This window comes from Prunus persica, chromosome G7 (genome assembly GCF_000346465.2).
Source record: "Prunus persica cultivar Lovell chromosome G7, Prunus_persica_NCBIv2, whole genome shotgun sequence".
NCBI lineage: Eukaryota > Viridiplantae > Streptophyta > Magnoliopsida > Rosales > Rosaceae > Prunus > Prunus persica.
This window is the reverse complement of record NC_034015.1, coordinates 13447318-13518869: the sequence shown is the minus strand read 5'-3', so window position 1 is coordinate 13518869 and position 71552 is coordinate 13447318. Positions and strand designations below refer to the sequence as shown.

General features: G+C 35.9%; 6 protein-coding genes and 1 pseudogene across 6 annotated transcripts; 3 read left to right on the top strand and 4 right to left on the bottom strand.

Annotated features, from left to right (window-relative positions):
• Positions 11641 to 12364, top strand: LOC109950396. Its single transcript, XM_020568986.1, has 2 exons — positions 11641 to 11819; positions 11978 to 12364. The coding sequence occupies exons 1-2, from the start codon at positions 11733 to 11735 to the stop codon at positions 12362 to 12364; spliced, it is 474 nt and encodes a 157-aa protein (XP_020424575.1). The 5' UTR covers positions 11641 to 11732.
• On the bottom strand, positions 12987 to 16707 carry LOC18770527 (cyanogenic beta-glucosidase). Its single transcript, XM_020568650.1, has 13 exons — positions 16124 to 16707; positions 15922 to 15991; positions 15575 to 15633; positions 15364 to 15439; positions 15086 to 15163; positions 14875 to 14962; positions 14521 to 14776; positions 14266 to 14381; positions 13969 to 14192; positions 13845 to 13876; positions 13621 to 13723; positions 13379 to 13487; positions 12987 to 13274 (listed from the first exon to the last, which is right to left on the bottom strand). The coding sequence occupies exons 1-13, from the start codon at positions 16358 to 16360 to the stop codon at positions 13085 to 13087; spliced, it is 1638 nt and encodes a 545-aa protein (XP_020424239.1). The 5' UTR covers positions 16361 to 16707; the 3' UTR covers positions 12987 to 13084.
• On the bottom strand, positions 26770 to 34990 carry LOC18770479 (beta-glucosidase 13). Its single transcript, XM_020569508.1, has 13 exons — positions 34808 to 34990; positions 29736 to 29805; positions 29453 to 29511; positions 29216 to 29291; positions 28862 to 28939; positions 28658 to 28745; positions 28302 to 28557; positions 28095 to 28210; positions 27808 to 28025; positions 27684 to 27715; positions 27472 to 27574; positions 27233 to 27341; positions 26770 to 27113 (listed from the first exon to the last, which is right to left on the bottom strand). The coding sequence occupies exons 1-13, from the start codon at positions 34988 to 34990 to the stop codon at positions 26948 to 26950; spliced, it is 1554 nt and encodes a 517-aa protein (XP_020425097.1). The 3' UTR covers positions 26770 to 26947.
• On the top strand, positions 41020 to 42935 carry LOC109950487 (annotated as a pseudogene).
• Positions 50090 to 53977, bottom strand: LOC18770404 (beta-glucosidase 24). The gene is made up of 13 exons (XM_007203384.2): positions 53464 to 53977; positions 53266 to 53335; positions 52869 to 52927; positions 52630 to 52705; positions 52347 to 52424; positions 52162 to 52249; positions 51806 to 52061; positions 51547 to 51662; positions 51252 to 51469; positions 51128 to 51159; positions 50884 to 50986; positions 50644 to 50752; positions 50090 to 50525 (listed from the first exon to the last, which is right to left on the bottom strand). The coding sequence occupies exons 1-13, from the start codon at positions 53635 to 53637 to the stop codon at positions 50351 to 50353; spliced, it is 1554 nt and encodes a 517-aa protein (XP_007203446.1). The 5' UTR covers positions 53638 to 53977; the 3' UTR covers positions 50090 to 50350.
• LOC18770751 (putative F-box/LRR-repeat protein At3g59170) lies at positions 62409 to 63224 on the bottom strand. The gene has a single exon (XM_007203309.2). The coding sequence runs from the start codon at positions 63222 to 63224 to the stop codon at positions 62409 to 62411; it is 816 nt and encodes a 271-aa protein (XP_007203371.2).
• LOC18769213 (F-box/LRR-repeat protein At3g58900) lies at positions 64596 to 67811 on the top strand. The gene is made up of 4 exons (XM_020569496.1): positions 64596 to 65186; positions 65793 to 66461; positions 67021 to 67200; positions 67393 to 67811. Exons 1-4 carry the CDS (start codon positions 64851 to 64853, stop codon positions 67654 to 67656), a joined length of 1449 nt encoding a protein of 482 aa, XP_020425085.1. The 5' UTR covers positions 64596 to 64850; the 3' UTR covers positions 67657 to 67811.

Genomic DNA, 71552 nt, shown 5'->3' with positions numbered 1-71552 from the left:
GTATTAAACATGAAAAATATGTATGTAAGTGTATAATATGTGCATTGTTTGTTTTAAAAAAAATGTGTATTTTACCTAGTCTTTAAGATGTGTATTGAAAACGAAAGTTTTATTGAAAAATACATATGTACGTGTATAATAGGAGTATTAAATGAGAAAAGGCTAAATTCTTTATATTGGTAATAACTCTGGAAAAGTAAAAAATCAAAATGGGACAATAAAGATTCGGATAATGCTCTAAACTAATCTTATCATAAATGAAAATAATCGGGGAAAAAAATTAGGGAAAAAAAAAAAAGGGATGCCAATATATATTAAAAGATTATCACCCAGTCTAGCCGCGTGGCTATACTATTTGAATATATTATAGTTAGAGGTGCGGCTATTTGAATATATTTAAAAGATTGTCACTTTCGTGATGCTTTTGCATTTTACTTTAGAGGTGCGGCTTCAATCTTTGTGGAGGGCATGGTAGTTTTTGGAGGTTTTTTTGCAGAGGTTAGGGAGACGGGCATGAGTCCTTAGGTCGCGTTTATGGTCTGCTTTTATTATTATTATTATTATTATTTGTTTCTTTTGAGTGTTGTTGGTTTTATTTTTGTGAAAATTGGATTTGGGCTTCTTGGCGGCAGTTTGTAATTTATGGGATTTTCGAGACATATTTGGTGTGTCGTAAATGGGGTATGGGTTGGTTTTTTTAAATAATTTGGGTCCTTTTACTAGGCCCAAAAGTGAAGCTTCTTAATTTATAGGCCAAGCTAGGTCAAGGCCATTATATAAAGAAACTTGAGTGCATCAACAATAATACATACACAACTCTTTCTAAAGACCAATTTTTAACTACTGAAAATTGCTCTCTATAGAAAAGAACCAATTTCTGCCGAACGAAAATTGACAATGAAGCATTTGACAAAAATGAAGTGTGGAGAGCTTCACAAACATTGGAGTTGATTCACTCAGATGTGTGTGGGCCGATGCATGTCACTATAATTGGAGGAAATAGATATTTCCTAGCATACATTGATGATCATACAAGGATGTGTTGGGTGTTCTTCTTGCAACACAAATCAAGTGTATTTTCAGTATTCAAAAGATTCAAGGCCATGGTGGATTTGCAAAGTAGGTTTCAGATCAAGAAGTTAAGAAAAGACAGAAGAGGTGAATACACTTCAACTGAATTCAGTAAGTTTTGTGAAGACTTGGGGCTTGAAAGGCAATTAATAGTGCTTATTCTCCTAAAAAAAATGGAGTTGCATAGAGGAAGAATAAGACCATTGTGGATATGGATTGGACAATGCTTTATGAAAAGAGAATGTCAATCAAGTTTTGGGGAGAAGCAGTTAACACTGCAATCTATATTCTCAATAGGTGCCCTATAAGTGCTCTTAAGAATAAAACCTTTTTTGAAGCATTCAGTGGAAGAAACCCTGGAGTAAAGCATTTGAGAATATTTGGTTCTCTCTGCTATACTCATATTCCATCCCAACTTAGGCATAAACAAGAAGAAACTGGTGAGAATAGAGTCTTTGTTGGGTATGGAACTTGTGAGAAAAGGTATAAGGTGTTTAATATGAGAACTCAAAAGGTAATAGTGTAAAGGAGTGTGATATTTGATGAGAAAACTCTGTGGAATTGGGAAGTAAATGATGAGCTGCACGTGTCAATTCCTTGGGATAGTAGTGAGGAATCAAGAATAACTAAAGGTGAGGAGGAGTTTGAATCACCTAATCAAACTCTAGAATCACCAAGTGTCAGATCATCACCAAATGCTGTCACTACCTCCGCCCAAGAGAGGAGACAAGCTTCACTGAGACCAAATGAAATTGAAACATCTGAGCCCTATGATCACACATCCTTGAAGTAGAGGAGCTTAAATGAATTTTTTGCACAGTATAAAGTAAGGATTGAGGAACCTGAAAGCTTTGCTGAAGCAACTCAAGATGAGGCATGGAATCAAGTTATGAGGGAAGAGAACTCAATGATAGAAAAGGATTCTACGTGGGAGATGGTTGAAAGACATGGTAACAAACCAGTTGTGGGTGTGAGATGGATCTTCAAGACAAAGCTGAATCTTGATGGTTCTATCCAAAAGCACAAGGCAAGGCTTGTAGCTAAGGGATACACACAGAAGCCTGAGGTTGATTTCAACAAAACCTTTGCTCTAGTAGCAAGGTTGGATATAATTAGAACCCTCATTGCACTGCAGCTCAAAAAAATGGAAAATTTTCCAATTGGATGTGAAATCAGCATTTCTAAATAGAGTGTTGAAAGAGGAAGTCTACATTGAGCAACCTGAAGGATTTGAAGTTAAGGGTGCAAAAGATAAAGTCTATAAGTTAATAAAGGCTCTCTATGGCTTGAAGCAAGCACCAAGGGCTTGGTATGGTGAAATTGACACCCATCCACTCAAGTGTGAATTTCAAAGAAGCATAAGTGAAGCTACATTATATGTGAAGATCAAAGAAGGTATGAGTACAGTTATTGTGTCAATATATGTAGATGATACTGTTTACAATGGAAGTTGCAGTGAGATGTTGAAAGAGTTCAAGGAGGATATAAAGAACAAGTACGAGATGACTGATCTTGGCTTGTTGCATCACTTCCTTGGGATGGGAGTAATCCAGAAAGAAGGGGGAATTTTCATTCACCAACAGAAATATGCCAAGACTCTGCTGAATAAATTTGCCTTGAAGGACTGCAAACCAGTTAGCACACCACTGGTTCCAACTGAAAAGCTTAAAAGAGAAGATGAATGTGAACTTGCAGATGAGGAGACCTAAGGAAAATAGTTGGGAGCTTACTGTATCTAACAGCAACTAAGCCTAACATCATGTATTCAGCTAGTTTGCTTGCTAGATTTATGCATGGTCCTTCAAAGAAGCATTTTGGAGCTGCAAGAAGAATACTGTGGTATGTACAAGGAACTCTGGACTTTGGTATTGATCAATATGAGTCAGGAAAATCAGCTATGTTGATTGGATTTTGTGATAGTGATTGGAGTGGTTCAAAGGAAGCACATCTGGGTATGCTTTTTCATTTGGCAGTGGTGCATTTTCTTAGGACTCAGTAAAGCAAAGTAGTGTTGCTTTATCAACTGCAGAGGCTGAATATGTAAGTGATGCTGAAGCAACAACTCAGGAGATCTGGCTAAGATTTGTGATGTGTGATTTTGGAGAGGAACAACTAGAAGCTACACCAATTATGTGTGACAATACTTCTGCTATAGCTATGTCTAAGAATCCGGTGTTTCATCAAAGATCAAAGCACATAGGAAGAAAGTTTCATTTCATCAGAGATGCAATTCAAGAAGGAGTGCTGGATCTAATATATTGCAGAGGTCAAGATCAAAATGCAGACATCTTCACAAAGGCATTGCCAAGGGAAAGGTTTTGCTATCTAAGGGAGTTACTTGGAGTAAAATCAGTAAAACATTTAGAAGAGAGTGTTGATGTGTAAATTGTTTGTTACTAATTTACTATTACTATTACAGCTGGTGGTGACTAAGTTATAGCTTAGATCACTTGAATGGTTGAGATTTTGTGGCTGAAATACCTATAGGAAAGAGCCAAGTGTCATACACACATTGGCAGATCATTTTGTACCTTTCCTGACGTAAATCGTTTGATAAAAGAAAAGAAATAACTGAGCTATTAGCACATCAGCTTATATGATTTTTCAGAAACAATTTTTCTAGCTCCTTCTTTCATCTCCTTCCATCTTCTCCCTAAAATCCAAATCAGTACCTAATATTCCAACATTTATGACATAGCTGTTTTGCCTATTATTTTGTCATATTTTGCAGCACCCTCTGTGTAACACCCCGACTCCAATTTAAATGTTTATTTTAATCAATTTATATAAAATTTCGAATTTACCCATGAGATAGGGGTAAATCGGTCACTTTCTTCTTCGGAAGGATTATGGGACCACGAGTGGTATTTCTGGGTAGTTGGTACCGAGACGAATTCGTAGACATGCGGTAGGCTTGAATCGGGGTTGTAACGAAAAAGTTACGGGCAAAATAGTGTCAGTGGCAAACTTGTAAATATTTTGAAAAGGGTTAGGGTAAAAATCAGATTTTTCCAGTTTTATCCCGCTCTCTCTCTTTCTCCCGATTCTCTCTCTCTCCCGCGTCTCTCTTCCTCCTCCGATCTGCAATTCGCAGAGCTGCCGCCACAAACCGCGGCCAGCCCCGAGACCGGACCCGAAACAACCGGCCAGACCTCGCCGACGTTCCCCGACCCATCTCCAGCCGTCAGCCGCCGCCTCGTCGCCGGAAAACACAGATTTCAGGCCGATTCTTGTCTGAACTTACAGTCGCTCGTTCTCTCTCCTCCGATCACTATTTCAGACGGGTGAGGTATGGTTTCTCATCCATTTTTCGAGTTCTAGCCGGTGGTTGTATAGGTTTGGATTGATTTGCTGGGTAGAAATCGATTTGGAAACCTAGGTTTTGGGCCGAATTTCAAAATGAAATTCCGGCCAGTTGCCGGCCGAATTGGAGCTTCTCGTAGTTGAGTGAAGTGATCCTGACCTCGAGTAGAAGCTAGGGTAGGAAGGGTGAGCTCGGGTGTGGAGTTTTTCCGTCACCGGAATTACTCTGCACACCCACGCGCTGCCGGCGCGTGTGGCGGCGCGTGGGCGAGTCTGGTGAGGATGTAAATTGACCCGATGAGATCCTTAGGTTGTCACGAGCGCATAGGAATTCGCGGATCTCGATTCGGATGTCGTTTGGCTATTGAACGGATTTTCGCATATTGTGCGTTATCCGGGTTCGATAGGTTCCGACTGTTAGATCTTTCCCAAATTAAAATATGTTGTTCTACGTATTCCTAGGACCGTATGGGACTTCACGAATTCTAAATCGGAACCCCGGATGTTCCGATTCAATGATGCAAAGTTTGCGGGTTAGCGATAACCGTGAACGCTTCCTAAACCTGTAATCGGACTTTAGGATACATTCTTCAATGAGCACGTATGGGAATTTGGGGAGTTAAGCATTTAATTTGTAATTTCCGCTTAGACGTGGTTTTTATATTAATTAACGGTTCATATTTCGAAATAGGTATTTCGACTGCACGCACGCAGCAAGCAGGACCTTGACGTAGTCAGGCAGCGAGGGAATACTTGTGAGTGGACTTTGTTTTAATCATATGCCTGGTTTTAATTAATGAAAGATTTTGCATAATGTTTTAATGGCTCCTGGATTTTATATATTATATGCATGGATTAATTTTGATGGGTGTATAGCAATTGGCAATATATTATGAGTTTGGCCTTTTGGGTTTTGAGAGTGTATTTCATGTATAGATTGTGGGGAAGTATATTTTGATATGTATTCTTTTAGAGGAGATATTTGGGTTGTTGGAGGGTGATATGGAAGAATGTGATTAGAGAGGAGTTGTGGGATTACACTACGTAAGTACCTTCCCCAGTTACTAGTCTCACTCGCGGCGTTGGATGTTCCGGCGAGTGAGACACTTTCCGTATGCGGCGTTGGATGTTCCGGCGTACGGAAAGACTGTGTATAGAGTTTAGGGTCATCACCATGGCGTTGGATGTTCCGGTGTGTGATGATCCAGTCTGCGCGCGTAGGACATAGTTTGAAAGCTACACATGGCGTTGGATGTTCCGGTGTGTGAGCTTTGGAGTTTCGTCCCCCGGTTGGACCTCTCATCCCTAGACGCAGGATAGCACCTGGAAATCCTGCGGACTAGTCAAACGATCCCCCAGTTGGATTGTTTCCCCGGTACCTAGGTAGTGTGATGAGTATATCGTATAGCTATTTATAGTTATTTATACATATATATTTATATGTATATTTATTGAATATGTATAGTTGAGTGTGAAAGGAATTGGAGTTTGTTTAATAGTTGACAGGAGTGGTGAGTTTGAGAGAATGGGGTTCTTTTTGAAAGAGATAACTGATGTTTTTAGATGAGTTTTACTGAAGCATGTTTTGAGTAATTTCTTATTGAATTGTGAACCTGCATGACTTGAGCATTATTTTACATGGTGGGGTTACTATGTTGTTTTTAACTGCAAACCTGATTTTTGTCCACTCACATGTTTTCTGTTTTGCGCCCCCCAGCCAGTAGTTGCTCTTGGAAGTGCAAGTGGTGTACGAAGCGGAATCGGTGCATCTTTCTAATTAGGAACTGTGTAAATTCTTCTACTCAACTGTTCTTGTAATCTAAATTCAGTAGATGCTCTGTATTGCCATGGTAGATTTTACTTGTGAGGCCGGAGGCCACTCTAGTATGACTTGTGTATGTATGAAAGCATGCTGCTGGTTGGGATTAGTATTACTGTGTGTTGCAGGTTGAATAAATTTTGTTGGGATTGCTTAAATTGCAGGGGAGACTCTGCCAAAATTTTGGTAGAAAGTCTCGATTATTTAGTAGGTGGGCCCAGCATCGGGATGATATCGGGATCAAGACGGGGTCCGCCTCGGTCTTCGAGAAATTCAGGGGCGGGTCCTGTCACTCTGAGTGTGAGTTGGTGGTAATTGATATACTATGGTTATGAGTTACCCAATGCAAAATTCTTCTACATATACTAATATTGTGATGAGCTACAAATTGGGATAAAGGGTTCAGGTCATTCATTAGTCTTAGGAGAGACAGTCTTTGACATGATAGAAAGAAATTAATGAGTGACACTAAATCTTTCAAAATGAATAACTTATTTGCTTCATACAACTAAATCTAAAATATACAAAAGAAGAGCAAGGAAAAATTACAAATGCCTTGAAGAATCGTGTAACACGAGTGTTCAACTTGATCAAATCTCTCTGTGCTCCGAAGAATGCCTAAAAAATGACCAAAAATTTCGAACATCCAAACTAATGATGATTAATTTCATCTTTTCCTTGCCTATTCCATGGCAGCACCAATATTAAGATTTTGGAGACATATTTGGTGTGTTGTAGATGGCTTTGGATGAGTTTTCTTATAAATTGGGCCCGAAAGTGAAGCTTCTTAATTTATAGGCCAAGCTAGGTCAAGACAACTTAAGCGCATCAACAATAATACGTACGCAACTCTTTCTAAAGACCAATTTTAACTATTGAAAATTGCTCAGCATAGAAAAGAGCCAATTTCTACCCAAGGAATATTGCGGCCACCACCTCTAAGTGATTTGTTTGCAGAACATACGATTTTTCGAAAGCTGTAAGATCCCACATCAATCAACGGAGAGGGGGTGATGTGCCTTATATGTGCACACCCGCATCCATCTAGCACGAGGCCTTTTGGGAGCTCACTGGCTTCGGAGTCATGAGAACTCCGAAGTTAAGCGAGTTGGGGGCTAGAGCAATCCCATGATGGGTGACCCACTGGGAAGTTGCTTGTGAGTTCCCAGAAACAAAACCGTGCGGGCAGAGAGGGGGGCCCAAAGCGGACAATATCGTGCTACGGCGGAGCCGATCCCGGGATGTGACAATTTGGTATCAGAGCCACTCTGCCGTGTGGTGCGAGTGTGCCGACGAGGACGCCGGGCACTTAAGGGGGGTGGATTGTGAGATCCCACATCAACCAACGGAGAGGGGGTGATGTGCTTTATATGTGCACAACCGCATCCATCTAGCACGAGGCCTTTTGGGAGCTCACTGGCTTTAGAGTCATGGGAACTCCGAAGTTAAGCGAGTTAGGGGCTAGAGCAATCCCATGATGGGTGACCCACTAGGAAGTTGCTCGTGAACTCCCAAAAACAAAACCGTGCGGGCAGAGAGGGGGGCCCAAAGCGGACAATATCGTGCTACGGCGGAGCCGATCCCGGAATGTGACAAAAGCTCTGATTTCAAGTTAGATTGATGTCTAATTGTACAATTTTCTTTCAAAAACTTGTCATTGTAGAGGAGCTTTCTGATGAACATCTTCGATTAAATACGTGGATTAGGAATGCAGTAAGGTGTCATGTTGAAGAGCTTGATCTTCTTATCTACCCGGTGGATGGATTTTCGTTGCCATTTTGTGTCTTCCTTTCTCAATATTTGCGCTCTTTGTCAGTGAATTTGGCTAGGCAGATTTTGGAAGTGCCTTCCCTACTTTTTTCCTCAAATATCTATTACTTGAAACCGGTAAATGTTAACTTAGACGAGAGGTTTTTTCCAATGGATCTCATGTTCTTGCAAATGCATCAAGAAGTTAGATCTGTATTTTATTAGAGGAACATAGAATATCAGCATTGAAAGTTCGTCTTTAGAACACCTTCATGTTTCGATTTTTCGTGACCTGCATCTTAATATCTCTTGTGAGAAGCTTGAAACTATAGAAATAAATATAATTTGAATAGTTTGTACATAAGGACTGGGAGATGGATTTTGAATGCCAAACCAGTAAGTGAAGTCTATGTTGCCTATTGATCTCCCTCTCACGCTCACACATAGTCTTGCGGTAAATTTGGAAAGTTTTTTATTAATTAATTTGCTTGTATGTTTGTTGCCTTTTGTATATTTTCAGTCAAGTGGCTTTGGTACGGAATATTGGAAACTACAAAACCTTGCTTTCCTGCATCAGCTTAAAGAAGTAACCATACAGTATTCCGACGACGGGTCTAATGAAATCGAGTTTTCAACGTATATCCTCAAGAATGCTCAAAATTTGAAGAAAATTGTCATTTTTCTTGGCTGCGAAGATGAGCAAACAAAAGCTGCAAGGATGGTGAGCAGGATCAAGATGATTTCTACTGCCACAATTATCATTCGGAGGAGGGAATAATCTTTGATATTTTTACAAGACTGTATGTGTACCTTGAAAGGATATTTCTGAGATAATATCTCCTTGCAATTTACTTCAGTCTCAAATTTAAATTGTCTTGCAAGGAACAAAAATTAATAATTTGAGAAACGAAAATTAATAGAATACAAACAAGTAATGAAAGAAGAAATCTACATTAAAAAATTTGTTTATACAAATAAGTAGGGGTGGGCACTCAAACCGGCGAACCGGAAATCCGAGTCGAACCGCACCGAACCAAACCGAAAAAAAACTGAGTTGACCAAAAAGTCAAAAACCGGTCAAAAACCGAACCGGACCGGTTTGGAACGGTTCCGAATCCGGTTCCATGTCTTCAAAAACCGAACCGGGCCGAACCGAACCGGTGAAACTAAAAAAATATATAATTTCAATATATATTTATATTTAATGCTATATTTTTAATTTCACTAAAAAAAACCTAATATTTATCCAAGTTCAATGTCAAAATATCTCTCTTTTCTCACTTTAATATTTATTTTTTATATGAAATTGAATAATTTGTTAATTTTCAAGTAAAAAAATAATATTTCAGTTGAGAATTGTATTAAAAAATAATTTAAAAAAATAATTTTTATAATCCGGTTCAAAACCGAACTGGAACCAAAACCGGTTCAAACCGAACCGGATAGTTTTTGAAATTTTTTTTATTAAAACCGAACCGAACCAAACCGGATGAATAGTATCGGATCGGTTCTAATTTGAGGCAAAAACCGGTCCAAACCGAACCGTGCCCACCTCTACAAATAAGTAACGAAAAAAGCTTTCACCTAAATTATTTAAAAATATTAGTTAGATACTCATTCTTAGCATTAGTGATATAGATAAACCCTATATCATTTAATTTTATAAACAAACCAAAAAATAATAATAATAATAATAAAATGACAGTTATCCTTATTGAATTTAGTCTTGATTATTAAATTACTTTGATGTCCTATTGAGTGTCTTTGAATTTTTTTTTTTTTAATGAGGTTTTAAGATTGTGCTTGTTTTAAGAAATTAATGACAATTTTGTAATTTATAGGAAGTTTGAAGCTTTATTTATGAGGTTTTGAGATTTGGTTTGTTTTAAGAAATTAATAGTAGTATTGTAATTTATAGGAAGATAGAAGTCTATTTGTTATGTTCTAAATGAGTTTTGGCTTTGGCTTTGGCTTTAAGTCATATTAGGTATAATAATGAATCTCCCAATTATTTATTTACTTACTTTTAAAAGTGTAAACTTTCTTGATAAAAAGGTTGGGCTTGGATCTTCTCTTTGAATTGTACATCGAAGCCCAACCTAACATCCACTCCCTCCCTCATACTGGTATAACTGATATAAAACCCCCAAATTAAAAAATTAGGGCTCCCTCTGCCAATCCCAATCCATCAAAATCAAGAATCTGGAGGAACCATGTTGGCTCGAAAATGCTCCTACAAGCTACAGTAACAGTAAGCTCCAATTCTGTTGGGTGCCAGACTGGTACGTACTCAGCATACTCGTTACTACTTCTCTTCATTTTGGTTCAGTATCTAAACATCACAAGTTATTGAATGTATTAGTGTTCAATTGACCTTGAATTGTAGTATAAATTGAAAACCCAACTTGTCTTGCAAAACCCATAAGCCACAAGTTAGGTTAGCTTCATGGAACACAAGAATAAGTTAAGGGCTACTGCAAGTTGTGAATGTGGAAGAGTTCATACTGAGAGCTTGGTGGACAGATTCAGTAATCTTACACTGGAAGTTGCCCATCACATTCTTTCGTTCCTTGATATAGAAGAGCTCACTCGTTTCAGTTGTGGGTCCAAAGGATGCAGGGAGCTTTCTCTGTCAGCTCCCTCAATGAATTTTATTTTTTCATTGGTGGATACGTCCACATGTGAGCTTAGGGTGAAGTTGTTGAACACATTGGATAGGTTCTTGTTTCATCGTCGGGATAATAAGATACAGTCGTTTTATCTTTTTTGGGATGGTCACTACACAGAGGAGGGCAATTACAAAGCATGCTACTTATGTAGTAATGAGAATTTTCGAATCATCACTTGGATCCACAATGCAGTGAGGTGTAATGTTTTAGTGCTTTGTCTTGACATCTTGTTATGTGATTTTGAGGAGGAAGGGTTAGCATTTCCATCTTGCGTCTTTCTTTCCACATCGTTGAGGTCTCTAAATGTGGTGCAAATGAAGGGCATCACTATTGAAACTCCCCCCCTCTGCCTTTTCCTCTAATCTCAGCTGCTTGGAGTTGGGAGAGCTTGATATAGAAGATGTGGCGATTTTCAAATGGATCTCATGTTCCTGCAAATGCATCAAGCAATTAACTGTTGCCGGAGTTCGAAATATAAAAAGTATCGCCATTGAAAGCCCGTCTTTGGAAAGATTTAATTTTTATGATCCCTATGGGTCCTAAATCTGCCATCTTAAAATCTCAGGTGAGACACTTGAAAGCATAAGGATCGATTGGGGATTTTTTTTTTATCCGGTGACCACTCATTAAATATTTTTGCTCCAAATCTAAATTTTTTGCTTTGGGTTGGGAATGTCATGAATCACCCAAACCTTGGAGAATTAGAATGTTTGGAAGAAGCATATATTTTTATGGATCCTAAAGTAGATGACTTTGAAAACGTATTTGAGGCTCTTTGCAGTGTACGCAGGGTTGGAGTTCTTGGTCTAAATGAAGCAACCGTTAAGGTAAAGAGAATCAGTTCCCTCTATCCCGCTAGAGTCAATTACTATTTTGTTGCAAAATCTAGAGCAATTTGAACTAATTTGTAACTCTTTCCTTGTTTCGGGATAGTAGGAGTAGCAAATATTTGTTTCTTACATTTCAGAATTGTTTGGAACTTTGCATGATGGCATTGCTTTGAATAAAAAATATTATTTATGTCTTCAAGTTTTTGTTAAAAAAAATGAGAAGTAATTTGAGAAACATGATATAGGTTTTACTGTGAATACTCGGAGCATTAGTGACGATCTGGTCCATCAATGGTCTCTCTTTTAAGAGGAATGCCCAATTTGTGTACTTTACACACAAAGAATGATTCACTTATTTACAGTCGTAAATGCGATGACGTAAGTCAAAGTCTTTCTCTCTCTATAATATACATCGTTTCAAGAATCAGGAGCATAATTATCATGCTAGAAAAGTAATGTAGATTTCCTTTTTGTGTACTTGTTTTGGGTTTTGGAAATTTTCAATTGAGTTGCTTGTTTTCTTCTTGCTTTTCCAGGTCCAGGTCCAGGCATCTGGGTTTGATATGGAATACTGGAAGCTGCAAAATCTGGATTTTATTTATCAGTTGGAGGAGGTTACCATAAAGCTTACCAAAGGGTCCGATGGGATTGAGTTTGCAAGGTACATACTCGAGCATGCCGAGGCCCTGGAGAAAATGAACTTAATTTATTCACCCCGACAATCTGATGTTATAAAGAAGCTAAACGAGAGTAAGATAATTTCCGATGCCACACTTAATTTCCGATGTCACACTGACCTTCCGATGAATCTATTTTGGAATTTCTTGCTCAAACGATATAGTTTTTTCAACTTTGATCTTTATGTAAATGAAAATTACGAAAAAGCTATATTCAAAATTTTTACTCTCTTTCTCTATCTGTAACCATTTTTTACTTGTATTTAGTCAATTTACAAATAGGTATAATATAACAGAGTTTTTCATGAGTTTTTTACACTAACACACCCTGAGGTTTTTAGTTTTTTCACAAAACTCCTTGAGGTTTTAGAAATAATAAGAACACTCCCTGACATTTTAAATTGTTTTCATAAAACTCCTTTTCATTGATTTTTCATCTAAAGATTGATGATTTTATACAAAAAATAAAATAAAAAAATTCTTCAAATGACAAAGTTGGCCTTTGAGATGAGATTGCATATGCTTCATTAAGGTTAATTTTGTCATTTGAATAGGTTTTTTTTTTTTATGAAATTATCAATTTTTAGACAAACAATCAACAAAAAGAGGTTTTGTGAAAACAAATTGAAACCTCAAGTGATGTTCATTTTTTGAGACTTGAAGGAGTTTTGTGAAAATATAAGAAACCTCAAGGGTGTTAATGTAAATAACTCTTTTTCGTAGTTTAGTTTTACATTTTATTCATCATTACCAAGAGGAATTGCATTTATTATTTAGATACAAATGACCACTATGGCCAATACAATACAGGAAGAGGGTATTGCCCTCACCACAAACTCGTAATGAGTTGCTACAACTTATTATACGACTCCAGGGGAGCTGGTGTACTTTATTCACCATTTGGAATTCAAACTTTTGGTATCCCATCATTATTGTCTACAAATATTCATCACTTTCGTACTTTTTTCAATAAAGACGTTTCTTGAGGAAATTTTGGAACCACACTGCTGAGCTTTTTAGATGCCTTGCTAGATAATTAGCAGTACCATTCCTGTAATCCACATAGACGATACCAAAACGAACCGTGTATCCATCATTCCATTCAAAGTTGTCTACCAATGACCAAGCGAAATATCCTTTCACCTTAGCACCTTCACTGCACCAAAAAATGGGAAGGATTCAATGTAGTGTTTAAATAACCAAAATCTAAGATGACTATACCTTAGATTGCCTTAATTAATTTCTTATATAAGCACTTACCTCATGGCTTTGTGAAGGTAACAAAGGTGATGGTAGTAAAAGTCAGTTCTATTGGTATCATTAAGGGCTTGCTCAGGCGGTATTTTGGGATCATTGAACTCATCAACGCCTACAATATAATGCATTACCATATGCATTTAGTTTTAAATTTAGACGTTCTAACACTTAACATTATTTCATTTCATTATATATATGCGAAACATTAATGATAAAATTAATGATAATTTAAAACTATTAATTACCATTCTCGGTAATGTAAATGATTGGATCATTATACTTATTTTTCGTATAGCTTAGAAGATCGTAAATTCCTTTTGGATAAACATATAACCAATCTGAAGCAGCCTGCAATCCAATTTAAAGATAATTGGGATTTTAGGATTAATTTGGATGTAGAGAACAATATTAATCCTCCAAATGCTAATAGTATAAGTAGGAAAAAGAATGCTAATAATTTGAAGTGCACCTGTGGACCAATAGGGACCCCATTAAGCTCAGCTGCCAAAACATATACGTATGTGAATATTAGAATATAACTTTTCTAATAACTTAATTCATTGCTCGAAGTAAATTTTGCACTTTGAACTCACTTGTAACATTAACGTGAGGATCTGTTAAGTAGCTATAATCATGATGTGCAGAAATAAATTCATGTCCTTTACTTGCATATCTAGCAGAATAGTAATTTATTCCAATAAAATCATATGACCCTTTTAGTAACTTGGATTCTTCATCTGTGAATTTTGGTAATCGTTCTTTAACAATTGACCGCATGCTAGGCGGATAGTCACCGTATGTTAATGGGTCCATAAACCTACAAAATACATTAATTCATAAATAAAACATGTAATTGAGTACGTAGATAAATAAATTAACAATATACTTACCATCCGAACATAAAATCCAGAGATCGATTTGCAGCACTTTTATCTTTTGTTGAATTTGAAGCGGGCTCAAACCAATGCGACACCAATGTTATTCCTATCGAGCCATTTTGATATGCCTACGTAAGAAAATTCAAGAATTTTTGTTAATGTAGAGTGAGGAGAATTAATATACAAATCATTTATGTCTTCTAATAGTGACTTAGATAGGATTCTTAGTTGGGACTGCAAATAAGACAAAAAAGTAATTAATTAGACCTGATATTCATTTTTATACAATTTTACAGCGGCTGCATGTGCAAGGAGTTGGTGGTGTGTCACTAAATATGGTTCAGTGCCCGAATCTCCACCGATGCAGCTTAAGTTTTGCCAAGCAGAGCATCGCCCCGGTGCGTGGCACCCGACTGCATAGCCATGGTGACTAACGGTATATGGCTCATTCAACGTGATCCAGTGTTTTACTCGATTGCCAAAGTTCTCAAAGCAAAGTTTTGCAAATGCTAAATAATCATCGCTGTGTATAGTATGCACAATTCAAGATGTAGATGTTACTGTAATGTATTTCATTAAATGATCATTACCATGTACTGAAGATAGAATTTGTTCACTTACACAACTTTAGGGCTTAAGAAACCACCATATGAGTCATTTAGAGCTTGGGGAAGATCCCAATGGAAGATTGTCACAAATGGTGTTATACCTATATATATATATATATATATATATATATATATATATATATGGTGAGTAAAAGAAAATTAAATCTTTGATTAAATGATAAGAGCTTTAAGTATCGGTCATGTAAAATGAGATGACTACTCACTGCTATTTATGAGGTCATCGATAAAACTGTTGTAATAGTTGATCCCATCCATATTCACGCCCCCACTTAGCGTTCCATCTAATAATTAAAATAAAATACAACAAATAGAAAAATAACTCGATCTACAAACATAAATTAAAATAAACAAAAAATTTAAGCATTAATTTGATACAGTTCTTTTAGTTAAGCATTAATTGGGAACAAAACACTGGTTATTATACAAAAGACAACCGAGAGTTATTATCACAACTCAAAACATAAAGGGTAAATCAACTTACTTGGCAACAGTCTTGACCATGATATAGACAATCTATAAGCATCCACCGATATATTTTTCATTATCGCCACATCACCCTATATATATATATATAAATAATTATAAGAACTAAGCTAAAAATTAAGGATATCTCGTCTTCAAAATTTAGTATGTTTTGCCCTGCAACTTCAAGTAAAGAAGGTCCTGAGAATAAAATTCTATGGTTTTAGAACCTTGAATCGGTGATATTGATCAACAGCGATATCTCCATTACTGCCATCCTTGATTCTTTCTGCAAATATACGTAAATTTTTAAAATTATTTTGAGCATAAAGATCCCGAAAATCATATCATTCACAGTGTTTTTTTTTTTTTTTTTAAAGGGGGTTGAAATGGAGGATTAACCCCTAAACACAAAAAAACCAAATGACAGAGACAATAGGAGTTCTAGGAACTCTGAACAAATCATCATCAAAGGCAGCTTCAACCTAGCTAGGAATCTGATTAAGCACAAAGAACCCCAAATCAAAATTATAGCTTCCCTTCGGTAATAATTTTGAAGTTATCTTATTACACAGACCTGGATGGCTGTGGGTGTAGTTATCCCATATACTTGGTCCTCTTCCATCGGTTTTTACAGCACCAGCGCACTGAAATATGTACATAGATACTGAAGATTTCAATATTCATGCATGTGGAAGCGAATTGATCGTTCGTGACATATTGAAATTAAATTAAGCCTAAGTATATAGTTACATTAAAAAAAAACATAAATTAATGACCTGGTAAGCTGCTGAGGCTGTCCCAAATATGAACCCTGGTTCGAGAACATCGAAACTTTTCCTATTGTCGAGGCGCTCACAAATGGGGCGTAGTTGCGGATCTGTATTAACAGCAGCTTTGCTATTTGTGAATGCAGAGCCAAAGAGTAGCACCACACAAAAGAGAAAAGAGACTAATCGCATCATTGCCATAATTGACTGGAGGAGGGTTTTTGGTGTTCTGGCTCTTCCTGCCATATTGCAATTGCATGGGATTTATATAGAGAGAGTACGTACGTGTTTTTCTTGTTTTGTTTTGTTTTTTGTTTTGGATAAACGCAAGTGGGCTTTGAAACTGGTTGTATCACCGAGGAATGGTAGGAACACTAATTGTGCACCAAAATTAAGTCCTAAAACACATCATTGTGACTTTCATTACAAATTTCCAGCATGTCAAAAATCATTAACTTATTAAGAAATTAAATTAAGATAATGAAGGGGTTAACCAAAAGATGAGTTCTATCCTGATCCCTTCTATTCTACCATCGATGAGTCTCCACCACGGTACTGGCAACGTGCACATCCGACACTTATTCCATTGTGGGTGAAAGAAGCTACTGCTTCTAAATCATTTCGTGAGATAACACATACAAATATTAGAGAGCTTGGAGGGAGAGTGAAAAGGATTGTTTGTATATGCTTGCTCAAAGTCAAGTGCAGGTTTATGAAGCAGTATAACTCATTATGAAAATGTAGTTTACTGTCGAATCCACAGTGAGTGGAAATAAACAACACAAGTTTTTTAGAGAACAATTATGAAAATGTAGAAATTTTAACATGATTTAAGTAAAGGAAATGGACATCCTCCATTCTCATTTCGTGAGATTAGACATGAGAATTAAGAAGTTCAATCTGCGAACCAAACGGGTCATAAGGCATTGGGATTCCACATTCAACTTAAACATGTAATCCATATTAATATGATCCTTATTCCTTATTTTTATAAAAGATGGCGTTCCATTAAGATTGTTTAAAACTCTTTTTAAATTAAGTAATTTGAGCATAATCTGCCTGTACCATTGGCTAAAAATATCAAAACATAATATTCGTCGAAAGTTGATTGTTCTAATACTTCTCCCCTCAGAATTTTGTTCAAAAAGTAATATTCGTTGAAAATAAAATTTCTTTTTCCCTTATCAGACTTTTGTTTAAGTTAATTTGGGGCTTGTTTGGGATGCGTTCGGCTTACCCCGCCCTCTTGTTTGTTGTCGCTTTGTTTTGGACGTAACAAATTAATCCTTTAGTTTAGATATACGTGTTTAAATATTTAATGATAATGAGAAAAATAAAACAAAAAAGGGTTTTTTTAATCATCTCAAAGTTAGAGTTTTTTTTTAATCGTCTTAAAGATAGAGTTTGTTTTTAATCATCTTAAAGGTAGATATTTTTTTTAATCATCTTAACGGTATGGTTGTGCTACTTTTATAACGATGATCATATCTTTGACATGTATAATTATTATTTTTACATAGTGTAGATTTCTAGTTAATAAAAACTGAATTGCTATATGTGCGGGCTCACATTGTCTTTTTCTCATTCAACAAAGTAGTATTTTATTGATATTTTTTTCTTCATAATGGGGTGGGTTGAAGAACTCGTTCTTCAACGATGGCGGATATGAAGAATCCCCGATTTGAATATTGTGAGTATGAAGGCGGGATTGAGGGAAAAATGATTAATGGGAATGGGGATGTGAATCATATACTCACCCCCGATTCGGACCCATTGCCATCCCTAATTGGAGGAGAGGGTTTATACAAATATTCATTGGATGTCTGGGGGTTTCTAACCTCTGCCCAGATAGTTGGATGTGAAAAAGCTCAACTAACTAAGCTATATATACTCCACTTGCCCTTAGTTAGGAAGTTAGTTCCCCATAATAGTAAAACTAAAACTGAAATTATGACCAAGAGAAATTGAGTGTAACACCCCGACTCCAAATTAAATGTTTATTTTAATCGATTTAAATAAAATTACGAATTTACCCTTGGGGTAGGGGTAAATTGGTCACTTTCTTCTTCAGAAGGATTTTGGGACCGTGGATGGTATTTCTGAGTAGGTGGTTTTGAGACGAATTTGTAGACATGCGGTAAGCCTGAATTGGAATTGTAACGAAAAAGTTACGGGCAAAACACTATCAGTGGCAAAACTGTAAATATTTCAAAAAAATGTGGTAAAAATCAGATTTTTCACCTCAGCTCTCTCTCTCCTCGCGCGTGCTCGACACTCATTCTCTCCTCAGTCTCTCTCTCTCCCTGATACCGACTCTCTCTCTCTCTTCGGTTCTCTCAGCTCCGGCCACAACAGGACACGAGACCGGTCCCGATCGACTCGCCTCGTCGTCCCGATCAAGACCTGCCCGTTTTCCCCATCAGAAACTATAAAATCCGGCCGCGAGCTCGACTGTTTTGAACCGGAGCTTTCCAGCCGTTGCGCCGTCGCCTCCGCCGCTCAAACCCGGTGAGTGAGGTATGGTTTCTCATCCATTTTTCGAGTTCTAGCTGACTGTTGTATAGGTTTGGACCGATTCGTTGTCTAGGAAATCGATTAGAAAATCTAGGTTTTGGCCGGATTTCAAAATGAAATTCCGGCCAGTTGCCACCCGAATTAGACCTTCCCGTAGTTGAATGAAATGATCCTGACCTCGAATAGGAGCTAGGGTAGGAAGGGTGAGCTCGGGTGTGGAGTTTTTCCGTTGCCGGAATTACTCTACACACCCACGCGCTGCCGGCCCGTGTGGCGGTGCGTGGGCGAGGCTTGTGAAGTTGCAAATTAACCCGATGAGATCCTTAGGTTGTCACGAGGGCATAGGAATTCGCGAATCTCAATTCGGATGTCGTTTGACTATCGAACGGATTTTCGCATATTGTGCGTTATCCGGGTTCGATAGGTTCCGACCGTTAGATCTTTCCCGAATGAGAATATGTTGTTCTAGGTATTCCTAGGATCGTATGGGATTTCACGAATTATGAATCGAAGCCCCGGATGTTCCGATTCAATAATGCAAAGATTGCGGGTTAGCGATAACCGTAAAATCGTGAACGATTCCTAAACCTGTAATCGGACCTTAGGATACCTTCTTCAACGTGCACGTATGGGGAATTTGGGGATTTAAGCATTTAATTTGTGATTTCCGCTTCGACGTAATTTTATGTTAATTAACGGTTCGTATCTCGAAATAGGTGTTTCGATAGCACGTACGCAGCAAGCAGGACCCTCACGTGGTCAGGCAACGTGGGAATACTTGTGAGTGGACTTTGTTTTCAATCATATGCATGGTTTTAATTGATGAAAGATTTCTGCATAACGTTTTAATGGCTTATGGAATATATATTATATTTATGAGTTGATTATGTTGGTTGTATAGCACTTGGCAATATATTGTGAGTTTGGCATTGTGGGTTTTGAGAGTGCATTTTATATGGGTTGTGAGGAAGTATATTTATATATTCTCTTTAGACGAGATACTTGGGTTGTTGGAGGGTGTTGTGGAAGAATTTGATTTTGAGAGAAGTTGTGTGTGTACACTACGTAAGTACCTTCCCCAGTTACCAGTCTCACTCGCGGCGTTGGATGTTCCGGCGTGTGAGACACTTTCCATATGAGGCGTGAGATGTTCCGGCGTATGGAAAGACTTTGTATAGAGTTTAGGGTCATCACCATGGCGTTGGATGTTCCGGTGTGTGATGATCCAGTCTGCGCGCGTAGGACATAGTTTGGGAGCTACACATGGCGTTGGATGTTCCGGTGTGGGAGCTTTGGAGTTTCGTCCTCCGGTTGGACCGCTCATCCCTAGACGCAGGATAACACCTGGAAATCCTGCGGACTAGTCAAACGATCCCCCAGTTGGATTGTTTCCCCGGTACCTAGGTGGTGTGATGAGTATATCGTATAGCTATTTATAGTTATATTAACATATATATTTATGTATATTTATATGTATACGTATAGTTGAGTGCGTAAGGAATTAGAGTTTGTTTAGTAGCTTGACAGGAGTTGTAAGATTGAGAGAATGGGTTTATTTTTGAAGGAGACAACTGGTGTTTTTAGAAGAGTTTTAATGATTCATGTTTTGAGTAATTTAATTATTGAATTATGAACCTGCATGACTTGAGCATTATTTTTACATGGTGGGGTTACTATATTGTTTTTAACTACAAATCTGATTTTTGTCCACTCACATATTTTCTGTTTTGCGCCCCCCAGCCAGTAGTCGCTCCAGGAAGCTAGCGTGCAAGTGGTGTACGAAGCTCAAACTGTGCATCTTTCTAGTTAGGAACTGAGTAATTTCTTCTACTCAACTGTTCTTGTAATCTAAATTCAGTAGATGCTCTGTATTGCCCATGGTAGATTTTACTTGTGAGGCCGGAGGCCACTCTAGTATGACTTGTAGATTTGTGAAAGCATTCTGCTAGTTGGGATTATTTTTATTTTATGTGTGTTACAGGTTGATTAATTTTTGTTGGGATTGCTTAAATTACAGGGGAGACTCTGCCAAAATTTTGGTAGAAAGTCTCGATTTCTTAGTAAGTGGGCCCGGCATCGGGATGATGTCGGAATAAAGACGGGGTCCGCTTCGGTTTCCGGAAAATTCCGGGGCGGGTCCTGTCATTGAGAGATGGAGGATTTAGCTCAAGAGATGTAGAATAAAATAAGGTATCCCTCTCTCTCTTATTCCGTTTGTTTAGGCTAAACTATATATAGCAATGGTCTCTGAACTATATTCTGAGTTACGTTTTCGTCTATAAACACCAGAAATAGTTGTTGCCATCCTTAAATTAAGCCAAACATTGCACAGTTCGTCTATTCCGTTAAATCCGTCTAGTTTTCTGTCAAAATTGATCATGTGCATGGTACGTGCCATAATTCTTAAGGGCAAATATGACTTTTTGAACCAACACCATCTTCCCCAATTGCTATCTCATACCACTGCCAAATAACAACTACCAGTCGCTGTGTCATGGCCAGGGGTGGTCCTACACCTAGGGCAAGGTAGGCTGCTGCCTACTCGAAATTTTCAAAAATAAAAAATACCCATATAAAATAGGCCAACCCATGTGAAACATACAAACCATTGCCCACCCATGTGAAACATACAAACCAATGCCCACCCAAAAAGTAAGCCATATGTATGCATAACTTAAAATTTCTCTTCTCTTTCATTATCTCCTCTTTTATTATCTTCTCTTTAATTTTCTACCCCATAATTTTAAGATTTTCTATATGACAACATTGAATTTAATATATTCTAAATAGGTTAGAAGTTATGTGTTCTAATCTATTCTAGAGTTTACTTAAATAATGAATTATAATTTGCTGACTTTGTTGAAATTAATTAGGTCTTTGATTTTTGGAATTTTGTTGAGATGTTTGATTTGATATTGGTATTTTTGAGATGTTTTGATTTTTTGTTGGTATGTGTTAATGTTTGATTAAAGGCATTGATGTTATTATGAGAATTTATTTGATTTTTTTGTTGGGATGTTGGATTAAATAGGTTATCTTTTGTTATGTCAGATCACAATCCAAACCCCAAGAAAATAAAGAATTTGTTGGAAATTTTTTTTAAAGAAAAAGAATAGTTTTTTTTTGCTATACTTTTATTTATGTATAGAGATGCATTTGAGAGTAAGGCTCATTATGTCCTCCTACTAGATGTATATTTTTATGTATTAATGAGATTCACTGATAACCTCGAGTTTTTAATGTAATTTTTGCTCAGTTGGATTTTAAATCCTGAATCCACCACTAGTCACGGCCATTGCCAAACGACCATCGACCACCACCACTGCCTCTCTCTCTCTCTCTCTCTCTCTCTCTGTCTCTCTCTCTCTCTCTCTCTCTCCCTCTCTCTCTCGTCATAATATCAACAATTCCGCCTCTTCCAACCATGGATTAGAATGGTGGGTTACCAAAGGTGCAAGGGCTGGGTTGGGGCAGGGAGAAGAGCCAATCAATCGGTGGTCTTTTTTAATATTTAATTCTTTTTCTTAATAATTTTTATTAGTTTATTATTTTCCTAAACATTTGGAGTGAATTTCCGAACTTATGAAATTAATGGAAAAGTTGACGGAATTGATGAAAATGGCCAGTAGTGGAACACGTGGTCTAATTTGAGGACGACAACTACTATTTTTGAAGTTCAATGACGAAAATGTAACTCGGGTATAGTTTAGCCTATTTTTTTTATTTGCCAACTTTCCATTGTTTACTCAATGCCACCTTGACTCCAGTTGTTATTTCTTCTTTGGTGCTGGCGGCTCGTCTTTCTTTTGTTTTATTTTTAAATGTCGTCACCACTTCTTATTTTCTTACTTGGTGCGGCACTCCAAGCTTTCTTTTCAATATCTGCTAGCATTTGCTGCATCACTAGCAAATCCCCTTGTCTGAAGATGGTGAAATCAGCAACCAATTGGATGCTTCTGACAGACAATTGTGCCATTCTATAAATGGGCCACTTTGTTGGCCATTAGAGCCAGGGGCGAATTGCAGTCTTCAATTAGCCTAAAATGTATTGTGGAAGATGTATGGATGCTTTGGTGAAAGATTTATTGTACTGAGTTTTTTGTTTCAACGATATCGCTTCGTTAAAAAAAACAAAAAAACCAGGACCAACTAAAGTGGAAGGAGCATAAGCGGGCGATGAGTGCTGGGTCCTGGCAATTAGAGAGAAAGTGTCACGTGATCTGAAGTTATCACCAAGATTCTTTGGGCCATATGAAATTCTCCAGAGGATGGGACAAGTGGCTTATAAATTGAAGCTTCCTGAGGGGTCCAGAATTCATCCAATCTTTCACGTGTCATTGCTCAAAAAGAAGGTGGGCACTAACGTGGCAGTCCAAGACTCTTTGCCTGCACTTTCATATGGAAAGGATACTCTTTTTCTCATGCCACAAGCCATCCTTGGACAACGAAAAAGGAAGAATCAGGAAGAAGTCTTGGTACATTGGAAAGGCTTGTCTCCAGCAGATGCAACTTGGGAAAATTTGAAGGAGCTGCAACTCAGATTTCCAGATGTCAACCTTGAGGACAAGGTTTTTTCGATGGGGGAAGGAATGTCACGTGCTCTCTCATGAGTTAGTGGAGATGGTTACATGGTTATTAGTTGTTGCATAATTGTAGGAGTTTGCATGTCTTTAGTTGTTGAGTAGTTTTAGGAGTCATGTTATTCACTTCTATAGTGGGTGTCATGGGAAAAGTTTCCTCCTTTCTAAGCTTTCAGTTAGAGTCCTTGTTTGTATAAATTTCAGTGGCTTGTCATTAATGAGATATCAGATATTATCCCTTACTGTTAACTTGTCTAACCTGGAGGTTTTGGGTTCCCTCGAACCAACTCTTATCGTCTAATTATTATCCCAATTGAGCCTTCTAAATATTGCTGCAGCCATAGGTGGCCGTAAGAAGAAAACTACATACCAAGTCCCTATACCTAATCGCCCAATCACACGAGCGCTGTCCAAAGCACATAACAGAAAGAGGAAGAGAGCAGGGGTTGGGTAGGGTGGGGTGGTTGAGATTTAGTTTTTCATTTTTATTTCATTTTCTAACTTTTATAATATATATTTTTAATTAGATAAACGGTTTTAACCCTCAAATTAACAGCCAAATTGATTGAAGGATATCGAGTTATTAGAGGACGCAATTGCCTATAAAAAAAAGTTCGAGGACAAACTTTAACATTGAGAGCTCATCTGTGGAATCATTTAGGGTTGAGGGTTCCTTTTTTTTGACCTCTGCCATGTTAAAATTTCTATTGAGAAACTTGAAGATATAGATATAAATTAGAACTTTAAAGATCCGCAACCTGACAGCAGTTCATTGGAAATTTGTGCTTCAAATTTGAAGTGTCTCAAATGGGTTGGAAATTTCAAATGAGTTGAAAATTTGATGAACCATCAGGAATCTCAAGCTTCTACATTTATCATCGGTGCATTTATACGAATTTAAGAGAATATTAATCACATGAAATATTAAACAAAAACGCCTGCATTGCACCTTATTATTATTGTAAGTTTTGCATCTCAGTCTCTCCTACTTTGCCCCCATCTGCGCTTGTGCTCTTCTTCTACTTCCTATGTTTGCTACATTTAATTCCAAAGATAACCCAATCACTTCTTCTTTCTAAAAATCTGCAACTACCATCTTATTATTTGGTACTACCTTATTTCTTTAATTTCTTCTTTTGAAGAAATTAAACAAACTCACGCCATGGTCTTCTTTCCCCATCAAATCCCCGTTTCTCCATTCTTCTTCTACACTTTTGCACATATCAAACTCACAATCAAATTGCAGAAACCAAAAAACAAAGTAAATCAAACCCACAAACAGAAAATACATCAAATCAAACTCAAGAATAAATTAAAACAAAAACTCAAGAAGGAATTAAAACGAACCCAAGAGAAAGATGAAGACAAACCCCCAAGAGCAAAAATTAAATTAAACCTAGCCAACCAACAAAACCAGCCATTTTAATATTCCTTATTTCTCAGTTTTATGGTTATAGCATAAATACTAAGAACATAGAAAAAAAATTCTAGAATCCAAATAAAACAACGTGAAAGGCCAAGTAATTATGAATGTATTCTTCTTTTTGTATAAGGAACATATATATAGTGCATCATGCCTTAAAGGCCAAGTAAGACCATTACTCTGAATTCTATGTACAGTAGGAAATTAAAAATAGAAAAAGAAATAAATTACAATCAATACAAATCGCCAACTCACACCAACATCTTTTGTGTTTGCACCCTTCTTGGACCACCACAGCTAGGGTAATCATCCCACCATAACCACTAAGGGCCAAAATACCCCTCCTTTATCGAGTCAACAAACTAGGATAAATTAAGCATAAAAAAACATAAAGAATAATTAAAACTAAACTCTAACAAGGAGAAGATGTTAGAGTATAGTGCTTTAGATTGTGACACTTGTCATAATCTTACTGTAGTAGTTTGTTTGTTTGTTATCTGTAGCTATATAGAAGATTTTCTCATGTAATTACAATGCTATTAAGAAAATATATCAGATTGTTCTCTCTAGCTTCTCTCTCTCTCTCTGCTCTTGATTCAATATACAAGATTACAGTATATGTTTGATCAGCTGATATAGATTAACATGGTATCAATCGCCATTGTTGCTTACGCTTGAAGTTTTTTCGATCCTCTGTTACTTCCGCATTCTCTGATTCGGCTCGTTGTCTTTCTCCGATTCGATACTTCGTCTTCTCCACTTTCTACTTTCTGAAATTTCTAGGGTTTCGTGTTTATATTCCGTTCTTGATCGGTCCTTTCTGAATCTTGCACAGCAAGTGTTTGTTGTATTGTCTCACTCACGAGTTGATCTTGCAATCCCGATGGTGACTGCTTCGCAGCTTCAGTTGCTTCAATCTCCAATTACGGCCCTTATTTCCTCCATCTCTACGTCTGTTAATGTCAGGCTGGATGATTCGAACTACCTCAATTGGAACTTTCATATGCAACTTTTGCTTGATAGCAATGGAATCATGGGGTATGTTGATGGTTCGATCCCTTGCCCATCTCAACACGGTTCGACCTCTGATGAATCTGGTATCATTTCTTCTTCTCCAACTGATGAATATATAGTATGGAAAATGCATGATAGAGCTATTATGCAATTGATCACTGCAACATTGTCACCTATTGCTATGTCCTGTGCGATTGGTAGCACTAGCTCCAAGGATAAGTTGTATAGAAGTATTGTAGGGGCTCTACAATACTTAACTTTCACAAGGCCAGATATTGCCTTTTCTGTGCACCAAGTCTGTCAGTTTATGCAGAATCCAATGGTATCCCATTTTACTGCGGTTAAACGTATATTACGATATCTAAAGGGCACAATGCAGTTTGGTATCTCATATACTATGGGAGATTTGCAGTTAAAGGCTTTTAGTAATGCTGATTGGGCAGGGGACCCTAATGACAGAAGATCTACTACTGGTTTGGTGGTGTTTTTGGGTAACAATCCAATTTCGTGGTCCTCTAAGAAGCAACAAACTGTTTCCAGATCATCAACCGAAGCTGAATATCGAGCTTTATCATTTACCTCAGCTGAATTGGATTGGATCAAACAGTTATTAGCATTTCTGCACATTCCCCTACCTCGTGTGCCTGTCCTCTTTTGTGACAATCTCTCAGCCATTGCCTTATCTTTTAATCCTGTTCAGCATCAGAAGACCAAACACATAGAAATCGACGTGCATTTTGTTCGCGAAAGAGTATCACTGAAACAACTCTCTGTGCAGTTTGTGTCTTCCCAAGAGCAGTTTGCTGATATTCTTACAAAGGGGTTGAGTGGTCCTCTTTTTAGAACTCATTGCTGCAATCTCATGCTTGGTTCCTCACAGCATGCTCTTGAGGGGGGATGTTAGAGTATAGTGCTTTAGATTGTGACACTTGTCATAATCTTACTGTAGTAGTTAGTTTGTTTGTTATCTGTAGCTATATAGAAGATTTTCTCATGTAATTACAATGCTATTAAGAAAATATATCAGATTGTTCTCTCTAGCTTCTCTCTCTAGCTTCTCTCTCTCTCTCTGCTCTTGATTCAATATACAAGATTACAGTATATGTTTGATCAGCTGATATAGATTAACAGAAGATACAAACTCACACAACGAGCTCATAACAAGTTACTGCAACTTATTTCGACTCAAATAGAGTTAAGCTATAAAAGAAAACTAAAAACTTTAAAAAAAACTCAAACTTTTGGTTCCCATCATTATTGTCTACAAATATTTAGATCACTTTCGTACTTTTTTCAAAGATATTACTTGAGCAAATTTTTGAACCAGTATGCAGAGCGTTTTGGGTGCCTTTTTAGATCATCATTGTAATCCACATAGGTGATACCAAATCGAACAGTATATCCTTCATTCCATTCAAAGTTGTCTAGTAATGACCATGAGAAATATCCTTTGACCTTAGCACCTTTTCTGCATAAAAAAAAGGGGAAGAATTCAATGTATTAATGCCAATGTAGTGTTTAAATAACCAAAATCTAAGATGAATATACCTTAGATTGCCTTAATTAATTTCTTAAACAAGCGCTTACCTCATGGATGCGTGAAGGTAACAAAGGTGATGGTAGTAATAGTCAATTCTTTCGGTATCATTAAGGGCTTGCTCAAGTGGTAATTTGGGATCATTGAACTCATCAACACCTACAATATAATGCATTACCATATGCATTTAGTTTTAAATTTAGACCTTATAACACTTACATTATTTCATACCATTATATATGTGAAACAGTAATGATACGATTAATGACAATTTAAAACTATTAATTACCATTCTCAGTAATGTAAATGATTGGATTATTATACTTTTCTTTTGTGTAGAGTACAAGATCATGAATTCCTTTTGGATAAACATATAACCAATCTGAAGCAGCCTGCAACCCAATTAAAAGATAATTGAGATTTTAGGAGTATTTTGTATGTGGAAAACAATATGAATCCTAGCCAAATGCTAATAGTATAAGCTAATAATTTGATTTGCACCTGTGGACCAATAGGTACCTCATTAAGCTCAGCTGCCAAAAAATATACATATATAAATATTAGAATTTAACTATTCTAATAACTTAATTCATTGCTCAAAGTAAAATTTTCAATTTGAACTCACTTGTAATATTAACGTGAGAATCTGTTAAGTAGCTTGCACGTGCAGAAATAATGCCACGTTCATTACTTGCATATCTAGCAGTATAGTAATTTATTCCAATAAAATCAAATGACCCTTTTAGTAATTCGGATTCTTCTTCCGTGAATTTTGGTAATCGTTCTCTAACATTTGACCGCATATTATGCGGATAGTCACCGTTTGTCAATGGGTCCATAAACCTAGAAAACATGTAAATTCATAAATAAAACATATAATTGAGTAGATATATAAATTAATAATATACTTGCCATCCAAGAATAAAATCCAAAGCTCGGAATGTAGCATTTATATCCGTTATTGCCTCCGAAGCAGGCTCAAACCAAGGTGACACCAATGTTATTCCTATTGAGCCATTTTGAAATGCCTACGCAAGAAAATTCAAGAATTTTTGTTAATTTACAGTGAGGAAAATTTTAATATACAAATTATTATGTCTTATGTTGTAATTAATTGACCTGATATTTATCTTTATACAATTTTACAGCAGCTGCATGAGCAAGGAGTTGGTGGTGTGTCACCAAATATGGTTCAGTAGCCGAATTTCCACCTGTGCAGTTTAGGTTTTGCCAAGTAGAGCCTCGTCCCGGTGCGTGGGACCCGTATGCATAACCATTGATACTAAAGGTGTATGGCTCATTCAAAGTGATCCAGTGTTTTACTCGATCTCCAAAGTACTCAAAACAGAGTTTTGCATATGCTTTAAAATGATCACTGTATATAGTATGCACAATTCAAGATGTAGATGTTACTGTAATATGTATTTCATTAAATGATCATTACCATGTATTGAGGATAGAATTTGTTTGCTTACACAATTTTAGGGCTTAAAAAACCACCATATTCGTCATCCAAAGCTTGAGGAAGATCCCAATGGAAGATTGTCACAAATGGTGTTAGACCTGTATATATATATATATATATATATATATATATATATAATGAGTAAAAGCAAATTAAATCTTTGATTAAATGATAAGAGTTTTAACTATTGATCATTGATCATGTAACTACTCACCGTTACGTATGAGTTCATTGATGAAATTGTTGTAATAGATGATTCCATCCATATTCACGCCCCCACTTAGCGTTCCATCTAATAATTAAAATAAAATAAAATAAATAGGAAAATAACTCGATCTACAAACATAAATTAAAGTAAACACAAATAATTTAACTGTATATTCTTGGCCTAAATAAAATTCGACTCTAATTTAGTTTGGTTCAGTTCTTTAGTTAATTATTTCAATTCAGAACAAAATGCTGGTTATTATACAGCTCAAAACATAAATGGAGCAATCTCGACCGTCTAATAATTAAAACAAGAACAAAAAAGAATTGTTATGACAATATTGAGAGTGCATCAACTTACTTGGTAACAGTCTCGACCATGAAATAGACATCCTATAAGCATCCAACCCCATATTCTTCATTATTGCCACATCTCCCTATTGCCACATCTCCCTATAAGAAATAAGCTAAAACTAGTTAGGATCTCATCTTTAATGTCATGTATTTTGTTAAGAATCCAAAATTTAGTAGGTATACATTGTGTCCTTCAACTTCAAGTACACAAGATCCATATAATAAAATGTTATGGTTTTAGAACCTTATAGCGGTGATACTGATCAACAGCGACATCTCCATTACTGCCATCCTTGATTCTTTCTGCAATTATACATAGAAAATTTTAATTATTTAAAGCATAAAGATTCTAAAATCATATAAAGTGTGTATAGACCGAGTATACATACTGCATGCCCACTAGTAGTTAAGGACACAATTGATCATTTAGATGTCTAAATATGTAATGATAATAATGATAACGAGAAAAACACACCCAAAAAACAAAAAAAAACTTCCGCTAACCCACGAAGGTAGAATAGACAGACCTGGATGGCTGTGGGTGTAATTATCCCATATGCTTGGTCCTCTACCATCTTCTTTTACAGCACCGGCATACTGAAATGTGTATATATATATATATATATATATATATATATCATGCATGTGGAAGCTAATTGATCTGTGACATAATAAACACAAATCAAAGGTTAATTATTAATTAAGCCCCGAGAAGGAATTGTTAAAGTATAAGAGATTTAGCTGAGTTTGTTACTTAAATTGTGAGCCTTTGGATCACAGTCCAAATGGACAGCTAGGATGTATTCTTAGGTGTAGTTGATTTGTGCCAAGTGTAGCTATCTCATAGGGTAGTTAATGATTGGTTAGATTTGCTGATGTAAGAGAGAATATTCTTTTCTTTTACTGTTATATTGGTATGCACAGATTGTGCATGACTAAGAGTGAGAATACAATCTGATATTTTCATCTTCTTCTTCTCCAAGTTTTCTCTCTACATTTTACTAGAGCTCCATTCACCTATAATCCAAAAACATGGCAGATCATAGTCTGCAAATGCTAACATGGTATCACTGAGCCTGGTTTGATCGTGTAGCTGGGCGCTTGAATCTGTGAAGGCTGTGAGCTGCGATTTTTCTGTAAAAAAAAAAAAACCTGCTCTCTGTGAAATCTGTCTAACATGGCAGGATCTGGAGGTGGTGAGCTGCGTGCTCCAATCTTCAATGGTGAGAACTATGAATTCTGGAGCATAAGGATGAAAACCATTTTCAAATCTCATGGGATTTGGGAGCTGGTTGAGAGAGGAATAGAAGGCTCAGATTCGAAGGGAGCTGATGAATCTGATACAAAACAAAAGGAAAAAGAGGAATCAAGTGGTTCTGGGAAGATGGCTATAGCTGAGATCCTGATGAAGGATGCTAAGGCCTTGGGGTTGATTCAAGGAGCAGTATCTGAGGTGATCTTCCCCAGGATTTCTCATGAAGAATCATCTCATGGAGCCTGGAACATCCTGAAGCAGGAATTTCATGGTGATAAGCAGGTAAGAAGTGTAAAACTGCAGGGACTTCGTAGAGAATTTGAATACACTAGAATGAGAGAGGATGAATCTCTATCTGCTTATCTTACAAAGTTGTTTGATCTAATAAACCAAATGAGAGGTTATGGGGAAGAACTATCTAGAGAAAGAATTGTGCAGAAAATGTTAATTAGTCTGCTGCCTGGATATGATCCAATCTGTTCTGTGATTGAACATTCAAGGGATCTAGATGTAATTGAGGTTCAAGAGGTGGTAGCCTCATTGAAGAGCTTTGCTCAAAGGTTGGAAAGACATCATGAGAACAAAACTGAGAAGGCCTTTGCTAGTCTGAGTACAGATACCAAATCTGCTAAGGCCACTGGAAATCAGAATTCCAAGCAGCAGAAGACTTGGAAAGACAAAGGGAAGAAGTGGGATAATAAACCTACGGATGGAACTAAAACTCCTTGCAAACATTGTGGGAAATTGCATTATGGAGAATGTAGGTTCAAGGGCAAACCAAAGTGCTATAACTGTGACAAGCTTGGTCACATTGCCAAAGACTGCTATAGCAAGAAACCTGAACAGCAGCAGCAGCTTCAGTTTGCTACTCAGGTTACTTCTTCACCAACCATGTTCTATGCTAACAATGCAACTGAGAAAAGGTCCATGGAAGAGGTATGGTACTTGGACAGTGGGTGTAGTAACCACATGACTGGCAGAGAAGATGTTTTGATTGATATTGATAGGAATGTGACTGCAAAAGTTGCTATGGGAACAGGACAGTTGGTTGATGTTATTGGAAAAGGAAGCCTGATGGTTCAAACTAAAATGGGAAGGAAATATATCAAGGAGGTGCTATTGGTATCTGGTCTCAAAGAGAACCTACTCAGCGTTGGACAAATGATGGAGCATGGATATTTCCTAATTTTTGGAGATAATAAGGCAGAAGTCTATGATGATAGCTCTCTTTCAAATCTAGTGGCTAGAGTGGATATGAAAGGAAATAGAAGTTTTCCTTTGAAACTTCAAACAGATTTACATATTGCTCTAACTGCAAGCATTAACCAATCAACCTTGCTTTGGCATAGGAGAATGGGGCACTTAAACTTGCAGAGTTTGAAACTGCTGCAGAATGAAGACATGGTGTTTGGTCTGCCAGAAATCAAAAATACAAATGCAGTGTGTGAAGGCTGTACTTTTGGAAAACACTGCAGGAAGGCATTTCCAAAAGAAGCAACCAGCAGAGCTACATCTCCACTGGAATTGGTACACACTGATGTGTGTGGACCAATGCAAACTGTTACCAAAGCAGGAAACAGGTATTTCCTCACCTTTATAGATGACTGTACAAGAATGTGCTGGATCTATTTCTTGAGATGCAAATCTGAGGTATTCACAGTGTTTAAGAGGTTTAGAGCCACTGTTGAATTGCAAAGTGGATATAAGGTGAAGAAACTAAGAAGTGATAGGGGAGGAGAGTACACCTCTAATGAGTTCAATAAATTCTGTGATGAAATGGGAATGGAGAGGCAGCTTACAGTGGCATACTCACCACAGCAGAATGGTGTGGCTGAGAGGAAAAACAGAACCATAGTGGAGATGGCCAAGTGTATGATGATTGAGAAGGGCATGCCACTTGAGTTTTGGGCAGAAACTGTTAATACTGCAGTGTATATTCTAAACCGAAGTCCAACTAAAGCTCTGGACAAGAAAACACCATTTGAAGCCTATAGTGGGAGAAAGCCAGGACTTAAACACTTAAGAGTGTTTGGATCTTTGTGCTATGCACATGTTCCAAATCCACAGAGGCAGAAACTGGATTCAGCAAGCAACAGATGTGTGTTTCTAGGATATGGCAGCTGTGAGAAAGGGTATAGACTGTATAACATTGCCACTGAAAAGGTGATTATCTCAAGGGATGTGGTATTTAATGAAGAAGCTAGCTGGGATTGGAATGCACAGCAAGAATGCAGTGTTTCAGTGCCACTTACTGATGCTGTGTCTGAAAAAGAGAAAGGGAGCTATGACACAGTTGTGAAGCAAGCAGAACATTCAATTGATAATGAGTTGCTAACAGAAGACAATGAAGAAAGATCTGTGGTTGACACAGGTACTCAAGATATTGACCACACTCCATTGAGATACAAAAGTCTTACAGAGATCTATGAAAGCTGCAACATCTGCATCATTGAACCAGAATCCTTTGAAGAAGCTGTCAAGGATGCAGCATGGCAAAAGGCAATGGAAGCAGAACTTGAGATGATAGAAAAGAATGAAACTTGGGATTTGGTAAAAAGACCATCTGATAAACCTATAGTTGGTGTCAAATGGATCTTTAAAGTCAAGCTAAATCTGGATGGTTCTGTTCAGAAAAACAAAGCAAGGCTAGTAGCTAAAGGCTACACTCAAAAGCCAGGAATTGATTTCAATGAGACATTTGCACCTGTTGCTCGGCTTGACACAGTTAGAACACTGATTGCTCTGGCTGCTCAGAAAAGGTGGAAACTGTTTCAGCTTGATGTAAAGTCAGCCTTCTTAAATGGAGTGCTACAAGAGGAGGTGTATGTGGATCAACCTCCAGGATTTGTGGTTCAAGGCAAGGAAGACAGAGTTTATAGACTCAAGAAGGCTCTTTATGGTCTCAAACAAGCTCCAAGAGCTTGGTATGAAGAAATTAATTCATACTTTGCTGCTGCAGGATTTCAGAAAAGTCCTAGTGAGGCTACATTATATGTAAAAGCTGCAGAAAGTGGAATCCTAATTGTTTCACTATATGTAGATGATATCATCTACACAGGAAGCTCTGAAGAATTGGTGATGAGTTTTAAAACTGAAATGATGAAGAGATATGAAATGACAGATCTGGGATTGTTGCATCATTTTCTGGGATTGGGTGTGATACAAGCTGAGTCCTACATCTTCTTGCATCAGAAGAAATATGCAAGAACACTGTTGGACAAGTTTGGTTTAAAGGACTGTAAAGCAGTGTCAACTCCACTTGCTATGAATGAGAAGTTATCCAAGGAGGATGGAAGTGAACAGGCTGATGAAAAGCTGTACAGACAGATTGTTGGAAGCTTACTATATCTGACTGCAACAAGGCCAGATATCATGTTTGCTGCAAGTCTCTTAGCAAGATACATGCATGGACCTACTAAGAAACATATGGGAACTGCTAAGAGAGTACTTAGATACATTCAAGGTACTCTAGACTATGGCATTGCATATGAGAAAGGAAAAGAGGCAATGCTGGTTGGATATTGTGACAGTGATTGGTCAGGCTGTGAAGATGATATGAGGAGCACATCTGGCTATGCCTTTCACCTTGGATCAGGTGTTTTCTCTTGGGCATCTGTTAAGCAGAGCAGTGTAGCTCTATCCACTGCAGAGGCAGAATATGTTAGTGCAGCTGAAGCTACAGCTCAAGCAGTCTGGTTAAGGTTTGTTCTATCTGATTTTGGTGAAGAACAAGTTGAGGCTACAACAATCCTATGTGACAACACTTCTGCAATAGCAATAACAAAGAATCCTGTGCATCATCACAGGACAAGACACATAAGCAGAAGGTTTCATTTCATCCGAGATGCTTTGCAAAATGGTGAGATTGATCTGCTATACTGCAAAACTGATGAGCAGAATGCAGACATCTTCACTAAGGCTTTGGCAAGGAATAGGTTTGAATATCTAAGGAGCAAGCTTGGAATTATTTCAGCTAAACACTTAGAAGGGAGTGTTAAAGTATAAGAGATTTAGCTGAGTTTGTTACTTAAATTGTGAGCCTTTGGATCACAGTCCAAATGGACAGCTAGGATGTATTCTTAGGTGTAGTTGATTTGTGCCAAGTGTAGCTATCTCATAGGGTAGTTAATGATTGGTTAGATTTGCTGATGTAAGAGAGAATATTCTTTTCTTTTACTGTTATATTGGTATGCACAGATTGTGCATGACTAAGAGTGAGAATACAATCTGATATTTTCATCTTCTTCTTCTCCAAGTTTTCTCTCTACATTTTACTAGAGCTCCATTCACCTATAATCCAAAAACATGGCAGATCATAGTCTGCAAATGCTAACAGGAATTGACCTGGTAAGCTGCTGAGGCTGTCCCAAATATGAACCCGGGTTCGAGAGCATCCAAACTTTTCCTATTGAACAATTTACAAATGGGTTGTAGATCTGTATCAGCACCAGCTTTGCTATTTGTTAATGCAGAGCCAAAGAGTAGCATCACACATAAGAGCAAAGAGCCTAATCGCATCATTACCATAATTAACTGGAGGGTTTTTGGTGCTCTGGTTCTTCCTGCCATAGGGCATGTGTTTTTATAGAGAGAGTGTGGTGGTGTAAACGCAAGTGGGCTTTAAGATCAAGCAAATGATGGGTAATAAATTAACCGAGTAAATGGTAGGAACACTCACAAAATTAAGTCCTAAAAAACATCAACATGACCTTTCACTACCAAATTTCCAGCATGTCAAAAATCATTATCTTATTAAGAAATTAAATTAAGATAATGAAGGGGTTAACCAAAAGCCAACTAGTCACAAAATCAATCCAAGCATCCTTCTCTACTCCAATCCCTTCTATTCTACCACGGTACCGGCAATGTGCACATCCGACACTTAAATTTCCAGTGTGGGTGAAAGAAGCTACTGCTTCTAAATCTCCTTGAATATAAAACATACTAATGTTAGAGAGCTTGGAGGGAGAGTGAAGAAACAATCATGATTTAGCTTTAATTGTCTTTTACAAGACTGTTTATCGGCATCATGGAGAGAGGACTATGTCTACAATTTTTTATTTTTTATTTCCTCAATTTATTTTGAACGTTGTAAAGGATTGTTCGTACATGCTTACTCAGACCTAAAGTGAAGTATATTAAGCAGTATAACTTGAGTGTCGAGTCCACCAGGAGTGGAAAGAAAGAACACAATTCTTTTAGAAAATAATTATGTTTTGTAATCAGTGTTTGTTCTATAATATAAAACTATTTTTTTAAAAAAAAATTAAAAACCCACTTTTCTCTCTAGCTTTTGTGTATGCTTTGATTGCGCATCTCTTTCCTCTAGAGTCCCAAACTCAATCCATGTCTGTAACTGTTAGGTTTCACACTTGGTAAACCCGCTTTGATACCATGAAGGAAGTTGAGGTTACACTCCAAAATCAATTTGCAATGGGGGGAGTAGCCCTACTCCTTATAAGCTCTTCCTAGATTTCTCAACTTTCCAATATGAGACATTTTCACCTTCACATTCTGACAATAAGCATTCACATTAAGCTCAAGTTCGGATCATACTAATTAACTTACAAACCTATATTGAAAGCTTTTCTTTAGTTCTCCAAAAAAATAGTAAAACTAAAATATAAATTACAACCAAGAGAAATAGAGAGAGGGAGGAGAGAGCTCAAGAGAAGAGATGTTGAACAAAATAAGGTATATATATATATAGGGGACGGATCCGTGGCACCATATTTTTGACACAATTTTTGACACAAGTTCTAGTCCTTTAGATCTATAAACTTGTAATGGTTGAGATGTACTTTGATTTCTCAAAACAATAAATTTTCTTCAATTAATATTTATAAGTTGGGATTAAAATTTTGATACCATATTAATTAAGAATTCATTCTCTCTCTCTCTCATCTCATTAATTATCTTTAATTAGTTCTTTCCCTTTCCCACTACTCTTTTGTTCCTTCGCACCCTATGCATTTTTTGCTCTCTCTTTCTTCTACATTCATCATCTGCCTGCGATCTTCTCTTCTCTACTAATTAATTTGTGGCTTGAAGCAAATGAGAGGGAAAAAAAAGTAGCTATATCCTCATCTTCTATATGGTCTGTTGGAACAAAGAAATCTTCCAATGTTTTAGCTTAAACTTTATATTCAACATCTTCATAACCAATATTTATTGAAATTTTTTTATTATGTGATAAAAATAAAATATAAAGAAGAAGAAACCAATATGATTGTAAGATACTACAGATTAATATATAACATTATTAAAAAAAATGTAATAATATTGGTGGGAAATTGTGAGATGTAGAGGGGAGATGAATGCATGGAGAATAAGAGAGAGACACGATGCAGAGGGACGAAGGGCAAGAGCCAAATAGGAAATAAAGAGAATGAAAACTAAGGCGCCTTACTTCCCTAACTCTGAAGTAATTTTGATTGAACAGAAACAAAGACCCAGTTTCTCTCCAACGCCCACAAATTGGCTAGATTAATGTGAACTTCTTTTGTAGATTATTAAAACAATGATTTATCAATATAAATCTTAACTCTAAGTATTAATTGCTAGTTTGTGATTTAGATGGAATGGTTTGCTGAAATTGGATGGCTAGTTTGTGATTTCAGGGTTACTGAAAAAGCAAGAAGAAGAAGAAGGGAGGTGATGTTAATGAGAAGGCACGAAGAAGAGAAGAAGAAGAAGTGCCTTGTTTCAATAAGCCATCAAAACTTAATAATTAAATGAAGAGAGAGGAAATACAAAAGTCAATTATAATTCATTTTCTATAAATGCTTATTCAAATAATAAAATAATTAATTTCTTTAATCACATCCATTGATATAGGGGCGGATTGGTGGCACCATATTTTTGACACAATTTTTGGGCCATAGATTACTCCACTTTTAATGGATGATATTAAATATGACATAACTTTTTGACATAAAAAATAAATTAAAATAATTTTCTCTCTCCTCTCTCAATTTTCTCGAAAAGGTAAATTTCTATCACAAAATAAATTTTTTTCTCAAAATATATCCTATTCCTTTTGTTTATTTGCAAACTTTCAATTGTTTACTCAATGCCACCTAACTCCATTTGCTATTTGTTCCTTGGTGCTGGCGGCTCCTCTTTCTTCTGTTTTTTTGTTATTTGTTTTTAATCAATGTCATCACCACTTCTTCTTCTTTTCTTTGGTTTACTTACATGGTGCGGCACTCCATACTTTCTTTTCAATATGTGCTAGTATTTGTTGCTTCATCACTAGCAAATCCACTTTGTTGGCCATTCTAGGAACATAACTAATGGCTGTGTTGGGCATAAGAGCCAGGGGCGATTTGCAGTCTTCAAGTTCAACTAAGCACCCTAAAATTAATGAATTGTGGAAGATGTATTGTAAACAAATACCATTTTTTTTTTTGGGTTAAACACAAGGGCTTTAAAAAAGATTGTGTCAACTTTTTTAAAAATTATTTTTTTAAAAAACACAATCGGGCTTTAAAAAAAGGTTGTTGTCCTTAAGGTTAAGATCCATCTAAAAGCGCTTATATGATCTAGATGTGCTTTTAAATTCTTATGCCAAATGATGTCAGAAGCACTTTTAGTCCTTCTATAAGCACAAAATTGTTTAACAATTGATGGTTACTAATAATCTTGATTCTGAGATGTATAGCAGTTAGTTTAACTTTATTACTGTTTTTTCTTATTGCTTATTGCGTGTAGGTTCTTGTCTTCTTTCTAATCAAGAATTTGTATTTATAAAATTGCTGGCTCTGTTCAAATTCCATGCCTTGCACCATAAGTATTCGTAAATTGTGTATTCATTGTTGGTACTTGACTTGACAGATGAACTTGTTCCGTCAATGGTCTCTCTTGTCAGGGCAATACCTAATTTTGAATATTTTGTACATAAAAAGACTATCCCATACGTAAGGGACTGAATAAAGAGAAAGTACAAGTCAACTTTGTGTTGCGTATTGATCTCCCTCTAACACTCATTTTTCTTGTGGCAATTTCTGGAATCAGTTGCTGACATACATTATTGCCAACAAGTCGCACTACGACTTCGGGGGAGCTGTCATACTTTATTCATCATTTGGAATTCAAACATTTGGAGACCCATCTCGTCCACAAATATTTGGATCTCTTTCGTACTTTTTTCTTGCTTCTTGAGGAATCTTTTGAACTAATACATCGATAGTTTTGAGTATCTTTTTAGATTATCATCATAATTCACATATAGTTGATACCAAACCGAACAGTGTATCCGAAATTCCATTCAAAGTTGTCTATAATAACGACCATGCAAAATACGTTATAAAAAGTAATAGTTTTCCTCTTTCCGTAAAGCCAAATACAAAATATTTATATTATAAATAACATATAAACAAATTGGAAAGCTTTGAAGGTATAATGAAATTAAAGAAAACAAAATAATAGGTAAGTAAAAGGAAAATAAATAATAAGTAAGAAGGTGAGTTTGGTATGGTGAAGCACGTCAAAGACGCTGTCCTAAGCCTTTGTAGCCTCCCTACGTGCATGTACTGACGGTCTACAAGACTCCAAGATACGACCCCTTATACACAAACTCAAGATCCGTTATGAGCACGTTCACAGACAGATATAGGTATCCAAGTCACATAACCATTGCCCAAAATAATAATAATAAAAAGTAGAGAATATATGTAAAAGTAGACAAGGAGAGAATTAGAATGTGTATGTGATATTCTGATAATGTATTGTGTGTTATTGTGTGTATTGTTGTGTGTTCAAATGTGAAGGAGGAGTGACCTTTTATAGGCATCCAAAAACATGTAACCTTCACCAACCATAAAAGTTCACCAATCAAAAAATTAAGGCTTTCACTAACCATAAATAAAACCTGAATATTAAATATATATAACCCCCACAATAAATAAAATAAAACAGCCAAAATAATTAAATAAATAAAATGATTAAATTTTTAAAACCTTTTAAAATTCCAACAAAATATCCTTTCACTTTAGCACCATTTCTACACACACAAGTGGAAAAAAAAAAAAGGGAAAATTAAATGTATTGATGTCAATGTAATGTTTAAATAACCAAAATCTGAGACGACTATAACTTAGATGGCCTTGATTAATTATTTAAACATGCACTTACTTAACGGCTGCTTGAAGGTAACAAAGGTGACGATAGTAGTAGTAAATTATATTGGTATCATTAAGAGTCCTACTGTCTCTAGCAGCAAATCTCAATTGGTCATTACACTAGTTTGATGTCAAAAATGCATTAATTACATGGAGACTTGGAAGAAGAAGTATATATGGACTTACCCCCAGGATGTAATTTAGCTCATGACAAGAAAATCCATGTTTGCAAGTTCAGAAAGTCATTGTATGGGTTAAAGCAATCTCCCAGGGCATGGTTTGGTCGATTTACTAAATCTATGAAGAATTTTGGATATACACAGTGTAATTCAGATCACACATTAACGCCCACGACACAATTAATTCGTTTATTCAATTTAATTTATAGTGAAATTATAATTTTGCCCTTTTGGGTAAGGACACATTAGTCACTTTTCGATCCATGAGGATTTTTTGGATTTGATTGGCACCATTGCGTAGAGCTCACTCTCACGAGTTCGTAGACACAAAGTGGGTCCAAATCGAAGTTTTAAAGAAGAAGTTGCGGTTAACGGAAGTGCAGGTGCACAACCGTAACTTTTTCAAAGTTGGATTTTAAGAACAGATCTGCTCTCTCTCGCTCTCCCCACGTGTTCTCTCTCTCTCTCTCTCTCTCTCTCTCTCCAACACTTTCTCTCTTTTCTTAAGACAACCACGCCCTGTAAGAGGCGGGTGGCTGCGCGTGGGCCACTGGGTGGCAACCCATTGTATTCAAAAACACTCCTCACGTCGTCCTAAGTACGACGGTATGCTCGGATTTGGAATTGGTTACCATTTGACTATCGAATGGATATTGAGCCTATTATGCAATATCCGGGTTTGATAGGTTCGGACCGTTCGATCGGTTCTAATTTCGAATATGTTATTCTTTGTATCTCTAAGATCGTGTAGGAACTCACGGATCTAGAATCGAAATCCCGAATACTCCGAATGAACGAGTCTAGGTTTAGGCAAAACGATCGATGTCCGATCGTGCGATAGACTTAGTTTTGACTGCTCGATCTAGATACCAAACTTTCAGAACTTGTTCAGTAGACCTTGTTGGACCTATAAGAACTTTTGGATCGGAAATTGGTGGTCTTGGGCCCCACTCGCCTAGTTGACCAATATATGAAGTTTGACCAATCAGTTGACCGTGAGTCTTCCGATGTCGTTTCATGTTTAGAAAAGCATGAGATTGGCCTTAGAAACTCCCCATTTGTCGTACACACACTTTGAGTCCCGGGAAAGTTAGGAACTTGTTTTAAAGTGCTCATTCAAGGTGTTTTTATTAACTTAGTCCTCGTGTCCCGGGAAAGATACAGTCCTTTCGTGTTCGTTGGTTTAGTCATGTTGCAGAGGACAGAGTCGTGTATTTATCAAATACAGACGAGGATACCGACTATAGCAATAGCTATGTCATGGGTCCACAATGCAGTAAGGTGCAATGTGGAAGAGCTTGATCTTGACATCAGCCCAGGAAGTGAGGTAGCTCCGAAGTTTCCATCTCATGTCTTTCTTTGTGCATCCTTGACATCTCGATCGGTGGACCTGGGCTATACTAGTCTTACAGTGCCCTCCACATTTTCCTCTAATCTCAAATACTTGGAGTTGACAAATGGTTTAGTAAAAGACGGATTTTTCAAATGGATCTCATCTTGCTGCAAATGCATTGAGGACTTAGTTCTACAAGAAGTTGCTGCGAATAATATCACCATTGAAAGCTCGTCTTTGAAAACATTTTCTTTTGTGAATGATGATTCATTTGACGTGCTTAACATCTCATGTGAGAAACTTGAATCTTTAATTATGGAGTGGATAATCCAATCACCTAGCAAACATTCATTAAATATTTTTTCCCCAAGGCTCAAGTATTTCAGTTGGAAGGGGAATTTGATGAACCACCGAAATCTTGGCAATTTAGATATCTTAGAAGAAGCTGAAATTTCTTATGAAGCCTAAAGGAGATGGGTTTGAGAATGTATTTGAGGTTCTTTGCAGTTTAAGCAGGGCCAAAGTTCTTACCCTAAATGAAGAGACCGTTAAGGTAAAGTGAACCGGAACCCTCATGCTTCAGACTGATTCTTTTTATTTTTTTGTCTTTGGCAAATAACTAAATTTCTTATGCAATTTGAACTAAATTTTCCGATTTCTTTGTGGTAGGGGTGATATGTTTAGCTAATTTATATTTTTCTCATGTTTCATAAGTTTGAGCGACTCATTAATTTATCATGGATTCTGTAAAACTGTGTCAGTGCAATAATTTGTGTTGTCACATGTGTTGTATGTTAATCTGTAATATTCATACTTTGAATACAATTATCATCTTCTTGTCCACCGTCTGTACTTAATTGATGTATCAATGAGATTCTGTTTCTTAGGAAAACTGTCCTCTCTTGGTATAGTTTCCTGGCTCTGCCACTAAGTGAGGGCATTTCTTTTGCTTTGATAATGGCCTCACTAACAAGAGTGAAAATCATATTTGTGCTATGTTTTGTTTAAAAGAGTGAAAGGAAGTTGAGAAACATGATTTATAACTTTGCAGGCTCTGTTTTGGGGAGGATCCATGCCACCACCATTAAATAATGTTTGTTCTCTGGATCTGCGGATTGGAAATGTTGTTGATGAGTTAGTCCCAGCTATGGTTTCTCTTTTTAGAGGAATGCCAAATTTGTGTAACATGCTCATAAATACTAAGCCACCTCTGGATGACCCTAAATCTAATGTAAGTTAACTCTGCCATGCACTCACATGTTATCATTTTAGAATCAAACAGGGGCATACTCATCACGCTTTTAAATAACGCAGTTTTCCTTTCTATTTATTTGGTTTTGACTTTTTTTGGGAATCTTCAATTGATTTGCTTGTCTTCTTTTCATTGCAGACATCTGGGTTTAATACGGGATATTGGAAGATGCAAAACCTCGCTTTTATTAATCAGCTTAAGGATGTTACCATAAAGCTTTTTGATGGGTCTAATGGAGTTGAGCTAGTAAGGTATATGCTCGAGTGTGCTCAGAATTTGGAGAAAATGCTCATAATTTGTTTACCCCAGAATTTGGATGACAATATGAGGAGGTTAGACGAAAGCAAGAAAATTTCCCGTGCCACAGTACTGTTCCACGAAAGTCGAGACTTCTTACTGTGAATGTTGATGGATCAATTGTGGCAAATATTTAGATCTGTAATGCTTCAGATTTTAAGCAACAATGTTCATTGTGCACTGCTACATTATTGTGTTCATTGTATAGTATGAACAATTCAGAAGGCATTAGTTTTCGTAAGAATTTCTTTTGGATTTTACAGAGTTCGTTTTCTTGTCCACTTTCTCAAAAATTACTGCTTTCGTTTCGTTAGTTTTCTTAAGCATCAGAGGAGAGCATGAAGAAGAGTTGGTTGACAAATTTTAGAGTATTTAATAGGTAGTAAATCTGCATTTGCAACATGAATTTTCTTCTTCTGACCTCCATTCAAGGGAAAAAGGCCTTGATTGGCAGACGAAAAAAAGATATTAAACTTTAAAAAAATAATGATAATATAGTAGTAATGATATATAATCAAAATTTAAGCAACTACTATATCTGAAATATTCACTTATAGTGTGTGGAGTTCATCTAATAAAATAATATTTTATTTTATTTTTGAAAAAATGAAATTTAAAAGCTATTATCAACTGTGACCCATTACTTAACAAAATTAGCAAGATCCAATACACCCTCAAATTAACAAAATTAGGGTCTTTTGTGCTCTGCTTCGGGAGGGAGGAGACCTGGCAATTCATCACTTTCCAGACTCTGCGGGCCCAAGGGAGATGGGGGGCATCTATCCAATGCGGCTCAAATACCCTCTTGCTCATCCTAGTAAGCATAAGCTCGAATTATATACTTGTTGTTAGGATCAAGAACAATACTTGTCTTTATTTTGGTTCAGTTCAGTGTAGAAATTAATATAATTGATGAAGTAGCTATGGCTAGAGCAAGTTGTAAAGGTGAAGGAGGTTGTAGTGAGAGCAGTGAGAGTATGATAGAAATAGACAGACTTAGTAATCTCCCAGACCAAGTTTCCCATCACATTCTTTCCTTCCTTACTATCAAACACCTTGCCCCTTTTTGCTGTGTGTCCAAAAAATGCAGAGAATTGTCTCTGTCATCTCCGGCATTGGATTTTGATGAATTTACTACCGTGCGTGCGTCCTCGTGTGCTAAGCGGCATAGGTTATTGAATGATTTGGATAGGTTCCTATTTCATCGAGGTAATAATAAGATGGGAGACTTTGGAAAAACCCAAAGGAGATAGAAATTTTTTAAAAGAAGTCAAAACGGACAAAATTGCCCTTATTTATTTTTGGATTTCCTAAGGCATCATTTACATTTGTATGATTCGTTAATCATAGGGCAGTGATTTCATGTTCATTGGCTTAATCATGATGAGGAGGATAGTGAGGAAACACCATGCTTCTGTAAGGATGAGTATTTTCGAATCATGTCATGGGTCCACAATGCTCTGAAGTGTAATGTTGAAGTGCTTGATCTTGACTTCAATGATAATCAAGAGTGGACTCCCAAGTTTCCATCTTCCGTCTTTCTTTGTGGATCTTTGAGGTCTCTTAGGTCCTGTTTGGTTCACGGAATGAATTTGAGGGGAAGTCACTTCCCATGTCATTTCTCAAGGAATGGGAAATGAAAGATTCATTTCCCACATTTGTTAATATCGGGAAAGTAACCGGGAGATTTCACTTTGTTTCCTTTCCCATGTTTGTTTTGAGTAGGAATGGAAAACAAAGTTGGTATAATTTCCAATTATACCCATATTAAATCAAATAAAAAAAGAATGCATTTAATGATACATTGTAATTCTAAATTGTTCATGGGGACAAAATAGTCATAAAATTGTGCATTGAATGTTGACTCATTTTCCCAAACTTTCCCATGAAGAGGGAAAACAAAACTCAAGTTGAGAGGAGGGCTTCACTTTTCCCCCCCTTCTTTCCCATGTGCAAGGCAACCATATCCAATGCCTAGACTTACCAAACATGGGAAAGCATTGAATTCCCATTCCCAAGCCTCCTTTCCCATGAACCAAACGGGGCTTTACGGTGGACATCAATTGTATGGTTATTAAGGTGTCGTCGTCCTCTTTTTCCTCCAATCCCACATTAAGACTAAACCACCTCTGAATGACCTTGAATCTAATGTAAGTTAATGTCTGTGTTATTACTTTATTCCAGATCATATTCATCATAATTTTCCTGACCATGAATGTATGTATGTATAATCATTTCTAGAATGATGAGCATTTTCATCATGCTGTTGCAATAATGCAGTTCTTTATATTTGGTTTTGGTTTAGGTTTTTTTTTTTTTTTTTCGGTTTGGGAAAACCCCTACTGATTTGTTGCTTGTCTTCTTTCCTTTGCAGACATCTGGGTTTGACATGGAATATTGAAAGATGTAAAACCTTGATTTTTATCAGCTTAAGAAGCTTACCATAGAGTTTTACAATTATGACTTGAGAATGGATTTGTGTTAGCAAAGTATATCTTCGAGCATGCACAGAATTAGGAGGAATTTGCTATGGAAAATGCTAAATTTACCATATTTTTATACTCTATTGTGTACACCTCTCTAATAGAGGTGGGCGGGCCCCATTGTATTGGTGGGCTCCACCTCTATTAGAGAGGTGGTACACAATGTGGTATAAAAATGTGGTAAGCCCAGCATTACCCATTTGCTATATATCCCTATCAGTCGTAAATTTTAATTTTCAAAGGAAGCTAAAGAAAAGAAAGATGGTTTGGAATGCCACAGTTGTTTTTGAGGAAAATCAGAAATATAACTGAAAAGGCTCCTCTGATATTTTTGTAGAACTTATTATTATTATTTTTTAATGCGGTTTGTAGAAGTTATTTGTATGAATGCTTTTAGATTCTTGGGAGTAAAAAAAAAAAAAAAATTAACAGAAATGTACCCTATTGGAGTGTTCTTAGTAATTACTTCATATTTCAAACAACACTTTACATGAAGAATACTACCACCTCGCTTACTACTACACCCATAAATATTTGTTTGAAATTGTTGCTCTGGTTGGCAAAGAGATTACAAAATCACAATCTTGCATTTTTGTTACAACAAGTAAGAAATAATCTTAGTCTCTCACATTCTTTTATAGTTAGTAAAATACGGAATAGGAAAAATATGAATAAAATACGGAACGGGAAAAATATGAATAAAATACGTACGTGTTTTATTTGACAATATTTTTGACAAATTACAACTGATAAGTTCGGCCACTATATAATATTTTTAAATAATTTATTTAAATATTTTAATACATATTATTTTTATTCAATAATGTGCGAAACTTATGTGCATAATACGTGAATTTTGTGTGTATTATTGAAAATTTTGTAAAAAAAAAGTGTATTAAACATGAAAAATAAGTACGTACGTGTAAAATAAGAGTATTAAAAGTGAAAATGCTAAATTCTTTCTGGAAAAGTAAAAACTCAAAATGGGACAATAAAGACTCAGGTAATGACCTAATAGTAATGGGTAATGCTCTAAACTACTCTAATTCATAAACAAAAATTGAGGAAAAACAATTTGACACAAAATAAAAAAATAAAATAAAATCACAGTGTCTATGTAAAGAGTATGGCTGATCGGCTATACTATTTATAAAAAAAATTAAAACACAAAAAACCCTAGTAACACTGGGAGGCTATACTAATTTATTTTAAAAAAAAATCCAGAGTATAGCCGTGCGGCATTACTATTTATAAAAAAAAAAGAAAAAAGAGACCCACCTACCAATTAGCGCCACGTGTCAAAAAAAGGATATCCGCTCGGCTATACTATTTATTTAAAAAAAAAACCACAAGAAAAGGACCCCAGTAAGGCCGTGTGGCTATATTCATTAAAATCCCAAGTATAGCAGTGTGGCTATACTCTTTTTTATATCATTAAAAAAACCCGCCTGGCGCTTACCTAGAGCACGTGTCCAACAATGTATAGCCACGTGGCTATATTATTTTTTATAATAAAAAAATCGTAGTATAGCCTCGTGGCAGTACTCTCTAAGTATATTGTATTTAAAAGGACTATAGCCTGCACGACTATACTATTTATTTTTAAAAAAAATTTGAAAGGACTCTTCTAGTTGCATTAGCTTATACGTTAAATATATTAATTTGCTAGTTTCGACATCTACAAAGTAGATATTGAAGACAGAGAAATTTCATAGTACATCAATTTGAGAGTTCAATTTTTTCTTCTTCTTTTTTTGTGAGAATGTTTGCCTTTGATCTACCTTGTTCTCTCGAGTTTTACTAAATTCTGTTACTGCATTTATTATAGAGAATTGCATGCTGAGTTGGAGAGTTCTTGGTAATTTCTTTGTACATTTCAAACAACACTTTGTACATAAAAATACTACCACCTCGCATACTACTATACTCATAAATCTTTGTTTGAAATTGTTGTTTTGGTTGGCAAAGAGATTGCAAAATCACCATCTTGCATTTTTGTTACAACAAGTAAGAAATAATCTTAGCCTTTCTCATTCTTTCATAGTTAGTAAAACACGGAACGGGGAAAATATGAATAAAATACGTACGTGTTTTATTCGGCAATATTTTGGGAAATTACAACTGATAAGTTCAGCCACTATATAATATTTTAATATGATTTATTTAATATATATTATTTTTATTCAATAATATGCAAAACTTTTGTGTATAATACATAAATTTTGTGTGCATTAGTGAAAAGTTTGTAAAACACAAGTGTATTAAACATGAAAAATAGGTGTACAATTGTCACGCCTCGGCCCAGAGGGCGGTGGGTGAGAAAATAAAAGGTAAAATAAAATAAAAAGAAGCCGAAAACAAGGGTTTTAAAATAAAATTTTCTTATAAAAATCTTACTACTTTACAATAAATAAATAAAGCTCTATCACTCTCATCTAATTCAGCCTCAACTGGTTTAGTCCTTGTCTTGCCACTAATTCATCTGAAAAATTAAACAGGGTGAAAGATGAGCAACCACCGCTCAGTAGGGACATGAAACCTTACCACAATATATTGATATAACTAAATTAAGTGACACGTAATCATACTGCCAAATATCACATTTATAATAATAATGCATGAATGTTCTTCATCTACTCCTGTTAATTCATATAATTGGATAAGTAGACCTGCACATCCCATACCATGCTTATACCACTTGGTCCTGAATATCCGTTTATATGAACTAACACCCATCTCAATCATCTTATAATTCTCCTTTTGTTAGTCATCTTGTCTAACTCCTTATCGCCAGTCCCGAATCATCCAATAAAAACTATGTGCACTGTGGGATCCCTGAGACTTGGTACCTGCCAAGAGTTAGACTCAACTACACAAAAGACTATTTACATTACCTCTTTTCCATGATTTTCTCCACTCAACAACTTCAACTAATTTCCATGACATGATATAATTATGCATTTCACATATCCATATATCTCACAACAATGTAACATTTAAAACATCACCAATGTATATATATATATACATATAATGATGCCAACATTATTCAACCAGTCATTAACACATAAACATTCCAAGAAAAACATTCAATTGTAACAAGAATATTAATCAAATAATCATATCACGCATAATATAGTACTCACGAAATTTAATTAAATCAATCTATGTAAAGGATCCCCAAGAAATCCCTATCTCGTTTCCAAAGCTAGCTCCAAGTTAAGAAAACACAAGCTACGACCTCTAACTCCTCCAAGAATAATATTATTACCACTCTCTCTTTTTCTTTCTCTCCCTCCCTGTGTGCAACCTCTAATATTACACAAGGTTGTTATCTAGTGTTTTCAACAACAATAGAGGGGCCTATATATACTTAGAGAATGTCAGTTATTACTAGTGCTGAGAATTGGCAACAACTATGAAAAAATCCCACGTATAGCCGTGCAGCTATACTATCAGTGGCGGACCCAGAAATTTTTTAGCGGAGGTGCAAAATTGATTAAGTATGAAAAATAGTTTTTCGGAATAATCATTTTCTCAAGATAATTTTTGGCGGCTTTTATTCCTTACACATTAAATAAGAAAACTTGATTTTATGGGATTTTAGTATGAAGTATATATTGACTTAATGAGCCATCATTTTTAGCCTAAATCGTATTTTGCACTAAAACCGATTTTTCATATTTTGATTTGATAGGAATTTGATTTTCTAGTATTTTTATTTGAATCCAAATGGGGGTACTTCCTTATTTACATTGTAAACTTAAGTAAATGGAGTAATATAAAAATAAATTAAAGTAAAATGACAAAGACATTTACTTAAATGTTGAAAATGGAAATAAGGTAATCTGTACACCAGTTGAGCAAATGGGCAGTTTGAAGCACCTACAATGGTTTTTCCGGCGAGGGGAGGTGCAAGTGCACCTCCTTGCGCCTATGTAAATCCGTCAGTGTATACTATTTATAAAAACAAAAACAAAAAAGGACCCGCCTAGCGCCTAGCTCCCACCTAGCGATTCGGCACCACGTGTCAAAAAAGAATCGTCGCGCGGCTATACTAGTTATAAAAAGCTAAAACAAATAACAACCCCAGTAAAGCCGAGTGGCTATACTCTTTTTTTTTTATATATAAAAAATTTCCGATTAAGGCATGAATCATACCAGAGTTATAGAAATAAACTCCTATAACTATGATATGACGGACATAGAGCCAATAATATTACAAACTTATTTAATAATACAAAGTCAAAATCGCAGTAGCTCATAGTTAGTTATACACACTAGAGTAACATTCCAACAATTTATTTTGTAACAATTATAGAAACAGCAACTAACAACATTGATCTAGTCATATGGTGGAACTTCTCCTTCCTCAAGATTTGCATTGGAACCTGCATCATTCATTAGGGTGTGAGCATTTTAATGCTCAATAGGGAGTAACATCCCCTCAAAGCTAGCTATCATTGCTAATCAAAGTGGCATGCATCAAACAATCACAAGGTAAACAAGTTATGCATATGCGATGATGTCATGAACTCACTCCCTTAACGCACTAATTCATACTTTAGGGCACCAAGCTTGCATATCTCATACCATACATTTTACCACTGTGGCCCGAATACCCTAAAATATAAATTAGTCATTGAGGTTTTAGAAATAATAAGAACACCTCATGACATTTTAAATTGTTTTCACAAAACTCCTTTTCATTGATTTTTCATTCAAAGATTGATGATTTTATACAAAAAAAAAAATTCACCAAATGACAAAGTTGGCCTTTGAGATTAGATTGCATATACTTCATTGAGGTTAATTTTTTCAATGAAATCATCAATTTGTAGACAAACAATCAACGAAAGGGGTTTTGTGAAAACAAACTGAAACCTCAGGTGTTGTTCATGTAATTTTTGAGACCTAAGGGGATTTTGTAAAAACACAAGAAATCTTAGGGGTGTTAGTGTAGATAACTCTTTTTCATATTTTAATTTTTCATTTTATTCATCATTATCAAGAGGAAATTGCATTTATTATTTAGATACAAATGACCACTATGGCCAATAAAATACAGGAAGAGCGTATACCCCTCACCACAAACTCATAATGAGTTGCTACAACTTATTCTTGGACTCCAGGGGAGCTGGTGTACTTTAAACATTTGGAATTCAAACTTTTCGTATCCCATCATTATTGTCTACAAATATTCATCACTTTTGTACTTTTTTCAAAGATATTTCTTGAGGAAATTTTTGAACCACTCCGCTGAGCGTTTTAGATGCCTTTTTAGATTATCACTGTAATCCACATAGATGAGACCAAAACGAACCGTGTATCCATCATTCCATTCAAAGTTGTCTATCAATGACCATGCGAAATATCCTTTCACCTTAGCACCTTTTCTGCACCCAAAAATGTGAAGAATTCAACGTATTGATGTCAATGTAGTGTTTAAATAACCAAAATTTAAGATGACTATACATTAGATTGCCTTAATTAATTTCTTATATAAGCACTTACCTCATGGCTGCGTGAAGGTAACAAAGGTGACTATAGTAATAGTCAATTCTATCAGTATCATTAAGGGCTTGCTCAAGTGGTAATTTGGGATCATTGAACTCATCAACGCCTACAATATAATGCATTACCGTATGCATTTAGTTTTAAATTTAGACGTTATAACACTTAACATGATTTCATACCATTATATATGTGAAACATTAATTATAAAATTAATGATAATTTAAAACTATTAATTACCGTTCTCAGTAATGTAAATGATTGGATCATTGTACTTTTTTTGTGTGTAGAGTACAAGATCGTAAAGTCCTTTTGGATAAACATATAACCAATCTGAAGCAGCCTGCAATCCAATTTAAAGATAATTGAGATTTTATGATTAATTTGGATGTGGAGAACAATGTTAATCCTGCAAATGCTAGTAGTATAAGTTGAAAATTTAATTAGCAAAAAAAAAAAAAAAGGCTAATAATTTGAAGTGAACCTGCCGACCAATAGGGACCCCATTACGCTCAGCTGCCAAAAAATATGCGTATGTGAATATTAGAATATAACTTTTCTAATAAGCTGATTCATTGCTCAAAGTAAAGTTTGCACTTTGAACTCACTTGTAACATTAACTTGAGGATCTGTTAAGTAGCTTTTATGTGCATAAGAAACGCGACGTTGATGACTTGCATATCTAGCAGAATAGTAATTTAATCCAATAAAATCATATGACCCTTCTAGTAACTTAGATTCTTCAACCGTGAATTTTGGTAATCGTTTTCCAACAATTGACCTCATGCTAAGCGGATAGTCACCGTATGTCACTGGGTCCATAAACCTACAAAATACATAAATTCATAAATAAAACATATAATTGAGTATATATGTAGATAAATAAATTACCAATATACTTGCCATCCGAACATAAAATCCAAAGATCGATGTGCAGCCAATTTATCTTTTCTTAAATTTGAAGCGGGCTTAAACCAATGCGACACCAATGTTATTCCTATCGAGCCATCATGATTTGCCTACGCAAGAAAATTCAAGAATTTTTGTTGATTTAGAGTGAGAAGAATTTAATATACACATTATTTATGTCTTCTATTAGTGACTTAGATAGGATTCTTAGTTAGGATTGCAAATAAGACAAAAAAAATCTAATTAATTAGACCTGATATTCGTCTCTATACAATTTTACAGCAGCTGCATGTGCAAGGAGTTGGTGGTGTGTCACCAAATATGGTTCAATGCCTGAATCTCCACCGGTGCAGTTTAAGTTTTGCCAAGCAGAGCATCGTCCCGGTGCATGGCACCCGACTGCATAGCCATGGTTACTGACGGTAAATGGCTCATTCAATGTGACCCAGTGTTTTACTCGATCGCCAAAGTTCTCAAAACAAAGTTTTGCAAATGCTCTAAAATGGTCACTGTGTATAGTATGCACAATTCAAGATGTAGATGTTACTGTAATATGTATTTCATTAAATGATCATTACCATGTACTGAGCATAGAATTTGTACACTTACACAATTTTAGGGCTTAAGAAACCACCATATTCGTCATTCAAAGCTTGGGGAAGATCCCAATGGAAGATTGTCACAAATGGTTTTAGGCCTGTGTGTATATATATGATGAGTAGAAGAAAATGAAATCTTTGATTAAATGATAAGAGTTTTAAGTATCGATCATGTAAAATGAGATGACTACTCACCGCTACTTATGAGTTCATTGATGAAACTGTTGTAATAGTTGATCCCATCCATATTCACGCCCCCACTTAGCGTTCCATCTAATAATTAAAATAAAATACAACAAATAGGAAAATAACTTGATCTACAAACATAAATTATAAATAAACAAAAAATTTAAGCTATACAAAAGACAACCGAGAGTTATTATCACAACTCAAAACATAAAGGGAGCAAGTCAGTTGTAAGAAAAAACAAAAACAAAAAAGAATTGTTATGTACAATATTGAGAGTAAATCAACTTACTTGGCAACACTCTTGACCATGCTATAGACATTCTATAAGCATCCACCGATATATTTTTCATTATCGCCACATCACCCTATATATATATATATAAATAATTATAAGAACTAAGCTAAAAATTAAGGATATCTCTCGTCTTCAAATGTCATGTGTTTGGTTAAGAATCCAAAATTTAGTATGTTGTGCCCTGCAACTTCAAGTAAAGAAGATCCAGAGAATAAAATTCTATGTTTTAGAACCTTGTATTGGTGATATTGATCAACAGCGATATCTCCATTACTGCCATCCTTGATTCTTTCTACAAATAAACACAAAATTTTTAAATTATTTAGAGCATAAAGATCCCGAAAATCATATCATTCACATTATTATAGTTGAATCTCCTAAATATTTAAATCCAGGTTAAGTTGAGTAGAGTTAAAAAGATAAATAAATAAATAAATAATTTTGAAGTGTTTTTTTTTTTTTTTGGGGTTGAAATGGAGGATTAATCTTTAAACACACAAATACTAAATGACAGAGACAATAGGAGTTCTAGAAACTCTGAACAAATCATCATCAAAGGCAGCTTCAACCCCAAATCAAAATTATAGCTCCCCTTTGGTAATAATTTTGAAGTTATCTTATTACACAGACCTGGATGGCTGTGGGTGTAGTTATCCCATATACTTGGTCCTCTACCATCGGTTTGTACAGCACCAGCGCACTGAAATGTACATAGAGACTGAAGATTTCAATATTCATGCATGTGGAAGCGAATTGATCATTTGTGACATATTGAAATTAAATTAATCCCAAGTATATAGTTACATTAAAAAAACACAAATCAATGACCTGGTAAGTTGCTGAGGCTGTCCCAAATATGAACTCTGGTTCGAGAACATCGAAATTTCTCCTATCTTGGAGGGTATCACAACTGGGGTGTAGTTGTAGATCTGTATCTGTGAATGCAGAGTCAAAGAGTAGCACCACAAAAAAGAGAAAAGTGCCTAATCGCATCATTGCCATAATTAATTGGAGGAGGGTTTTTTGGTGTTCTGGTTCTTCCTGCCATATTGCATGGGTTTTTATAGAGAGAGTACGTACGTGCTTCTTTTTATTTATTTATTTTTTTGGGGGATAAACGCAAGTGGGCTTTATTTTTTTTTTGGGTATCACCGAGTAATGGTAGGAACACTAATTGTGCACCAAAATTAAGTCCTAAAACACATCATCATGACTTTTCATTACCAAATTTCCAGCATGCCAAAAATCATTTACTTATTAAGAAATTAAATTAAGATAATGAAGCGTTAACCAAAAGCCAACAAGTCACAAAATCAATCCAGGAATCCTTCTCTACTCTGATCCCTTTCTATTCTACCATAGATGAGTCTCCACCACGGTACTTGATGCAGGAGCATAGGCGTGGATCAAGATAGATATTTACCATTTCATTGGTTATTTCATGATATATTGTTATTTTCTTATTTAGGTAGTTTTAGGATATCTTTTATGAGTGATTTTATAATTAATTAGTTTACTTTTGGACCAAGTAGCCTTGGTGCCCAAGTCTTGTAAAGCCTATAAATAAGGCTAATGTAATAGTTGTGGAGATATATGTTGATTATTAATAAAATAGTTTATTTGTGGCATGGATTTGCTACGATATATGTGAGTTTGCACTAGCCCTAGATTTCAGTGTTCGTGTATGTGGTTGGTTACCTGTGTTCGGATCTTGATCCCCATCAGTACTGGCTACGTGCACATCTGACACTTATTCCAGCGTGGGTGAAAGAAGCTATTGCTTCTAAATCTCCTTGAATATAACACATACAAATATTAGAGAGCTTGGAGGGAGAGTGAAAAAACAATCATGGTTTAGCTTTAATTGTCATGGTGAGCAGACTATGTCTTCAATTTTTTATGTTTTATTTCCTCAATTTATTTTGTATATGCTTGCTCAAAGTCAAGTGCAGCTTTATGAAGCAGTATCACTCATATGTTGACTGTCGAATCCGCAGTGAGTGGAAATAAACAACACAAGTTTTTTAGAGAACAATTATGAAAATGTAGAAATTTTAACAAGATTTAAGTAAAGGAAATGGACATCCTCCATTCTCATCTTGTGGGATTAGACGTGGGAAGTTTATTCCCAAGAAGTTCAATCTGCGAATCAAACAGGTCCTAAGGCATTGGGATTCCACATTCAACTTAAACATGTAATCCATATTAATATGATCCTTATTTTTATAAAAGATGGTGTTCCATTAAGATTGTTTAAAACTCTTTTAAAATTCCTATAGAAGTAATTTGAGCGTAATCCGCCTGTACCATTGGCTAAGACTATCAGAACATAATATTCGTCGAAAGTTGATTGTTCTAATAATTCTCCCCTCAGAATTTTGTTCCAAAAGTAATATTCGTTGAAAATAAAATTTGTTTTTCCTTCGTCAGACTTTTGTTTAAGTTACTTTGGGGCTTGTTTGGGATGCGTTTGGCTTACCCCGCCCCCTTGTTTGTTGTCGCTTTGTTTTGAGGGTCTGATCGTATCGTTAGACTGGATGGTATTAGCTGGATCTCCCTTCCTTGAATTAGTTTTTGGCTTCTGCGTTTAGCTTAGCTTTGTGTTCTCCCCATGCCCCTTATCTTTATGGGTTTGCAATGGAGATTTCCGACCAAATAAAACCATAATCAAAATCAGTCACATTAAGCTTAAGAAGTTCAGATCAAACTACTTAAAGTACATACTTATATTGAAAACTTTCCCTTTAACCCTTGTTAGGGAGTTTTTTTTAGTACAAGCAACTAAGGGATGGCACTTTTCCCCGCATCCTTCGCGGGGCTTTAATTCTAATGGATCAGATATGAAGGATAAAAAAAGCCATGGGGATGGGTTTGGAGACTTTTTCGGATATGGTATTTAGAGAAGGGCCGGGATGATATTTTAACCTGAACCTACCCCATTTAGAATATATATATATAATTTTATTTTTCATATAAATATATTATTAAGATGTGTTATGGTTGTACTACCTCTCTATAATAATCATGTCTTCGACATGCAGCTTTGACATGTATAATTATTATTTTTAAATAGTGTAGATTTCCAGTTGATAAAACTTGAATTACTCATTAAGTCTGTTATGTATATACGTGTGTGTATAATAGACCAAGTATATTACTTGACCACTATTAAAGACACAAATTGATCCTTTAGGTATACGTGTTTAAATATTTAATGATAACGAGAAAAATAAAACAAAAAATGCTTTTTTAATCATCTTAAAGGTATGGTTGTGCTACTTTTATAATGATGATCATATCTTGGACATGTAGTTTTGACATCTATAATTATTATTTTTAAATAGTGTAGATTTCTAGTTAATAAAAATTGAATTGATATATGTACGTGCTCATATTGTCTTTTTCTCATTCAACAAAGTAGTATTTTATTGGGTTTTTTTTTTCATAATGGGGTGGGTCGGGGAACTCGTTCTCCAACGAAAGCGGGATGAAGAATCCCCAATTTGAATATTGTGGGTATGAAGGCGGGAATGGGGGAAAAATGATTAATGGGAATGGGGAATGTGAATGATATATATCCACCTCCGATTCGATCCATTGCCATCCCTAATTGGGGGAGGTGGTTTACACAAATATTAATTGGCTGTCTGGAGGTTTCGAACTTCTGCCCACATAGTTAGAGGTGAAAGAGCTCAACCAACTAAGCTATGTATTCCACTTGCCCTTAGCTAGGAAGTTAGTTCCCATAATAGTAAAACTAAAACCGAAATTATAACCAAGAGAAATTGAGAGATGAAGAATTTAGCCCAAGAGATGTTGAATAAAAAAATAAGGTATGCCTCTCTCTTATTCTGTTTGTTTAGACTAAACTGTATAGCAATGGTCCGTGAATTATATCCCTAGTTACGTTTTCATCTATAAACTCCACAAATAGTTGTTGTCATCCTCAAATTAAGTCAAACGTTGCACCGTTCGTCTATTCCCTCAAATCCGTCAAGTTTTCTGTCAAAATTGATCATGTACATGACACGCGCCATAATTCTTAAGGGCAAATATGACTTTTTGAATCAACACCTTCTTCCCCAATTCCTATCTCATAACACTGCCAAATAACAACTACCAGTCGCTGTGTCATGGCCATTGCCAAACGACCATCGACCACCACCACTGCCCCTCTCTCTCTCTCTCTCTCTCTCTCTCTCTCTCTCTCTCTCTCTCTCTCTCTCTCTCTCTCTCCCCTGAGTCATAATATCAACAATTCCGCGTCTTCCCTCCACCTCAGTCGTCCTCCCCCATGGATTAGAATTGTGGGTTAGCAAAGGTGCAAGGGCTGGGTTGGGGCAGGGAGAAGAGCCAATCAATCGGTGGTCTTTTTTAATATTTAATAATTATTTTAATAATATTTATTAGTTTATTTTTTTCCTAAACATTTGGAGTGAATTTCCGAATTTATTTATGAAATTAATGGAAAAGTTGATGGAGTTGATGAAAATGGCCAACAATGCAACATGTGACCTAATTTGAAGACGACAATAACTATTTTTGGAGTTCAAGAACAAAAATATAACGCCAGTATAGTTAGGCCGTATTTTTTTATTTGCAAACTTTCCATGTTTTACTCAATGCCACCTTGATTCCAGTTGCTATTTCTTCTTTGGTCTGGCGGCTCCCTCTTTCTTTTGTTTTATTTTTAAATGTCTTCACCACTTCTTCTTTTCTTACTTGGTGCAGCACTCCATGCTTTCTTTTCAATTTCTGCTAGTATTTACTGGATCACTAGCCAATCCCCTTTCTAAAGATGGTGAAATCTGCAATCAATTGGATGCTTCAGACAGACAATTGTGCCAATCTATAATTTAATTGGGCCACTTTGTTGGCCATTAGAGCAGAGGCGAATTGCAGTCTTCAATTATTCTAAAATGTATTGTGGAAGATGTATGGATGCTTTGGTGGAAGATTTATTGCACTGAGTTTTTGTTTCAACGATATCTCTTCGTTTAAAAACCAAAAACCAAAAAAGCAGGACCAACTAAAGTGGAAGGAGCATAAGCGGGCGATGAGTGCTGGGTCCAAGCATGTCACGCCTCAGATTCGGGAGTCGGTGGAAATCCCACGTAAAGTGTGTAAAAAAAAAAAAAAAAAAAAGCTGAAACAGGGTTTAAAATAAACTTCTCTTATAAAAATAGCTCCAAAATCTTACAACTTTATAATTAACTAGCCTCTCTGCACGCGCTTCCGAGCATGCGAGAGGTTTTTTTTAAAAAAATTTTAAATTTATTTTAGAATTAAAAAAGATAATGGATATTTGTGTTCCATAAAAATAGGATCCATTATCTGAATTTTCTTTTAATTTTAATTTTTTTAATACGAAAAATTGTGAATTTAGCATATTATCCTCATTTAATTAACAATTTCAATTCTTAATGTTTGCATTAACTAAGGGCATTTTCTGGTATTTTAAATGTTTCACCATTCTCTGCCTTTTGCTTTATATATATAGATAAATAAAGCTCTATTACTCTCATCTAATTCAGCCTCAACTGGTCTAGTCCTTGTCTTGCTACTAATTTATCTGAAAAATTAAACAGAGTGAGGAATGAGCAACCACCGCTCAATAGGGACATGAGACTTTACCACAGTAAATTGATATAACTAAATTAAGTGACATGCAATTATATAACATATAACAAATAATAATGCATGAAAGAGCTTCGATTCTACCCAACCCGTTAATCTATATAACTGGACAAGTAAATATGCATGTCCCATACCATGTATTTTATCACTGTGATTGCGAATGCCCCAGTATATAAACTAACATCCATCTCAATCATCCCATAATTCCCCTTTTGCTAGTTATCTTGTCTAAACCATTGATCTCCAAGCCCAAATCACCCAATCGACAATTATACCGCCGATATCCTATTCTACTGTGCACACGGGTTGGCCTGAACTTAGTCTCTACAATGGTCAGACTCAACAACATAAAAGATCCTTCCCATCACCCTCTTTTCCATACTTTCTTTATCAACCCAAGAATTCTAGCCATCACTGATAACATATGATCATGTCAATATTAATAAAATAATATAATGATAATTAACAACACTTAAACACCCAATAACAATAATAATCAAATAATATTATCATGCATAATATAGTGTTCACGAAATTTTATTAAACCAATCTATATAAAGGTTCTCCAAGAAACCCCCTACCTCAATTCCAAAGCTATCATATAATTCTGAGTCACAAGCCCAAACACCTTGAGTTCCACCAAAGTCTACCAACACTTTCGTTTTATCACTTTTCCTTTCTTTATGAAATTTTGTAAACAAAAGCAATTAAACGAACTACTATGATACAAGAAATACAAAGGAATGCTATTTATAGGGAATCAAAGTCAGCAAAGTCCATATAGATGGAAGCCAAAATTGAGCCACACAACTAGTCTATGTTTTACCAGAGTACTTGGGTGGCTTGAAAGTAATATGTCGCCACTCTGAATAGCCCCATAAATTGGCTTTGTAGGGTGCTTAGTGAGCATTCTCAAATTGAGGCTATAAATAAGAATACGTACAATGCTTACACCTCGTGCTTTAACAGGATTTGAGAACTAGATGCTTGCAACAAGTCAACCTTGTACATAATGTTTAGTAAGTATAAGGGCCTTTCTAATGCTTTTGTAAAGTGTATAAATATATAATAAATATTAAATAAGGCTGAAATGAATTAATATAGTGAAAGCCATGCAATAAGATTTGATGAGGTAGACTATACTAGTTAATAGCAAGAGTCACGTGGCTTGCCACATATATATATATATATATATATATTATTAATTATATAGTTTGCAAACTAATAACTATAAATATTTAATTTTATGGAATATTAATATACATATTTAAAAATACGGGGTTTCACAATATTAAATTAATTATCGTAAATTATACATTATAAATCTCACTAACAGGGATTAGACACCCTTGGGAACTGTAGGTATAGTATTGGTACAAAATAAGTTTGAATTTATAGAATGAGTTGGGGGCATAACTTTTTAGAGTAGATTTTCTTGATTAAGTGTTAGTAAATTTCAAGGACGAAATTTATTTTATGGAGGGTAGATTAAGTGTTAGTAAATTTATGGACGACATTTATCCTTCGACCGGTTCTTCACTCGTCGTGGCCAAAACAAGGTACAAAGCTTTTCTCTTAGTTTGTATTGTAAAGTGCCATTCAGGGGATTCTGAAACAGAAAGTCGCGGCTGTGTTGAGAAATCTCTTGTTATGGCTTGGTTTGAGAAAGCAGTGAATTATAATGTTGAAAAGCTCGATGTTTCCGTTTCAAATCAGTGCAAGTGCAATGTAGAGTTTCCTGCTTGTGTGTTTGTTTGTGGGTCTCTGAGGTCTCCATCTGCAACCGTGAGCAATGCAACTCTTAAAGCTCTCATCTTTTCAACCTGTTCTATCTCTAATCTTGTGTTTTTGAGGTTGAGAAATGTTACTGTTGAAGATGAGGAGGGCTTTTGCAGATGGGTCTCGTTCTACTGCAGATTCATTAAGGAATTGAGGCTTGAATGTGTGAGGGGCTTAAAAAATATCAACATCAGAGCTCGTCTTTGGAATCATGTGGGCTTCGGAGTTACTGTTAAAATCTCTGGTGAGGGACCAGCGCATGTTGCTGCTAGTTTAGCCAAAGCGAGGGTGAGCCATCAAGTTTGGGTCTGTCGACCCGTCCCTCGCTGGTGTGCATTTTGTCAAGGGATGGTCTCCCCGTGCCACCGTAATCGCTTGTAGGATTTTATACTTGCATTATTATTCTCTGGGAAGCTGCAATGCTTTCTTGAGGTTTTTTTTACCTATGTAATGATGTGAGTTTGGTATGGATTGTATCTGTTTGCGTGGTTTCTCACGTTATTGTAATGAGAAGCTCTTTTCCCGATTAAAGGTTGGGCTTGTGATGAATCATCCGAAGCTCGCGGAATTGAATTGTTTGAAAGAAGTTGGTATTTCTCTCAGGCCTCATGGAATACATGACTTCGACAGCTCGTTTAATCAGTACTCTCTCGTGTTCAGAGTGTCAAAATTCTTACTCTAGGCCAAGTGTCCATAGCGGTAAAGAGCACGAAATTGGTCTTCAATGTTTTAGCATTTCTTTTTAATATGAACTATTTAATTTCATAAAAGTTTTGACTTTTTAATATGATATCGTAGTGTCTGTTGTGCAGCATCCTCTGCCATTTTAATGTCACTGTTGTCTCTTTTATCCTATTCGGACTAATTTCAGCAACTTTTCTTAAGAAGTGTCGTAGAATACAGATGCAAAATTCCCATGCTAATTAATTGCATATACTAATCTTGTACACAAATAATTTACAATTTTTCTAACAAAGACCGATTAAATGGTTTTTTTTTTTTGGTCCGGAAGATCTAGTTTCATAGAAAAAGGCAAAAGCCTCACAAATACAACAAGACCGAAAATTCTACCCACAGGGAAACCAAAGAATCAACACAGGGGAACTAAACAAAAACACAGTAACAAACGGTTGGAGTTGATGTCTTCCTTGGACCGATTCTTGTTTTTACCGAAAGGAGTTGAGGTAACTTGCTTAGTTGGATCCTAGTCATTGGGTATTGTTTGAAAAAATTGGGTATTTTACATAGATAATGAAAGGACCCGCCCCGAATTTTCTCAAAACCCGAGGCGAACCCTTTGGAATTTCTGACATCACTCCGATGCCAGACTCAATTACTAAAGACCGAGACTTCCTGCCGAAATTTCGGCAGAGTCTCCCCTATAAATTGGACATTTCTCAAAATTTCAACCTGCATAAAAACGCATTTAATATCCACAACTAGCAGCATGCACAATATAATTTCATGCAAATCCACTATAGAACGATGATTACAAGAAGTACTCACACACTTATCCTAGACTCATTCTAGATAATGTTTACCGACTTCTTCGTAACTCAACTTCTGTCACGGGATGATCTTCGACACTTCTTATGTTGAACGCAATATTGGCCACGATTGCTTCAAGCTCGCCGGAGGAAAACCGCCACCACGGTCTTGGTGCACTCAACCGTATGAGTCACCGACATGCATATGAATGCAATATGAATGATTAAAGTGTTTGATAGATCACCAAGTAAACATGGAACACTTGATGATTTATCTCAAATATATGCACATCAGCTTTTGCTTAAGAATTCTATATGCTCAACACAAATATCAAAAGCTGTATCAAACCTAAGAGATGCACACAATGATTTATACAAAACTTATTCTCCACAATCCATGAGAGGACCCACAACCATAACTCAATATCTTGCCATGCATTTAATTTGATGGTCATAGAATCCTATATGATTTCGTCATATTCTCAATTGCACTCCAATCAATTGTTTATTCAATGAAACAATATATATCAAGAAGTAAACACGGAACCAAATAGGATATTTAATTAAAACATACTTTCCAAGTCCAAGATAATGAAAACATAATATTTTTAAACTAAATCAAAATAGAGTTCAACTAGGAAAGTAATATTAAGAGATAAAATCTAATCCTATTAAAAATAAGATTAAGATAAAAATACTTTGAGTGAAAATAACTCCAATTAGGAATCCTATAATGAATGCATGATGATGTCATGAATTACCTGAAATCAGTTTCTCATATCGATAAAGTCATGCCTCAAAGATCCAGAATGAATGTGTTGCGCCAAAGCTTCCAGTAAAACATGTTCACACACTAATTCCCAACCTATGCTAGAGTCTAGGAAATGACAATACAATTTTCATACTAACAAGTTTCTTACCAGAGATGTTGAGATGAAAACAGTCATCAAATTTATCAATCCGACAAAGAAAATATTCTAAAGACGAACTTTCAATAGTGATTTTCTGTATTCCTCGAATATTAAGAAGCTTTAACTCCTTGATGAATTTGCAGGATCGGGCAATCCATCTGAAAAACCTCTCATCCACTACTTTAACATGTTCCAGTTGCAAGTAATGGAGATTACTGGAAAAGGATAAGGATGGGGCTTCAAGAATCATCGCATATAATTTCACTGAAAGAGAGCGCAAAGACTGAGAAAGAAATATGCAAGATGGCAACGCAATTGTATTGGTCTCACCATGCGAGAAATAAAGATAAAGCTCTTCAACATTCCACCTTACTGCATTATGAATCCACGTGAACACTCGAAAATGATCATCAGAAAGCTTGCTTGCTGGTTCGGATGTAAAGAAACTCCATCTAATGCGGAAGACCTGCATCCTATTATCCCCACGATAGAACAAGTACCTATCCAAAGAGCTCATCAACCTCACTCGCTTCTGGTTGGTTACTCTATGTGGTTTGCAACTTGAATCAAAACTCACAAGCGGAGCTGATAGATGAAATTGCCTGCACCTTTTCGACGCGGCTTCCACTCGAGTGAGTTCTTTGAAAGTGAGGAAAGAGAGAATGCGATAAGCAACTTCGTCTGGAAGATTGCTAAATCTGTCTATTGCATTTTCAGCACAAGCACCTTGAGCAACACAACTTGCAGATGCCACTAACTTACGCTTCCGCGCCATGATTTAAGAGATATCCTTCCCCTGCAACCAACTTTTGCAACTATTTATCAAAACCAGCAGATTATATACACGTACACAAGAAATCAAACACCCAATTAGACTTTGCTTTGCAGCCATGCAAGATGCCAAATAACCCAAGTGCTGAAGAAATTAAACACCCAATTAGACTAAGCAGAGCCAAGCAAGATGCCAAATACGCAGTTAAATCTTACACTACCCCAATCAACTCATTTCACAAAACCCCAAAGCAAAGTAATCAACAAGACTAGCAGAATTTTTAAAAGGGTAAGAAAAGAGTACAATTATTATATGCATATGCATGCATAAATCGAGCTTGAAAAGAGAGATTTTGCAAAGCAGGTTATGTAAGCAATCACTTACAGGTGGTGGTGGCGGCGGCTTCTGAAGTTACAAGCACAGACCCAATACATGTATTTGACAACAGTGAGAATTCAAGATTAATAAGTAGGTTAGAAGCAGATATTAATCAATAATAACACATGATATGATAGCTTGCTTAATTATGTGGGTGAACCCTGACAAATGAACAATGCAACGATAAAAATTATAATAGCATGTGGCAGTGGTGGTGTTATATATCATCATCATTTTCTTTTGGTTAAAGTTTCCTGCTATAAAACCTCAATTACAAAGAGAAAAACTTACTTGTAACGAGATTAACACTGTTAATAATACTCAGAGTTTCAATATGAGGGTTCAGTTCTCACTCAAATAATTAAGAAAGAAATCACGTGACATTATTATTGATGAGGATCTCATTCTACTCCATTAATCTCATCTGACATCTATGGAGAAAGACGCCGAGGGCCATGTTTCCAATGCATGCTTACATAATTGACTGGCAATTACAGCTGCTTGGTTTATAAAGTTGATTTAACCATCATGATGACTTTGCAAAAAATCCAACTCAAATGCTAATTAGACACATACTAATCGAGATTGGACTAAATAGACACATACTAATCTTGAGATTGGACTAATTAGTAACAATTTTTCTATGGTTTACTTCAATGAAATGGTGTAACACAGATTAATTAGATGGTGTATTAGATCAATCAAATGGTAGAATAAAGATGGAATGTGTCACTTTATGGACCATGATTTTTAAGTTAAAACATGAATAATACAAACATTATTATAATTAAATTTTCAAAAGAAATTGATTGACTGACTGGCTCACCACCAGATACCAGCCCATGGTACATGGCCTGACCCAAAATCATGTTTTGATGGGTCAAAGCCAACTGGCCCATCACCTAGAACCAATCAGGACAACACCATAAACCCTGTGACTCTCTACGATTACAAAAGCTCCACAGACGTAGACAGTCCCAAATGGGTAAAATTAGGGTTCTCTGTGCCCTGATACTCAGCTAGGAGAAAGACCTGGCGATCCATCACATTCCAGACTCTGCAGAGGACCAGGGAAGATTGGAGGGCATCAACCCATTCTGGCTTGGTATGTACTATGTACTAGTTTAGTATCAAGAACGCTGCATATCTTTACTTTGGTTCAGTGTAGAAAATGAAATTGTTCTGGTAGTTTATGGCCAGAGTTGTGAGGTTGAAGGAGGTGTGCAGTGAGAATACTGAGAGTAATGTGTGATGGATGGATTTAGTAACCTTCCAGACCAAGTTGCCCATTACATTCTTTCCTTCCTTACTATAACAGACCTTGCTCGTTTCGGCTGTGCGTCGAAACGATGCAGAGAACTTTATCTGTCAGCCCCATCGTTGAATTTTGATGGATTTTCCGTCGCGAATCAATCCACGTGTATGAAGCGGCAAAGGTTGTTCAATTGTTTGGATAGATTCTTCTTTTGTCGTGGTGACAATAAGATACAGTCCTTTCGTGTTCGTTGGTTTAGTCACGTTGCAGAGGACAGAGTCATGTATTTATCAAATACAGACGAGGATACCGACTATAGCAAGGATAGCGACATTGTTATTAAAAATTGTGGTTTTGCCCTTTTTATAAAATTTTTATTCAAAACTTTTAGATATAAATAATATATAAAATAAATATTAAACAATAAAGTAAAATAAAGAGCCAAGTAAACAAATAAATAAAACAAGTTAAGATTAAGAAAGCAAGTCTGGTATAGTGAAAGCACGTCAAAGACGCTGTCCTAAAGCCTTTGTAGCCTCCCTACGTGCAGGTAATGACGGTCTACAAGACTCCAAGATACGACCCCAATACGCAGGCTTAAGATCCGCTATGAGCACGTTCACAGTCGGATAGAAAACTCCAAGCCACAGAACCGTTGCCCAAAAATAATATAGAAAGTATGGAATATGTGAAAGTATAAGAATAGAGAAATCTGATTGTAGTATATGAAATGTGAAGGAGGAGTGGCCTTTTATAGGCATCCAAAACTCGTAACCTCCAAACACATTTAACCATAAAAGTTGGTGGCAATGAATAGAAAATAAAAACTGAAAATTAAACAATTTGTAACTCCTATAATAAATAAAAGAAACCAGCCAAAAATTAAAACAGAAAATAAAACGTTTTAAAATTTAAAATCCTTTCAAATAATAACAGACATAACAACATGCTTCTGTGAAGAGCATTTTCGAGTAATGTCATGGGTCCACAATGCAGTAAGGTGCAATGTGGAAGAGCTTGATCTTGACATCAGCCCTGGAAGTGAGATAGCTCCGAAGTTTCCATCTCATGTTTTTCTTTGTGCATCCTTGACATCTCTATCGGTGGACGTGGGCTGTACGAGTCTTACCGTGCCCTCCTTCACATTTTCCTCTAATCTCAAGTACTTGGAGTTGACAAATGGTTTAGTAAAAGACGGATTTTTCAAATGGATCTCATCTTGCTGCAAATGCATTGAGGACTTAGTTCTACAAGAAGTTGCTGCGAATAATATCACCATTGAAAGCTCGTCTTTGAAGACATTTTCTTTTGTGAATGATGATTCATTTGACGTACTTAACATCTCATGTGAGAAACTTGAATCTTTAATTATGGAGTGGATAATCCAATCACCTAGCAAATATTCATTAAATATTTTTGCCCCAAGGCTCAAGTATTTCAGTTGGAAGGGGAATTTGATGAACCACCGAAATCTTGGAAATTTAGAAATCCTACAAGAAGCTGAAATTCTTATGAAGCCTAAAGGAGATGAGTTTGAGAATGTATTTGAGGTTCTTTGCAGTTTAAGCAGGGCTAAAGTTCTTACCCTAAATGAAGAGACCATTAAGGTAAAATGAACCGGAACCCTCATACTTCAGACTGATTCTTTTTATTTTTTTTGTCTTTGGCAAATAACTAAATTTCTCATGCAATTTGAACTAAATTTTCCGATTTCTTTGTGGTAGGGGTGATATGTTTAGCTAATTTATATTTTTGTCATGTTTCATAAGTTCGAGCCACTCATTAATTTATCATGGATTCTGTAAAACTGTGTCAGTGCAATAATTTGTTTTGTCACATGTGTTGTATGTTAATCTGTAATATTCATACTTTGAAGTGCAATAATTTGTGTTGTCACAGGTGTTGTGTGTTAATCTGTAATATTCATACTTTGAATACAATTAACATCTTCTTGTCCACCGTCTGTACTTAATTGATGTATCAATGAGATTCTGTTTCTTAGGAAAACTGTCCCCTCTTGGTATAGTTTCCTGGCTCTGCCACTAAGTGAGGGCATTTCTTTTGCTTTGATAATGGTCTCACTAACAAGAGTGAAAATCATATTTGTGCTATGTTTTGTTTAAAAGAGTGAAAGGAAGTTGAGAAACATGATTTATTACTTTGCAGGCTCTGTTTCGGGGAGGATCCATGCCACCACCATTAAATAATGTTTGTTCTCTGGGTCTGCGGATTGGAAATGTTGTTGATGAGTTAGTCCCAGCTATGGTTTCTCTTTTTAGAGGAATGCCAAATTTGTGTAATATGCTCATAAATACTAAGCCACCTCTGGATGACCCTAAATCTAATGTAAGTTAACTCTGTGCTGCTACTTACTTCTCTCTGTCTCTCTCTCCCACGCACTCACATGTTATCATTTTAGAATCAAACAGGGGCATACTCATCACGCTTTCAAAATAACGCAGTTTTCCTTTCTATCTATTTGATTTTGACTTTTTTTGGGAATCTTCAATTGATTTGCTTGTCTTCTTTTCATTGCAGGCATCTGGGTTTAATATCGGATATTGGAAGATGCAAAACATCGCTTTTATTAATCAGCTTAAGGATGTTACCATAAAGCTTTCTGATGGGTCTAATGGAGTTGAGCTAGTAAGGTTTATGCTCGAGCGTGCTCAGAATTTGGAGAAAATGCTCATAATTTGTTTACCCCAGAATTTGGGTGACAATATGAGGAGGTTAGAAGAAAGCAAGAAATTTTCCCGTGCCACAGTTCTGTTCAAGGAAAGTCGAGACTTCTTACCGTGAATGTTGATGGATCAATTGGGGCAATTATTTAGATCTGTAATGCTTCAGAGTTTAAGCAACAATGTTCATTGTGCACTGCTACATTATTGTATTCGTTGTACAGTATGAACAATTCAGAAGGCATTAGTTTTCTTAAGAATTTATTTTGGATGTTACAGAGTTCGTTTTCTTGTCCACTTTCTTAAGAATTACTGCTTTCGTTTCGTTAGTTTTCTTAAGCATTTGAGGAGAGCATGAAGAAGAGTTGGTTGACAAATTTCGAAGTATTTACTAGGTAGTAAATTTGCATTTGCAACATGAATTTTCTTTTTCTGACCTCCGTTCAAGGGAAAAGGGTCTTGATTAGCGGACAAAGAAAGGATGTTAAACTTTAAAAAATAATGATAATATAGTAGTAATGATATATAATCAGAATTTAAGCAACTACTATATCTTAAATACAGTCCTGATCTCTTGGATTATAAAGGTCCAAGAGATTTGTGGTCACTTACCATTGGATATAAATTCAACGGTTCACTCACTCTTGTATTCCTTTTTAAAAACTTTTTTGAATCATTGAATTAATATCCAACGGTGGGTGACCACAATCTCTTGGACTCCTGTGGTCCAAGAGATCGGGACTGATCTTAAATATTCACTTATAGTGTGTGGAGTTCATCTAATTAAATATTTTATTTTATTTTTTGAAAAAATGAAATTTAAAAGCTATTATTAAATGTGACCCATTACTTAAGTTAACAAAATTAGCAAGAACCAATACACGATCAAATTGACATCTTTGTTAGCGTATTTGAGGTGCTTTCCCATTTATCTAAGGTTGAAGATCTTTTTCTAAATGAAGCGACCATTAAGGTAAAGAGAGTATTAATTTTGTGTTTTTCTTTTGGATATTTTGCAACTTGAATTAATTTTTCTTGTTTCTCCATGGTATGAGATGATTGGGTTAGCTAATATTTTTCTCATGTAGCAGTATTGTTCTAAGCTTAGAGTTATGGCGTTGCTTTTACATTAATACGGTCACACTAACAAGAATGAAAATTCATATTTATGCTATGTTTTGTTGAAGAAACATGATTTGTAACATTGCAGGCTCTGCGCGTCAAACATAGTATAGCCGCTCGGCTATACTATTTTTTAATAATAAAACTGTAGTATAGCAGGGCGGCTATACGCTTTTTTTTAATTTTATTTTTTTAAAGGAACCGCTTGGAGCCTAGCGCTCGCTTCGCTACGTGTAAAAAGCGTATAGCCATGCGGCTATACTATTTTATTATACTTTTTTATGATAAAAACGTAGTATCGCCGGGCGGCTATAATATTTTATTAAAAAAATATTTATATTATAAAAGGCCTGGAGCATGCGTCTAATTTGCCACGTGTCAAAAGTAGTATAGCCGCGCGGTCATACCTTTTTATTATAAAAAAAAAAGTATGCGCATAGCGGCACGGCTATACGGATTATTATAAAAAAAACTGAGTATAGCCGGAAGGCTATACTATGCATATTAAAAAGGGATCCGCTTGGCGCTAGAGCTCATTTGGCCGGGTGGCACATGCAGTACAGCCGCGCGGCTATACTCGGAAAGTGTTTCATTGGCTGTTTCCGTCCACCTCTTCAACTGAACTTCCATCATTCCCATTTCTTTTGACAAAGATGAGGCCATCACACGAAACTCGGCTATAATGTCCTTTCTTCCTGCATCACAGAACATCTTAAGCACCCGAAGCTTGGGTAAACTCACAATTAATATCAATAAACATCAAACTGATGTACTGCTTCTTCCATGTTTATCTCAAAGTCATGTTTTTCAATTATACACTTCTGCAGCTGAAGTTCTAGTTCTTCAATCCTAGAATCAGTATTGTCAATCGAATTCCTAATTGCATCTGCTGACTCTACTTTGACATTTAGGTCCTTCTCCCTTCTCACAACAAGAGCCCTATCAGCCTGAAATTAAACTTTTAAAAGACACAACTTATGGGACAAGCATTCAAAGCATCTGGATAATAATTTAATATGATTTATTTACCTTTTATAATTTATATTATTTTTATTCAATAATATGCTAAAATTATGTGTATAATACGGGAATTTTGTATGCATTATTAATTTTGTTTGTAAAAAAAAAGTGTATTAAACATGAAAAATATGTACATGCATGTACAATACGAGTATTAAATGTGAAAATGCCAATTTATTTATACGGATAATAACTCTAGAAAAATAAAAACTCAAAAGGGCACAATAGAGACTCGCGTAATGGCCTAATAGTAGTGGATAATGCTTAAACTACTCTAATCCATAAACAAAAATCGAGAAAAAACAATTTAACAAATAAAAAAGATCACAGTCTATGTAAAGTGTATAGCCGCTCGGCTATACTATTTATAAATAAAAAATAAAAAAAAGACCTCAATAAAGCCGCGCAGATATACTAATTTTTTTAAAATAAAAAATCCTGAGTATATCGTTGCGACTGTACTATGTTAAAAAAAAATATAAAAAAAAAGAGGACTAGACTAGCACCTTGCACCCTGCCTAGTGATTCGGTGCCACGTGTCAAAAAGAGTACAACCGTGCGGCTATACTATTTATAAAAAAAGACCCCAATAAAGCCCGGTGGCTATACTCATTTTGCATAAGGTGGTGGTTAGGCATATGTCGTAGACGAGACCAGTTGGTGGCTGTTTGGGGTTATTTTATATTTGAGAAGATGGTCGGAGGATGGGGTGGGTCTATTGGGGAGAGAGAGAGAGAGAGAGAGAGAGAGAGAGAGAGAGAGAGAGAGAGAGAGAGAGAGAGAGAGAGAGAGAGAGAGAGAGAGAGAGAGGGGATTTTTTTAAATAAAATATAAAATATTTTTCATTATTTTTTTCACACATCAACATCAAAATCTAACAATGAGGTCGACGAAGGGCATAATTTGGTGAAATTTAAAAATATTGGGTATGAATTGATGAAATTAAAACCTCAGAGCCCATTTCGATATATCACTTAAACCTTGAAGTGGTAAACTGTCGTTAGTCCTTAAATATAGAGTTTTTCTATTTAAACCCCCCAATTCTCTTTGTTCATCCCATATTCTAAGTTTACCCCAACTTCTAATTCAAATTTTCACAATTTCTAAGAAAACCCCACTATCTTTCCAAACTACTCTTAAATACACACCCAGCAGAAAAATAAAGAGATAAAAATATTGTTGCCAAGAAAATAAAAATGAGCAGCTGATGAAAATGGGGGAGATTTATTTGTTGTGAGGTCAGTGGAAGAGACAATCTTGCACAAGGAAGAGCCCAGGGAACTCAAAGTTTTTGAATTGGCTTCAGAAGAGTTGAATGTTGGTGAAACTGAAGAAGAAATCAAAGAAACCTTTGAATGTTGGTGAAACTGAAGAAGAAATCAAAGAAACCTTTGAAACAGTGTCTAAAGCTGATTCTCAAAGCACTGACGTAGTTTCCAAAGATGAGATCATTGCTTATTAGAGAGTCCATGAAGGGAATCAAAAGAGCAACTTCAAATACTATCTTCTATATTGCTTCCTGAAGAAAAGGAGATCAAAGCTTCTGAACATAAGCATAGACGTACTAGGGTTAAGTATTATGTTGGATGACTTTTTTGTCTTTTTACACAATAATAAAAACTTAAAAACTTAATAATTTAAGTATTGAAATGAACAAAGAAATCGTGAGATTTAAATAAAAAAAAACTCTAAATATATCATATGTACTGGTTACTGGTTAAATCCTGAAATCTCTCAATTCTCTTTGTTTTCCCCCAACACAAAGATAAATTGAAGAAAATAGAAGTACTAAAGGTGACGTTACAAGATCGGGTTGATACGATAGATAGATTCCCACAGAACAATAAAAAATAAAAATTAATGCGTGAAAGAAAA

What these genes read in the sequence shown, in the direction of transcription:
- LOC18770751 (XM_007203309.2), bottom strand. Translation starts at nt 63,224, where the DNA reads ATGGCGCGGAAGCGTAAGTTAGTGGCATCTGCAAGTTGTGTTGCTCAA.
- LOC18770404 (XM_007203384.2), bottom strand. Translation starts at nt 53,637, where the DNA reads ATGGCAATGATGCGATTAGGCACTTTTCTCTTTTTTGTGGTGCTACTC. An exon ending in CAGCCTCAGCAACTTACCAG is followed by an intron (nt 53,336 to 53,463) that starts GTCATTGATTTG and finishes TGTACATTTCAG; the next exon opens with TGCGCTGGTGCTGTACAAAC. An exon ending in TCCTCAAGTTAATGTTACAA is followed by an intron (nt 51,160 to 51,251) that starts GTGAGTTCAAAG and finishes ATTTTTTGGCAG; the next exon opens with CTGAGCGTAATGGGGTCCCT.
- LOC18769213 (XM_020569496.1), top strand. Translation starts at nt 64,851, where the DNA reads ATGGATGGATTTAGTAACCTTCCAGACCAAGTTGCCCATTACATTCTT. An exon ending in ACTATAGCAAGGATAGCGAC is followed by an intron (nt 65,187 to 65,792) that starts ATTGTTATTAAA and finishes ATAATAACAGAC; the next exon opens with ATAACAACATGCTTCTGTGA. An exon ending in TAAATGAAGAGACCATTAAG is followed by an intron (nt 66,462 to 67,020) that starts GTAAAATGAACC and finishes ATTACTTTGCAG; the next exon opens with GCTCTGTTTCGGGGAGGATC.
- LOC109950396 (XM_020568986.1), top strand. Translation starts at nt 11,733, where the DNA reads ATGGTCTCTCTTTTAAGAGGAATGCCCAATTTGTGTACTTTACACACA. An exon ending in ACAGTCGTAAATGCGATGAC is followed by an intron (nt 11,820 to 11,977) that starts GTAAGTCAAAGT and finishes TTGCTTTTCCAG; the next exon opens with GTCCAGGTCCAGGCATCTGG.
- LOC18770527 (XM_020568650.1), bottom strand. Translation starts at nt 16,360, where the DNA reads ATGGCAGGAAGAGCCAGAACACCAAAAACCCTCCTCCAGTCAATTATG. An exon ending in ATGGTCAAGACTGTTGCCAA is followed by an intron (nt 15,164 to 15,363) that starts GTAAGTTGATTT and finishes TTTAATTATTAG; the next exon opens with ATGGAACGCTAAGTGGGGGC. An exon ending in TCCTCACGTTAATGTTACAA is followed by an intron (nt 13,877 to 13,968) that starts GTGAGTTCAAAG and finishes ATGTTTTGGCAG; the next exon opens with CTGAGCTTAATGGGGTCCCT.
- LOC18770479 (XM_020569508.1), bottom strand. Translation starts at nt 34,990, where the DNA reads ATGGTAATGATGCGATTAGGCTCTTTGCTCTTATGTGTGATGCTACTC. An exon ending in ATCAGTATCACCGCTATAAG is followed by an intron (nt 29,292 to 29,452) that starts GTTCTAAAACCA and finishes ATGTGGCAATAG; the next exon opens with GGAGATGTGGCAATAATGAA. An exon ending in TTTTTAAGCCCTAAAATTGT is followed by an intron (nt 28,558 to 28,657) that starts GTAAGCAAACAA and finishes TACTATATACAG; the next exon opens with TGATCATTTTAAAGCATATG.